Below are 72089 nucleotides of genomic sequence, written 5' to 3' on the forward strand. Positions count from 1 at the left end.
CATATAGCACTATGCTTATTTAAATGTAACCAGAATGCAGTAAATACAACTAAGAATTTTATTGAAATGCTGTGAATACTTTAGGCTGTGAGTCCACTATGGGTTGTAGCCTAGGAGAGCACGGATGGGCTTAAATCTGCTACTTGGCGTAGTCAAGGCCATCAGCTGTTGGAGCCAGGATGTCAGCAGGATAATTAGCAGCCTCGCAGTGAGGGTGTAAATCTTTCTGTAGTTTCTTTATCCAGCAAACCCACTCATTTCATAGAGTGTCAAGTGAAAAGTTCACCTTGGGCTGTCAGACCTTGCCACACTGTGGTTGTAGCTAAGAGAAATAAGTGAACTGAGTTGGATTTCAAAGGAAACTCCATCAAAGTGGAGATATTTGCTGTCATTTTAATGAAGGTATAATGAGTCACTGCAACTTTCTTGTTCATTAGGGTGAAATATATTTTTAAAGATTTGTATCACTCCTTTTCCTAATTGAATGTTTCATTTTTTCCTTTGCTGTATAGATAGAGTGCAGATTAAAGTCAGAGGACCAGCTCTAACTCCCACAGCCTAACGCTTCACTCACATTGGAAGAAATGGAGTTAACTGTACTGCGATCATCAGTGGGAACAGGCAGGCAGTGTTTGGCCATAATCAAACATCTTATTTGTGGAGGAATCCATCTCATTTAATTTTAGGTGTCTAAGAATTGCTTAAGAAAGTGTAAGATAGGTGTTGTTGGCTCCTTTCTTAGACCTGCATTGTAATGCCTCTGGGCCATGTTCCAGCTGACTTGAAGAGGATATGTTGCCACTATTCGCAGGGGGACCTGGGATCAGATTTCACGAATTAAGTATCAGAGAGGCACCATGAGGTAAGACAAACTCTGTCATGATTGCATATTGTGGCAACTGCCTGGATAATGGAAGATTTTCATTAAACTGAGCTGCTTGGTCTAAAAAACAACACCTTGGCTTTACATACCCTCCTTTTCTAAAGTGGGAGATTTCCCACTTTACCCTTCTGAATAATCTGTGCTTTCTCTTTCTGTAGCAGAAACCAATAACTCCCCATGCACAATAAAGCACCAGAACACTGCTGAACCAGTGCAGGCTAGGGTCTAGGGCCTAGAAAAAGCTAGAGAAAAAACCCTACCACCCTGGACAGCCCCCAGGAGCTGTGATACCAGCAATGATGCTTTCTCTGGTAATTTTACCAACCAAGCATGTTGCTTTATTTTCCTTTTCCTTTAATTTGTGTGAACAGCTTGACCAGTCGTTAAACCACTCCCACCATGACTGGTTGGTTTTTGGTGGGATTTTGCTGAACAAGATGTGATTGAGCCACACTTGTCCACGTTGTCTGTCAGCAGGCTGAAATGTAAACTCCAGCGTAGGTGATAGTGTCCTAGAACTAGTATTTACAGAGAGAGAAATAAATAAGTTGCTAAACCTCCAACCATGTATCTCGTCCAGTTCAAGAGTCCATTTTAGGCAAGGATGCCAAGTGTTTTTGTGCCTCTGGCCTTCTTTTGAAATGACAGTCTGTTTGAGAAAGACTCCCTCTATTTGTCCTCACCATTTGTTTTTAAAGGCTGACTCAAAGGTCTCCACTGTCTCTTGACTGCTGCAAGAATGTACATGAAGGAGGGGCAGGAGTGGATAACATGCCTACATTTTCCCAGTAAAGTCAGGTCTTATATCTGGTATTTACCCTACAGGTGCACTGCCATATGCACAGCACATGCACATCCACACGTGCTATAATATCCATGCCTGGTTCAGGTAAGGAGCGTGGCCAGCTGACAGTATCCTACACATGAAACTCCAGGAAAGGACATCTTTGGTGGGTAATGGCCCTTCATGCAAAGTTGGAATCCCATTACATTAGAGGGTGACATTTTCACCAGAAGGCTTCATGTACAGTGTGAAAGGTTAATCACGAGCTCACAGGGCTAGTGATGTTATCATCAGAATCACAACATATTAGAGGAGCACTATGAAGGCATGTACCCTGTGGCATAAACAGAGATTTTGCAAGCTCATCTCTGTTGCATTATTATTATTATAGCTTCTGGAAAGTAGTGATGGATACAGTCAGAATCCCCTCTACAGAAAGCTGTTGGCGAAAGGAGGTGAGGGACATTAGCTAATCTCCACACAGTCCAATCATATTTCCATCAATATTCATGCCGTTTGCACACTATCACAAGAAGTCCAGCAAAACTGCACATTTATATCTCTGGAAGTCATGCCCAGCACAAATCCCATGGTAAGGGTGAGAACTGCAGATATCTGTGAGAAGGCTGCATTGTGTGGGACTTTTTATAAAGATAAAAATGAGCAAACAAGCAAACGCCTTCAGCTTTCAAAGGGCTTTAGAGAAGTACCTTCTGAAAAAATATGAGAGCTGAGTGATTCTGCATTTAGCTAATTTCTCAAATGCAGAAATCAAAAAAATTTAAACACATCTCATTATGGTTTTTTAAGAAGAGTATTGACCTCCATGCAGGTAATCCTATGTTTTAATGAAAATTATGAATTAACAAAGGATCAGTTACAAAAATTATAAGATGAAAAAATTAATCCATAATTTCCTTCCTGTTTCCAAACAGATGAGTTAAAATACCTCCTCAAATGTAGAAGAGCCTAAAAAAAGGAAAAGGTCAGACACCATAAGATGAACTGCTCATCTAGTCAAGTTTTGCTTGAAAGTAACTGCTTCAAAGTTAAGAAGAAAAAGTTTCACAATGAGAAAAATGTGGAATCTGTGTTTTGTGAATGTCTGTTCTGGGTAGGTTTGTTCGATTAAACCCAGAAGTGCACGTTTTACAAGGTATTTATTTGTTTATCTATTTTAGCAACAGCCACATGACGGCAGTAAGATCTATTTTCTACTGAACATGTTGCACAAAGTGCTTGTAAAATAACTTATGCAGTTGATATTTGCACACTAGGGACTGACACAGTTCAGTACCTTGCCAAGTTTTCAAAGTGAGGATCACTTTGAAATCCTGAACCAAATTCAGGATTCATGAATATAAGTACATTTAGCAACCTAGTATTACGGCCTTCTTAAAATTGCTTCATTCAAGAGTATGCCATTTTCTCCCACACATTATTTCTTCAAAGTAATTTTCACATAGTTGTTTCTAAAACCAAATTTGCCAGTATCAAAATCATTATTCAAATCATATTGGCTTCCTAGAAGCCATGTAAAATTAGTCACTGGTAAAGTCATTCTCATTTTGCTAACAATATTAGGCCTGCATAAGATACGCTGAGAAGTATGGTACCACTATTTTTATGAACTTTGCTAGAAAGCACTCTTTCCTTGCATTCTGTAATTGATTTTCTCCACTAATCTTCATTTTATATCATTCAGAAAAGTATAGTCTTTAAAGGAGAGGTGCAATTGTAGTCCCTTCTCTGACCAATTTAACTTCTTCTCTATTGTCATATGACAAACTTCTCAGCCCTATTTTCTTTTAATAATTCCACATACTCATGGCTTTTTTATCTTAGCCATTTCCCCCATGATCCTAAACTGCAGGTGATATTCTAGTCATCCAGCAGGTCACATGCGCGATTTTTAAATTCATTAGTTTCCCAGGCACAAATGCAAACTAGACTTGTTCTCACAGATAATGAATGTGAAGGCCCAGCAGGGAGAACATGGGGGTTTTCAGTAGTCATTCCCTAGCTGACAGTATTTTGACCAGTAGTCTGGCAGATAGAGCTTACCTAGGAAGCTGACCTGCCTACATGTTAGTAAATTGCCCACAGTCGTGTATACTATAAATTTTTTGGTCAGAGACATCTTGTTTGTGAAACATGCTGATCATCTGCGCTTCCAGTCACTTTTCCTTATCTCTTCTCAGTTCTTTATGTGGTTATAATACCTGCTTTAGATACATATGGGAAGCATTTGTGCTTTGTGTACGACCACAAAACTGAGCAGAATTACACTGACTAAAACTACTCAGTCACAAATATGAACAAAGTCCACTGGATGCTTACGTCACTTCAAAGACACCGGTCAAACAGCAGTAAAGGACTTGTGCACTTGGTTTGCTTTCTGCTGCCCATCTTGATATGAGCTGAACTTAAAGTTGGTAAATGGGTTAGTCAAACATTTTGCTTTCTGTAACAATTTTTATTACTCACGGGGATGGTTTGATAAACACAAGGTCATTAAACAGAACTAAATACTTCCTTTTCTCAAATATTACGGTGCTTTTCTTAACTGTTGACCATCAGAGCCAATCTTTCACCTGTTTATATTTAGGTGAAGAGTACCACAAAATTCACTGCCTTCTGCATCAAGTGTAAACCACTTTTTCCAGGTTTGCTTTGCTTTTATGCATGTAGATACATCAATATGATCAGGAAATATTAAATTATATAAACATAAAGACAATACATTTTGCCAATTAAGTGGGGAAGAAAGACAAACATGACAAATCGTTTGCTCTGGAAGAAGTTTGCTCATGCAGGAAGAATAAATACAAACGGCAGATCAGAAGACTATAGAACAAAACAACCTCCAAAGTAACTTTTGAACCTGGCATTTCTTTAAACAATGTTCCTTTTTAATAAGACCTTAGTGGTAAAGGTATCCATTGACTTTGTTAATGTTGGTGTCAGTTTCTGATGGAGGGGGGGAAAAGGCAAAAGAACCACATCTTGCTTGATGTTGGAGATTCCATGGCAGATGTATGGAAGATTTAGCCTTCTAATTTAAGCATTTATGAGCATTAACTAAGATACTGTTACGGCAGCTACCTATGTTTCTTCTCTTCCCAATAAGGATGCATGAAGATTCAAAGTGTCATGGGGGACATCAAAGGCATCAGGGCATGAAAGAAGCCAAAGGGGAGAAAAGCGAATGCCAAAATCCTGCAACAGCATTCATATAGGCAGAGCAAGGAACTAAAATATCTTCATGCATTAGCACCATGAATCCAGAAAAGATCTGTGGTGTTTGCTGCCACAACAAGCACACAGGCACACCAGAGTGTCTGATGGGGAAGAAAACCAGGTACTGAGGGTGTGGAGGGTGATGAGACCCAACAGCCATGGCAAAAACAACACACAGAGCATCATGCCATGCTGGACTCCTGCCCCCAGCAGCAACCTGCACACCACTGCTCCAGGTGAGGGGTTGCATCAGTAACCTGGTTGTGAAGTATAAACACGGAGGGAGATTTTAAACTGCTTTCCTTCCAGTATAAACACTGTCCATGCCAAAGCTGCCCTACACTTGCTTTCTCATGTCCTGATCCAATTTCTGAAGGACTTTTCCCCCTTTTTACACGCTCAGCACTCTGCTTTGCTTGAGTTGGTGGTACTATAGAAGTTAAAGGAAAAACATCACAAATAAATTATGTTTTATTGTGGCTGCATATAAAAAGATTAGGAAGTCCAATAGAAAAGGTACAAAGGTAGATTTTAATCATATGTGTACACTCAGCTTTGACTGAAGATGGGACTTGCATGCACTGCAAATCTACGGGGCTTTAAAATCTGTTGTTTAAGCATTACACATCTGAAACAAAGTCTAAGGAATTGAGCTCATATTGCAGCCTGTTCATGGAAATCTGGTGTGATTTGAGAGAAGCTACAGCACAGAGAGTTTTACTTTAGTATAAATATTATAATGAAAATGAGCCCTCTTTCAGGACTTTGAAGATTAGAATATCGTTATCTTTCCTGAAACAGTGGTTGGGGAACAGTCTTTATAAAGAATAGCACTGTAGATCTTAGTTTGATTGCTGTGACTGTAGTGTTCAATATTGAATACTTTATCTGGCTTAGTCTGGAAATAGCTCTGGCACTGATATTAGATACTAAGAGAAGCTTGATGGGGGCAGGGTTGGTCTGATCCAAATTTCCTGTATTTTCTGGGAGGTATTCTGAAATGTAGGGCAAAAAAATCACAATGAGCTGGGCAGAATGGAAGGATATGTCCTCACACAGCTGTACTCCTTACTAAAGAAGGCATATCTGAGTAAGCATGACAAGTAACAAGGAAAATGCCATAATGATGCTTGGATGTGCTTCAGTCACCTGGGGATGAACTGCTGACGTTTGAAGGAAAAAGGTTACACTGACACAGCAATGCCATGTCACCAACAGTAGTCCTAGTGAGTGTTGCAAGGCTTTGAGGTTTTAGTTTATTTGTTCAAAACCTATGAAGGAAGTGGAAGGTTTTTTTAATCCACTTCAAATCTTTTAATCCACTCAGCTGGAAGCATGCGGTCTTATCCTGTGCATTCTTCATTCTGTCTAAAATGGTAAAATCAGGTGAAAAAAAGGGGAAGTTTTTCCTCCATATTCCTCACTTGCACAGATCAAGTTTTGCATGGCCTTCCCATGTGCTCTGCTTATCTTGAACTAGGAATACTAGTGATGAACTCAGTTGATGTGCTTTGAGTGGAAATCAGAGTAGCAAGAAATTGACCTCACTTCCTTCATTTTAGACTTGATCTCTAAACAGTCATTCAATCTCCTTCAACATCTTGAACCAGTCTGAGAATTACTGTAAGGCACATAATTGGTATAACAGAAATCAAACAAATAGACACAAATACTAAATACCAGAGTCCTTGCAGACTTTGGTGGGTAGCAAATAGTTCTGCTTCTGTCCAGTAGAGACTGTAGTAGGAAGTAGCACTTACAGTACCTGTGGCCCAAAATTCTGCAGTACAAACCTCTTCAGTTATGGCTGACATTTGAAACTGTTAAGGAAAACTATGCTATCAGTTTGAGATCAGCTGTTATTCTGACTAACAGATTTTCTGTTGACAGTGGATTATTTTGAATATTTTACAAGTGCACATAACAGTATCTTTCCAAAAGTGTCTGCCAGATCCTCCAATCTGAACAAACAAACATCCAAGTAACTTTACAAATAATCTTTAAATAGACCTCTAGTCTTTGCTAGAAATGATGATGTGTATTTTCAGGCCAGAGTGCTTTCTTTCTCGAAGTTTTGCAGAGTTAAGGGAGTGTCACAAACACAACCACTATTAGGTTGCAACATTCTCTGTGGCTTTTTCTAATATACCGTAACCTTCAGTATTGTATTTTTCACTTGTTCCCTTACCTCAGAAAACTTTCGACTATGTACTTTCCTTTCAAACTTTGGCCAGGCTTCACGTTGCTACTGTTAACATAACCTTAGGCACATGTTGTGAGGCTTGTCTGTAATGTCCTTTATACCTGGGATGTCACCCATCCTCTCACCTTCAGGATGGTATCAGGAGATCCATATTCCTCACTCAATGTGACTGTGAAGGACAAAGTCAGGAGTCATAAACATGCAAAGTAAGAGATAAGAAGTGAAAAATCTGAAGGAGAGAAATGAAAACCATGAGATCTAAAAATCGGCATGTGGTGCACATCTGTCACTTGCTTGTCACTACAAACCTGCCCAGAAGGGCTATCTCTTCTGCATGTCACAGCAATACTTTCCTTTTGGTCTTGCTGGTCAATATGTATTAAGACAGTGAATCACCGGGAACGCAGAGCATGCAGTTGTCACTTAATTTCTTTTCACTCTTCTGCTAAAGATGCTCAGGCATTTTAGGAAATCTCAATGGGGTGTAGTCATGGTTACTTAATTAAAAATTTAAACTTCCCTAAAAAACTGAGGTACCTGCTCAGTTGATGGATGGTCTGTAGCATATTATTGTCTGTAGCATATTAGACCTATACTTATCAACTTCAAAAAGTTGTTGATTAGGGCTTGTGTTCTCTTGGTCCCCTGGTCATCTCTTTGGAGGCAATGTTACAGTAGATAAGACTATCTTAGTTGTTCAAAATAGTGACAGCAGACACTGGGAACATAACCATGGCCATGGAGAATTATTAGAGCTGATTTCATTTCTAAAGCAATAATGTATTACTTATTGGTTATATGGCACCTGCAAGTGTTCACTTTCCAGGTAGACTGCAAAGCCTGGTTAGTTTGACTGAGCACTGGAAAGGTACACTTGTTTTATTTGGATTTATAAACTCCAATCAAAACTTGTGACATGTTCTGAGCAATCATTTTGCCATTCCTTAAGAACAAAACGCTTGTCTCACTCAAGAGAAATGAATAAACTCAAGTGTTCTAAAAAGGATATTGTTTAGGAGAAGAAGGGCATATTTATTTTCCGAAAACATCTTTCTGCTGTTGCAATCACAGACACACACCATACGTTCTGTGCTACATCTGACTGGCACAGGGTAGGCTGATAACCCTGTTGACAACTCAGTCAGGTTAGTAGCATATATTTTATCTGTTTACAAAAAGCAATGCAAGGAATAGCAAGACACTGTTCTGCTTACATATCTGTTGAACTGATACTGTAACTTCATGAGATAGCATTTAAGAAAGCTAAAGCATTCTTAATAAAGTCAGCTCAAAGTATGAGATATTACTATGTTGGCAGAGCTTGGTGTTACTCAGAATAAAATAGTGGTTGACATGGCTGACTCATACCAGTAAGGACGTGGGAGACAGGAGTGGTCTGGAATATGTAAGAAAAGGAGGATGTGGCAAGGCACAGGCAATACTTATGGTACATGAAATCACTCCATGATTTTCATTGGTCAGTTATGTGCACTACACAGTTTTGCAACACTGCTGACTCATATTCAACTTGCCATTGACCAGGACCCCCAGGCCACTTTCTGCAGGCTGCCCTCCAGCCTTTCTTTCCCTAGCCTATAAACACAGCCAAGGGTTGGGCTGTCCCAGGTGCAGAATCCTGCACTTGCCCATGTTAAACTTCATATACTTTGTGATTACTCAGTTCTCTGATTTGTCAAGGTCTCTCTGCAGGGCCTCTCTGCTCCTGAGGGAGTTGACCACTGTCCCCAGTTTGCACAATTTTTTGGAGAACAAATAAAATAATGCTTTTCCTGCATCATCTCTCTAAGGGTAAATGTGGCCATTTTATGAGTCTGCACAAATGTAAGTGTGTACACTGTCAGGGCCCTGAGGATATTCTCCCTCCACCCTTCCTGGGCTTTTGGCTGCCAGACCCTCTGGGCCCCCTTAGACACAGGGTGCAGTGTCTGGTCTTGAAATGAGCTGTTGTGAGAAGCTGCTCTGCAAGGTCCCAGTGGGACTCCCTGCTTAGCTTGGGAGTAGCTTTTAAGTGAAGGATCTCATTCTTGGTGCACTCCTGCAGTTGACCTGCGTGTGGCTGTTTTCCACCTTGACAACCTTGGACTTGCCTCATCGCTGAAGACTTTGTCTAATGATCTGGTTGACACCATTTTCTATCTAAACAGAGTTACGCTTTTGAGCTGTTCTTCATTTCACTTTCTACCAATTTGTTTTGCCACGCAGGCTATCAGTGGCTGTGGGACATTGACTTACCTGTGCTTACATCCTAACTATGGAAACCTTAATTTTTAGATACCATGGGAGACAACACGCAGGAGAAAACAAACAAACAAACAAACAAACAAACAAACAAAAAACCCAGATGGTTTTGGTCCTGTATAAAATAAAACTGCAGTGATGCTTTCACTAGCAAGCAAACTGGGAAAATATCTGATCAAGCAAGTAAGACTGCACCCAATAAATTTGTGCTCTGATGGTCTTGAATAATTACATTCAAGACAGTAGAATAATTATGTTTCAAGATACTGAAGAGAATCGCTTATCTATGTTAAAACTGCTTGACATAAGCCACTTGAGAAATTGAAGTAATTAAAATAAAAAAAAATACACCAAAACAGAGAAACACAAAATTGCACCAGGTTTCCAGACCAGATCCAGGTTTGGGGTATAGAACTTTGCCATGTCTTAAAAAATAGACAAAAGTAAAAACATTGAAAGATATGTACACTGAGTAAGAAAAGCTGCTACAAAGAAGCCATGTTGCATGTACAGAAACCAAGAAGTCTTGAAAGGCTAGGGTAAGATAACCAAATCTATTTATTTCAAAAACTTTATATTCAGTGTGGTAAACTGATATTATTTCAGTCTGACAAGACACAGATAAATGTGACCTGTCGCTGATTATTTTGATTTCTTTGGATTTCAAGGATCAGAATTAATTACTAGAAGTCTTACAGCACCAAGCACATGTGTTCTGTGCTGATGATACTCGTAATTTTTTTAGAAATTATAAATAGGTCAATTTTAGGGGAAAAATTGAGTTAACTTTGCTGAGCAGTGCAAGGTTGCTACAGAAGCACAGGCCACACTGCAGGCATGTAGATAACTGCATTTACAGCCATGAGAGACAGAATCACCTTAGAAACATAGTTAGCAAAGGAGATGGAGCATTTCAGCAGTGGATGCTCTCACAATAAAAGGTGTGTTCTGATTTGGTTGTTCTTACAGATGTACCAAACTTGCTTCTTGTGGGTTAATGGGTGAATAGAGCCTGACCTAGATGTCAGTGTCAGGATCACTGGGAACTACTCAATGGGATTATCTGTGAGGTTCACACTTGCCAGCTAAACAGAGCCAAGTCAGGTTTAGCTAGGCTGCAATCATCACAGCCTTATGTAATGCAACACCTTTCATGTCTTTACTAAGGTTATCTGCAGAGTAGTTAATCATGTTAAAGTAAGCACTCCATCTTGATGCTTCATAATGCATGACAGCTTGCACAATTAGATGGAGAACAAAATAATTAACACCAACATATGCTCTCAGCTGACTGGTGCTGTCCTGACTTAAAATGCAGTTGAAAATGTTGACTGGAGAATAAGATATGTACAAAACTACTGGTAGAATGAGCGAAAGCAAATTTGTTGTTATTTATATATCCATACTTCAGCACGCTTGCAGCAAGCATGGGTAGAGCCCCTCTCAAATCTTTGTTCGCGAAGCCTAGCCATGATATATCCATACATTTCAATAGTAAAAGGCACGTGCAAGATTAAATAAATATATAAATGCCTAACAAGACATTTTAGATTGCCTTTGTGCATAATAAAAACATCATCATCATCATGGCTAGGCTTCGCGAACGAAGATTTGAGAAGGGCTCTACCCACGCTTGCTGCAAGCGCGCTGATGGCTGAAAAGGTCAATGCGAGATAGACAAGTCCGGTTGCAGAAGGCACAGCGGAAAGACTCCCCAGGTGATATTGACAAGACGCGATTCTTTCTGCGTTGTCGTTTCTCCCCGAGAGTGATCCTGTGTGTGTTCTCAAAAGAGGCAGCAGTGTTATACATAGTGAAAAACATACGGATGAGAAACCACAAAGACCGTGGGACCTCGTCTCCGCTGCAACCCCAAGACCGCCTCCCCCGCCCGGACTTTCCCCCAGGTCTAGGGACGCTTCCCTGTACCCCTGCCCCGGGCTTCCCGCCGACCGCTCAGCCCATCCCATCCCTCTCCTCCCGCTGCACCTCCCCGCCCGCCCTCGCTCCGCCTCCGCGGGGCGTGCAGGGGAGCGGCCGCCGTCCCATCGCAGCCTGCCGAGCGGCCGCTCGCCGCTCCCGGCCCGCCCGTCCCCGCCGGGCTCTGCAGGTGAGCGGGACGGGCCCGGCCGGCGCGCCGGGGCTGCGGGCACCGGGCTCGGGCGGTGTCAGGGAGCGGGGAGGGGGCGCGGCGGGCCCCGTCCCTCCCGTGCCCGGCTGATTCACCGCGGGCGGCCGCTCCCCTCCCCCTTCTGCCGGGGCGCGCCTTCCTTGGGGCTGAGGAAGGGCCACAGTGGGGCCAGGCGGACGGGCTCGGTTGGTCCGGTTTCAGCCTAATTATCGTTTCCATTAGGTCGAGCACAAAGTTGTGTGGTGCGTGCGCCAGGGTGCCGGGTGCTGCTGTTGAGCGGGGCTTGTCCTTGCTGGAGAAAAAGGTGGAAACGCAGGGAGCGAGGGTGGTGGGCGCGGTGCCGGGCGGGCGCTGGAGAGCCCTGGAAAGGCGCGGTGTCCTTGGCATCCTGCTCGGGATTTGCCCGTGGTTTGAGGGTTAGCGCCCTAGTGCCGCAGATGAGGGAGGGGACTGGGGCAGGGGAGCGGCGTAACACAGGTACAGGAGGAGAGTCGCTAAATCTGCGCCGCCGCGCCAACAAAGGTGACACGGGTGACTCGCAGCTTCGTGGTTGTGGCCCGTAACCGGGAGGAGTTTCACGTCTGTAGAAGTGTGCACGCGGCGCAGCATCACTGGTGGGTTTTCGTGTGCGGAAGCGAAATAATTGTGTGTATGTGTGAGTGAGAGACTAGTCCGTATTGCCCGTGTGATTCCAGCCTGTGAAACCTGTAAAAACCGCGGTCATTGCAAAATGCTTTTGAGATGCAAACGGAAAATGTAATATTTTGTTCAAGGCATGACAGGTTTACTGTTGTAGAACGCTAATTAGACTTCTTGTAAAAGGTAGATCAAGATTTTTGCATCATTTCGGAATTCCCTTTTCTTGCTTCATCTTTGCACAACTTCGGTCTTCTGCGCTATGTTCTCTGGTTTAAAACAGAAAACCTAAAACATTACTTCAGCTATAATCCGGTTATAACAGAGCTGTAGTAGCGTTAATAAAAGTGTAACAGGAAGCACCTTTTCTGGAAAGAGAAAAGTGCAAAGTAGGATCAAGACAAACGTCTCATTCTTCCTCTTAACCTGGCAGATTGTCAGCACTTAGAGGGCAGTCTGCAGTCTAGGGGATGTTACACTACAGAACCCTACTCATTTCCTTTTCACGTGTGTAGAAGTGTAGCACTGAAAATGGAGATCTAATGCCTTCGTTCTTCTTTCATTATGTTTTCCTGAGTGTTGGACGTGTTCAGTTTTCCGAATCTGCAAGCTCCTTTATGCGTTTTCTGACCATTGTGAACGGATGTTAAATGAAACAACTCTTGTGGGCTTCAGTGGTAATTAGCAGGTTCTTTCTCTGTTGTAAGCATATCGATATAAACTAATAATTGCCATTTTAAAATAGCACAGGTAGCGTTGTAGGTAAGTATCGTGTGGATCTCTGTTAGTCTAGGAAATGTAGATTTGCATGACTACACAGGTATTGGGATCTGTCATAGCTGTGACTTAGCTTGAAAGTTAATCTGAGGGCTCTTTAAAATTCTGAGGTGTTACAGCCCTGAATGAAGAGCTTCTCCCAGGGAGAAATCATTATTCCTGGCTAAACAAAACTGCAACATCGAACAACCGAGGCTTTACAGTGCTGAGAACCAGAATGGAAACTGTTCCGTTGCACAAGCTGAGCAACACCCTTTTTTTTTTTTTTGTTTCCCCTCCTAGCTGTGAGATGTACTGCGCTTCTTTCATCGCTTGCGGTGCTTTTTCCCTGGGAACTTTTGTTCGGCGCTGGCAGCGCCTTCCCGGCGCGCGTGGAAAGGCCTGGAGCGGCCGGGGGCGCGCGGGGCGGGGCTGCGGCGGCGCGACCTTTCACCCACTTCTGGGGCGCGGTCACGTGAGCGCGCGGGGCGGGGCGGGGCGGCGGGGGCGCGCCCTGCGGGGCGGGGGAGGGACCCACGATCCCCGCGGTGGGCACACGATCCCGAGCAGCCAAACCCCGCACACCGGCTCTGGAGCGATCATCGGTGCGCACGGGGCAGGGAGGGTGTTTCTGCGACAGGCAGGATGTTGAATCCCAAGCCTCCTGATGAAAACCTTGGGTAAAAAATCGACTTGGGTAAATGGTTGTATTAAAAAGCCAAGCAAACAACCCTTCCCCTCTTCCCCCCCCCCCAGAAAAAAAAAATCACAAAAAAACCTCCAGCCAAACAACGAAGTCCAAAACCGTCTATGGATAATATTCCAAACCCATTGTCTTTGTTGTGCAGCATGCACGGGTATCGTAGTCCCAAACTCCACGTTTGGAAAAACAAGACCCAGATGACTGAAAAACATCCCTCTTTCTTCAAGTCTGGGTTAACTTTAATATGAATGGTCAATTTAAATATTTTTGTGAAAGGTTTGGAACTGATTCTGCAGTCTTTCAACCATATACAGTGTGAAAGACCTTATTCAGGTACAGTAAAATGTCACTCAGCTACGTGAGAGCAATAAATTCAGTTTGCTTTTGGTCACCACACATTGTTGTCCATCTTCCAGGATCTCCTAGGTCCTAAAATGTGACATCTTGTATGTCTCGTAAAAGTCTTGCCATTCCAGAAATATTTGTTGTCATAGAGAATAATTCTTGCTTACTGCAGAGAAGCTCATTAAGGTCAAAGGGAAAGAGAAGGGATAAAATTTGTATAATCTAAATACCTAGGTATGTCTTTTAGAGCAGTTAAAAAGAAATACCCAGATCTAGAGCCTAGTTTTTGTGGGGCAAGGGAGGTTTCTCCATGGTATGATAACTATGCAGTGTTATAGCAGAGTTTGCTTCTCTCAGTAAGATTATTCTGGATTTCTAGAAGGTCAGATGATTTAGCTTGCTGGGGTGTGTACAATATAACATGTATTGCATTAGATACTTGAATGATGTGAGAGGCCGAGGAACAGTATGATATGTCCTACCCAGTACAGGGGAAAATGCCTAGAAATAATACAACAGTTATAAAAGTTTCTGTTTTGATGTGAAGAGTGTTGGTGTTTTGTGTTTGTTGGTGGCTTGTTTGTTTATTTGTTGAAGTGTACATTTTGGAACCATCTTTCACAGGAGCATGCTATTGGGAAGAGAAAAGAGCTCATAAGATCCAGAGACTCTAGGAATTATTATTCCTTTGGGATAGCCTAGTAGTTAATTAACACATTGTTTGCTCTAGCTAATCTCTTCTACTTGGCCTGTCTTCAATTTGATCAGGTGAGAAGACAATTTGCTAACTTTCTCCTGGAAGTGCCAGTGAAAAGTCTGTTCTGTGAACATCTCTCCAAGAAACCTTGATGTCATCTGTTTTGAGTCTCGTGGGAGTTTAAAGTCAGCAGGTAAACACTTGGTTGGATGTCTTAAAATGAAAACTAAAACTAACATTGAAGACTGACCCCTGAGCTCCACTCGCTTGTCACGGTAGCTAGTGGTCACAAGCTTGAGCCCTCAGGAATGACTGAATGGGTAGCAGACAGACGTTCTCTCACTGCACAGTTCCTCACCATCTCAGACATGTTCAGTGTAAATGGTTTCATACAGTGTAATGTAAAAAACGTGTTTGAGAACTGCTCTCTGTGACTGTTTTCTCCAGTGGCATCAGTTTTTCTGAAATTATTCCAATGTGATCTAGTCCCTCTGAGCAGTTGAAAGCTGTATGTGAATTAAAGCTCAAACTGCTTTTCTGGACTTTCTACTTGAGCCCTACAGCTGACTCTTTGACATTGCTATGTAATATCTGTTAGGAGCTAGGAGCATTGGCATGAATATACCTCTCAGTGTGTCCTAACTTACTCAAGATCCCAGCTGCAGTGAGCTTCTGGGACAGAAGATTTGTATGTGACAAATTGATCTCAAACTGGCTTTTAAGGAAGAATTCTTTGTGTTTCATTCTTTGGTCTGTTTGTGAATCCCCTGCATCCACATATACCTGTTGCACCAGTTTACCACTTGGGAGAGGGATAAAGAAATGGGCCCAAGATTCCAAGGGAGATACCTGCAGAGGGTAATGAATATTCACCTGCAGGTGATCTTGGAGAACTGCTGAGGCCAGGACACAAGCTGTCAGTGGGACAGCAAGTTGCTGCAGACTTCTTAGCTGTTCTGATTTCAAACTGTCTGCTGTGGGTGTCTTTTGCTGTACCTGGGAAAATACATGTATTTAGTTCTCCACCTTGTCTTGAACCACAGCATTTGTTCATTTTTTAGATGTGGGAAATCCTTAGAGACGTTTGCAATTCCAAGAGACCGCAGCTGTCAGGTGTAGGTGAGGGTGGGAAGGGTTGGAGCCACTGATGAGCAATAAGCAAATAAGAGAACTTGCCACAATTAAAGTGGCATGAGAACACTTGTCAGTTTAACTTTGTTTTCATCAGATCAAGTGATCTGATTGATTGAATGCTATGCTAATCGAGCTTTTAAAGGAGAGTGATTCTTTGGTTTCTGTTTTTTTTCTATGCCATAGTCATTAGGTTCACCTGAGAAGCCCTATTGAGTAAATTTAATCCACATGACTAAGTTTACATGGAAATTGTTTGGCTTCACTCCTCAGATTTCTCAATGATTTTGTGTCTATGAAATATGATTAGTCATTGTAAGATAGCTGAGTTATTGGGAAGAATTGAGAGCAGCAAGTATCCATGTTGTCTTATATGTTGAAGCCTGATTAGATATTATTGAAGGTCAGTAGGTAAGGAAGCTATTTAGAAATTGAAGTTCTCAAGTGAATGACTGTGTCTCGTTAATCTTTATAGTAAGTTCAAAAGTCAGCACCTTGTGGAATGTCACATGAGCTACGAATAAACTCTGTTCTTTCTGAGGCTTTGGTATCTCGATACCTTTTTGCAGAAGGGCAGTATGCGTGAAGATGGCATTAACTAATAGAATATCCAAGAAACAGATATGAGAGACACTAGGCAGTCTTTTTGGTCATATGTTTAAATGTTTGAGCTGCGTATTTTATACTGTTTACTGAAGGTTTTGTAGATCCAAACCTAAGTTTCCTTTGAAAGTCATAAAACTCCAGACAAATTTGATGTTTGTTTACATTTCCATTAAACTGAATGCTTTTTCTTAAGGCTTAGTTTTAATTTTGTTTGACTATGCATCAAAAAAGCACCAGGAGTACCAAAAGCATTTTTGTTATCCTTTTGGCATTCTCTGGTTAGCTTTCTTATTTAATCAAGCCTCTTGCATTAGAGCAGAATTTTGGCATTTATGTGAGTGACTGCCTCTCCTCCACTGCCTGACATATGAGTGGATGGCACCTTGAGTTACTGAGTCAGTGCTGGATGCTGCTGTATTGCACATGCTTTACTGCCTGAAACTGTTGCATTTGTAGCATACTCCATGAAAACAGTTTACTGAAGTCATGTCAGTTTTGTTATTGATAATACAGGCATTTTTCATTTGATTGGAACAGTCAATGTTTTGTCTAGATAGGGATATACACATAACATTAAATTTCAGCCTTATTTTTTATTAGGAGTTTGTAGCCTTTCCCACCATACCACAGTGAGATATGTGGCACTTAGGTCAGCTCCAGAAATCTACCTGCTGCCTTCAGACTAGCAGACTTTTGTTGGACAACATAGTGGTGTTTAAAATGCCAACATGCATTTTAAAGTCATGTGTAATGATGCACTGGTGCTTTATAGTGAGGGAAAAGTTGCTGGAATAATGCTGAAAGACTGAGATGAATCATCTTCTGAAAAGTGCATTCTGCAAAGTCCAGCTTCTTTTATCCTCCAGAGTATTAGCACATGTTTGTCAGCTGCAGAAAACTTTCTGAATATTTGACTGGTACTACCAATTTGAATTTCAAAGTATGATGTTCATTTAAAACAACTGAAGCACGGGATTTCTTGTTCAGGCCTTAGTGCTCTATGAGTTAAGTTTTTGAAGCAAGTCTCTTACAAAAACTCCTATGTTAAATTTCATAAAGTATCTCTGCTGTGTTAGAACTGTATAAAAAAGCAGGATTGATGGTTCAAGTCCTTAATCCTCTTAGCGGCTCTTCACTGAACTCTCTCCAAGAGTTTCATTTCTCTCATTGGGAAGCGCAGAACTGGACCCAGTTCTCAAGATGGGGCATCACCAGCACTGACTAGAAGGGAAGAGTCACATCCCTCAACTTGGTGGCAACAGTCCTCCTAATGCCCCCTAGAATTCTGTTACCTGCTTTAGCTTCAAGGGCACCCTTCTGGCTCATGTGCAGCTTGCTGCAGCTTTGCTTTCCAACCAGTCAGCCTCTGGTGTGTAGCAATGTGTGGGTTACTCTGCCCCAGATGCAGGACTTTGCACTTCTCCTTGTTGAGTTTAACAAGGTTTCAGCCTACCTGTTTCTCCAGCCTGTCAAGGTCCATCTGCGTGGCAGTGAAAACCTTTGGTTTATCAGCTACTGCTCTCAGTTTCAACCCCTGTACTTGTAAATCCATTTGCAGTTTCTTGTTTTTTTCTTTTTTGCCACCTTCAAACTTTTCAATATATTTGACAGCTTCTGCTTTTGCATCAAACAGCTGAAAGGCTGTCAGATTGAGAGACTTCAGAACCTCTTCAGAATTCAGACAAGTGAAGCCACACTTGATGAAGGTTACAAAGACAACTACAATTACAGAATATTTTGGAAGACTCTAACCCTTTACATTTGTGTAATAAGAGACCCTGCTGTGTGATGTAAGTATTTGATACACTTTTTGGTTTTGAGAACCTTGTTTATATGAATGTTTTTCAACAAAAGCAAAAATAATTCAAGCAACCTTGATTATCCATAGATTTGCATCCACTTCTGGGATGGCTGTATAGGTCAGCATTGCCATTAAACTGTAGCTGGTGGAAAAGTATGGAAGTAAACTAACATGCTAGCAAGTTAACTTGAGGATGTTGGCACTGTCTTTGTTGTGCTTCACTTCATATCATTTCATTGCAAACACATTACACAGGCAAAGTCAGCTACCATAGAGTAGTCTGAATTATTTTGTATTGGAGGGACTGAAGGCTTGGACTGGTATGGCCATCCATAATTGAAATCTGAAAAGAAATTCAGAGTAATGCATGAGGAGATGGGATAGATATCTCAGTGCTTGGAATTCTGTTTTTAATTTGGTATCTGGTATGAAATCTATAGCTTTGAGCATAAGCAGTTATTTACTGATTTGTATAAAACAAAATGCATTCATATTTTTGGTTTTTTTAGGAGAGTAGAAAATGCAGATTTCCATAGTGATAGCTTACACAGCTGAGATAACATATTTGGTCACTGCCTCTGCACAAACACATATGTTCTAGTTTTTTAGTACTGGCTCTGATTTCATTAAGTCTGTCCTCAGACTCTTGGAATTCAGTGATCTACCCTAAAGCGTCAAATTATTTTGTCAAATAAACATACAAAATAAACCTTTTCAGTGTTTGTTTTCTTCCAAAAGCTGTAGCAAGCTCACCTTCTGAAGGGAGATCTTACCTGTGTGCACTAAAATACTGGATAAAACTTCTTAAACATTTTCAATTTTTAAACAGGTTTTAGAGTTGAAGTTTTATGAGAACTTGTGAGAACTCCAGAATTATTTTCCAGTTCTCTATGGCTGCTTTTAACATTCAAACAGTAACTCTTACTGCTTTGCATGTTAATAGAAGTAGATTCCCTCCCTGCCCTGCTTTTCGCTTTGAAATAAACTGTTTTGGGGTCAGACCAAGAGTTTGGGGTACTTGCTTGATTTTCCAAGACCTTCCTAAAGTTTAAGGTGTCTAGCTTTAAATGGAAATTTTAATACAGTTTCTAAGTATGTTTGCTAATTAAAATTGGGTTTAATGTACTTTCATCAGATACTTCACTTCCCATCTTGAAAGCTTCCTTAAGCAATATAACTTAAAATGGTTTAGTATCATACTTTTCTTCTCAGCAGTCCCTATTTCTTTTTGAAACCTGAGTGCTAAGCTAAAATTTGAAGTTGTAAGTTTATTTTTATGAATGAATGAAAAGTTCCTTGGGGGAGGGTTCTGTTGTGGTTTGTTGTTTTGTTTTTTTATTTTACTTCTAAGCTTGCCTCATAGGAACTTGACAGGAGTCAGAAAACAGAGCCTATGTGATAAGATGCTTCTCATTGCTTTATTGATGGTACCTTGCATCTGCATGAGGTTATGAGAACTTCCAGGTAATTCTGAATTCAGAACTGCCATCATATAGGTAATTCTGAATTCAGAATTCATACAGAATTCAACATCATACAAGTACTGCTGCAAGTCTACCCACCATCTATGAACACTGCGGTTTGGGTGCCAAAGACGTCTGTTTGAGAGCTCTGACAGTATGAAACCTGTGTGTGGTGGTTTGTAGCAGAGTACTCAGAGAAACTGTATGCAGCAGCCATTGCTCTTTGAAGAAAACTGTCAGTCCTTGATTGTCAGAGTAGAATAATTGGAGACAATTGATTTGTGAACTTGGTTTGGTCACTGGCAGTTGCCCTGCATGTGAAAGCTAATCCGTAAATAGATGCTAAAAATCTGTGAGGGGAGGGTCAAACTAAATTGTTGAGGTAACTTGCAAGTGACAGTCATAGAATTAAGTCTGTCATCAAGGTTTTAGCTGTTCTGGATCACGTGAGCAAGACTTCTCTCCAGTTTTCCTCCCTATTAACTTACTTCTTTTTCAAGAAAACGACCTATAGATGTGAAAACTACATTTAAATAATATGTGTATTTTCATTGGAAGTTTGAAGTTCTGACATGGAGAAATGACAGGGTTTTCTCTGTTACAGAGGAAGAGGAAATGGGAGGGAAAAGTGGATTGCATGAGGCAAGCAATGTATGGGAAGCAAGTGTTTAAGATGAGTTCTGAGATAAGAGATGACATCGTCTTAAAGCAGAGGAGTTGCTTTTTATGAACTATAGGTGGTGACTTAACTCTTCTTAGCACTATCATTTTATCCATGTAAAGCTTATGAAATCTACAGAAACACAAAAAGATTCCTACTCAGTAGCGTTTCCAAAAGTGACCGCTTCAGGAATTAATACCTTGTTTTGTGCAGCGTTCCATAATACATTTAACTTCTGTATTGTGGCTTGGTGCATTTTAAAACCCACATGGTAATTCTTTCACTGTCTTTTAGACATTGTGTTCTGTATTGTGTGATTCAGAGAGACATTACAAACCAGGAGTTACTTCTTGCATGCCTGACTTAAATGGAAGCGTCCTGCACATGGGGCCTCTCTTAGCTTCAGATTTCCCAGAGCTGAGGCTCTTATCTCCTGCTGTGGCTGTAGGAACATGTAAGCCCTAACACAGACAATTCAGTGTCATAAGGTCCTGAAGTCATAAGGTCTGTGAGTTAAACGTCAGGCTTTGTAGTGTAAATGTCCTGAAACTGCAAAAATAGCAGTCTGAGGATGCTTTATGCACAGTAGGTGTAGCAGCATAGTTCTTCAGACCATCACCATGACTTAGGCTTTCTAGTGAGCTCTGTGTTTTCATTACTTAAAAGTGACATCCAACATAGCAGTACTTGCTTACAACAATGGAAAAAAAATTGTGCTAAGTTTTGTTTGGCTCAAGCAGAGGTATGAAAAAGGAAGAGGAGAAACATATGCAGCTGTTACAGCACGTTTGAATTGAAGTAAAACCAGATAAGAGCAAGGAAACAGGCAGCTTTCTTCCATAAATAAACAGAAAAAAAACCCCAAACGATCAATAAACCAAATTTTAAGGGGCAGTCATGTGTTTTTTGCAGATATGTTATTATTACTGGAGGACACTGAAAGGAATGAAAATAGCCATTTCAGATTACTTTTAGAAATTATTGTGCTGGATTTTTTTTCCTCTTTGACTAAGACTTGGTCAAACTGCAGAGAAAGTTGAAGGCTGTTGTTTATGGCTCTCTGCTGGGAACGAAGTTAATTAGTGTATGCCGTACAGAAATGTGTTGCAGATTAAAATGCCTGAAGTTAGAAGCAGCTATTGTTTCAGTGTGTGTTAGCTGATTGATGTGGGTGCTGCCTTAGGAACAGTGGCAAGTCAAGTTTAAAAGTCTAAGGCATGCGCCTCCGGCCTGTGCCCTTTTACCTACTTTGCTTGCAAGCACGTGGTAGCGGAGGAATGCAGCAGAGGGGAAGTGTACAGCGGCTTATGATTAAATTGGCCTTGAAGGAGGAAAACAAGTGTTCAGAGAAAGAGACTTCAGGAAGCCTTTGGTATTCAGCCATCATAATTCAGGGCGCTCTTAAAGGCTTATGGTTTTCTTAAGTAAAGAAAACGAATATGAAAAGAAACAGGCCGTTTTATTGTTTCACATGTTAAGCAGTACAGTCCTAAAACTAGAGTGTATTTGTTTACTTGATTCAGGATTAATTCTTGCTGGATTCATATTTTTCTATTGGGGAATGAGGAATATTTTCCTTACTGAAGCATATTTAATTTTATGAGCATGCTAAATTTTAATTAATTAAAATGTCAGGTTGACTGTTCACAATTAATGCTATTTATAGTATTTTTATGCCTTGGACAGTAGAAAAGCATGTGCCTAAAAATAAAAGGGTTCCTGAAATTCTTTCCTTTCAGAAACAGAGAGGAGATAAATTACAAATTTCCAAACTGAAAAGTCACAGGGGAGGTGAAGGGTAACAGAAACTGGTGGATCTGGTACTTAAGTAAGACACTGGCATTCCAAAATAAAAAATTTTGTGAGTGAACAGCAGAACCTGTTGGCCCTTCTTGAAACAAATCCAGGTGCCTGATTCTCTGTATGCGGATATGGTTGTATGTGTTTGTTGGGGTTTTGTTTGATCTTAGTCTTAATAGTACCATTAAACATATGATAAATTCTTAACTTTGAATACTTTCCCCTTTTGCAACCCCCATTGAGCCCAGGTTATACTGTGTATTACAGCTGCCTGTCTTTGTTTTATTGCTCTGTTGCAGTTTTGGTCTCAACGTCAGCTGGTGATGAACAATTTAAATGAATGAATGGACAGCTGACTTTGACTTCCTCATACTTGCCTGCAGCAGGGCCCTTATAAGTTGTTAGTGGCTGAGTCATTAAGTACTACGAATTGCAGTTGTTACTAGGGCATACAGGGCTTGTTTTAAAGCTTTTAAAACTGGTCTTCAAAGCTGATTTGGGTTCTTTGTTGTCCTAATCTGATGCTGTACTCAGATCAAATTGCATACTATCTCTAGGATACTATGAGCTTTAGCTACCCCTCTGAAAACACAGAAGCCTGATTTGCTCAGAACACAGCTTCTAAAACTTGAGCAGTGGCTGATGGATTTGGGAGATCTGTGAACTGCCATCAGCCACTGTAGCAGTGTTTGAATATCAGAGGTGGATCGTTGTAGGCTGCTCTAGGGATAGGCACTTTAAATATTGCAGTCCCTGCCTGTTGGTCAGCAACCTTACTAGATGATGTGTAGCAGCACTTACCTTGTTCATATCTGCCTAGTACTCCTTCTCTTTTATTTATTATGCATTTGTTTCCTAAGCCTACTGTTACTGCTGCATTCCCAGGACTTATGTTCCCTAGTTGTCTGCTCATGCACCTTTGCACCTGTTCTTTGTACTTCAGATGACTTTGACATAGTTGAAAATTTACAGACTAGAGGAGCAGCACTACAGTCATAATAAACTGCTTTTGAAGTGCCCAGCTAAACTACGTTGGTTAGTACTCACATGCCATTCAATAGGGGATGACAGTCTATCAGAATTTCCTCTACTCTGCATAATTTTGATTGTTGCAGTTATATGCCAGTCAGAACTCGGAGAGACAGGGACTATATAGTGTCTTATCTCTGTGAGTAATCACCTTGAAATTAAGATATGAAAAAAATTTCGGTGAAAGGTATGGCCAGAAGCAGCTTTGATTTGCTAGGTGAGCTGAAAACTTTAGATATCTTTTGTTTCAAAATGATGACAAAACCCCCATTTGCTAAATCACCTTTATCATTAAGAGGGGGATACTCTGTAGCCGTGATATGCTACTTCCAAATATTATGACTTTCTCTACTCTGCTCTTTTTTTTTTTTTTTTCTTTTTTTTTCTGGTATTGTGTGTATGCTCAATATTCAGCTTGCTGTGGTGCTGCCAAAATGCCTGAGTTACAGGAGTGTTTTGCTTCCATTTTCAGCTGTGGTGGATAGAAGAGATACCTTAATTAACATACCGGACAGTCAGACCGAAGTGCAAGCATAGTCTGTAAGGAAGAGGCAAGTACTGTATGTAAATTTTTCCTACTTGGAAATCTTACCCAAAATTACAGTGTAGAATATATCTTTCTAGAAATGGACTAGCTCCTAGTTCTATTGAACAAGAAGGAATGATTTATTTTTTAACTTTGTTTTTGGCAGAACTCTCTGTGAAAATGGCGGAAGCTCATCAGGCAGTAGCTTTTCAATTTACAGTAACTCCAGATGGGATTGACCTGCGAATGAGCCATGAGGCACTCAAACAAATATACCTATCTGGTGTCTATTCATGGAAGAAAAAGTTCATCAGATTCAAGGTATGCTAAATTAGTCAAGTCCACCAAACTTGAGGGTTATTTAGTGCTTTCTAGATTTATTGAAGTTTTGTTGGGCAAAACTTTCTTTTTTTCCTTTATGGCAAATGAAGTTCCTCATTGTGAAAGACTTGTGTAGGTTTTAGTTAATCCGAGGGATACCAAGGATAATAGTATTGGGTGATGCTGTAAAGACTGAAAGAGTACATGTTTTTGATGTATTCTGGGGAAGCAAGATGAAACATGTAGGAATTAATAATAGCTTTAGTTTACTTCATTCTCTACATATGCATCATGTAATTATATATTCTTTTAGCATAAGTCAAAAATAAAACTAGTGGTGATTTTTAATGTCATATCTCTTAGAGGTACAAGACTACACTCTGTATTTTGGCAAAGAATATCTAAAATCAAATTTGCAAATTAAGGACAAGGTTTGCAGTTTTCGAAAAGTTACCTGAGCATCTATCTTTTACAACTTATGCTAAGTAGTATTGTTTCTGATGAGGTATTTGATATAGATCCTTGTGAACTTATTGTTTTGTTCATGAGATTATAAATGATAAGTATCTGTTTTGTAAGTAGCAATCTACAACAGCCTTAGTACAATTTTCTTATAAAGCTAACTATGAGAAGGACCATTTAAATTGTAAAAGAAAAAGTCTTGATTCTGATTCTCAGTGTCTTGTTCAGTAAGGGAACTTAAAAGTTCCTTTAATTCTTGATATTATTGTGACAATTTTCTGTGGTAGTCAAACTTAACTAAATCCATTCCCTACTCCTGAGATAAGCATATGTAAGAACTCCTTGGATAAGCTTAACTACTTGTTAAAACTAAATTACTTAAATGTCTTTCCATGGTAATATGAAGTCAACCACTTTGGTATGAAAAAATTATGTGAAGGCTTTTCTTTCCAGAATGGAATTATCACCGGCGTTTATCCTGCTAGCCCATCTAGCTGGCTTATTGTAGTTGTGGGTGTGATGTCAACAATGTATGCCAAAATTGATCCTTCCTTAGGAATTATAGCTAAAATCAACAGAACACTTGACACAACGTAAGTAGACAGAAAAGTTACTGTTCCTTTAAAGGGAAATCAGTTTTATTTGCAGCTACTGTTAAAGCTATTCCTGATAAAATGTATCAGTTTTGGGATAGTATGGTTGTGACAGGGTAAGCCAAAGAGACAGATGTATAAGGGTATGAAATAGGTAGGTTGTTATACCAGTATTACTTCATTGTTTTCTGAGTACTTGGGAAGCACATTTGGCATCTTTTGTGGCCTTTGATCTTGATGCATGAAAAGGTGTTTGGAAATAAGCTTATGAAAAAGCAGGCATAAAGCTTGTGCAATGCCTGCCTGTAGTACCATTAAACTTAGGTCTGCAATATCAGCTTCTCTTTGGAACTTAAACAGACTCAAACTGGCATATGCTGGCTTTTGTTTTAAATAGTGGCTACATGTCAAACCAAACACAGAACATCGTGAGTGGAGTACTTTTTGGCACAGGGCTGTGGGTTGCCCTTATTGTCACAATGCGCTACTCTCTGAAAATGCTGCTTTCCTATCATGGTTGGATATTCTCTGAACATGGCAAGCTTACTACAGGCACCAAGTTTTGGATGGTAAGGATATGTTGTCTTCCTGTTTTATCTTAACTTCTGTCTGATTTGTATTCTAAAAGAAGATCTTGTATTTTTTTTTCCCTACTTGTGTTTTCTCTGTCATGGGACAGGAGGCTGTTAGGTAGCTATTTCTACTAAGTCACCCTTCTAATAATAATAATGGCCAGTCACCCTTCTAATGCTGTAATTAAACTATTTATTGTGGCCTTATAGAAAGAAGAGTAAACACTTCAAGAATAACTTCTAAATTTGCCAATGCCTTGGGACCGTGTGACTGAAATACCTACTTTTTCTCTGTGTGCAAAAATTTGGCCTGCAGCACCAAAGAATCTTGTCTTCACAGAAAGTGCTACCCCAATTCTTTGTTGAAATGTTAGGATTTCTGGTCATCCATTATATAAAATTATTCTTATGCTTGAAGAAAATAATACTGAATGTGCTTTCAATTGATTTACTGGTATGCCTCCAAAACAAGTTAGAGAAGAAGTGTAATGTGGAGGTGGCTTGTTATGCAGTTTTCCTATAGGGGCAAGATGAGAGTGCTATGTCTCCTGTGGCTTATTGTGGTGCTTTGGAAAAGGATTCTTAAATGACGTGATAGGAAATGTAGATATAGGTGCTGCAAGAGATGAAGTGGGGTTTTGCTACTTGGTCTAAGTTGTTTCAACTCAGTTTTGCCAGTATGGTTGTAGAAATAACTGAAGTACCATACTGTGACAAAATTAGTCTCTGCAGCCACAAAAATTAACTGATGTGTGTTAAACAAAGCACATGTCATGATTTACTATGAAATATGTTCAAGGACAGGTATCCAGAATGGTACACTGAAATAGAATTTAATGTTTTTCTGTTACAAATGAAATTTCTAACTGATGGTTTCTCCTGGAAGCGCTATCAGCCTCGTGACTTGAATTTGTACAGTCCAGAGGCTCTAAATGGTAAGGTTTTCTGTCAATTGCTTGAAGCTTTAGCTGCCTTGGTTTTCAGCATGTCCTACCAGATAGATATTTTAAAGCTCTTAATATTGCCTTATCGACCTTAAAAGAGTATGAACTGTAATGCTACTTACCATGCTTTGTTGCATATTGAATTTATAAATTTCTCCTATCATATCTGTTGCATATATATTTTGTTGTGTATATATATGTTTTTAGAATACAGAACGCTAAAGGTGTATGCCCAGCAGTCTCATTTATACTTACTATGAAGATTTATTTTAAGATCTTATTCTCTTTAACTAGGCCAAATAAAAGAGAAGACTGATCTTACTAGTAAAACAGCTCCATCTACCTTAGCTTTCCAGATTTTTATAATAATTTATATGATGCTGTTTTCTGTTCAAATAGTCATGCCAATCAGAAACCTGAGCTCTGATTTCAGTCACAGTACAGCGTGATTTTTCAGGCTGGTTGGAAGTCTGGTGACAATTCTAATGAACATATTTCATCTTCTAAAGTCAAATTTCCTGTACCAGTGGTAAGGGGAAAATCCAATTATTAGTTGTAGTTTTAAAAAATTAATTAAATTATTTTAATTAATTAAAAAATAGTAATCATATGTGGACAGATGCAACATATGCTAGAATGACATTATTTGCTGTATCTGTGTATGAAATCAGATGTAATGAAGTGTGTGTGTCTGTCAGATCAATTTAACAGTCTCAAACTTTATAAATTTTCTACTACAAGTTTACTTAAGAGGTAAATACTGTGAAATTTGTTTGCTGATTTTTGTCAGTTGAGCAGGTATTCTCTGTCTGAAGATAACTTTAGCCTTTTCTGGCTTAAGAGTTCTGGAATAAAATTGTCTCCATGTATGCAATTAGATTTTCATATGGAAAGCTGAGCTTTTTCTTTCCCACCTGGTTTCAAATTTATCTTGTCACGAAGTACAAATAGATTTTATTGGGCTGATCACTGTGGTGCATCCATGTACATCTGATGGCTCTGACACAGACCCATTTGCAGGGAGGTCTTTCTTGCTGGTGATACTCTGCAATTCTTAAGAGTTTTGTGCTGCATAAAATAACCTCATCTAGCAGTGCTGATCAAGGAAATTGAGAGGGAAGAAACACTCTACATTTTAACTAATAGTTTTGTCAGTTTAACAGGGTCAGTTGACAGAAGGGGGAAGTTTTTAGAATTTGATAGTGAAATTACATCCTCTGTTTTCTTCTGTCTTTAGTCTGTTGGCTCATATACAATATATGACATAATATATTGGACTGAGATTATACTTTCACAATAAAGGTTCCACTGGATTGCTGGAATAACACTTAACCTCACTTTCATGCTGAAGTAGGGTGACACTGTCAAAATCCTTGTAATTTAGGATTACAAAATCCATGTGTAATTTAGGATTTGCATGGTTTAGACTTTCAGCCTACTGTGTGCTGCAACTGAAAAGTAGATGTAGGCAGAAATGCTGCTTCTGTTTTTTGTCTCCTGTGGAACACAGAAGGTGTTGTAATATCTGAAGCTAAGTCATGTCTGGCTTTTTTGTTTTGGGTTGTAACACAAGCGCTGAATATAACACTGGCATGCTTGCACAGTTTGATATGTTCAAATCATGTGGTAGACTAGTTGAGATACACTTAATGCTTGAATTAATTCCCTGTAATATCAATCCTCTTATTGATGTTGAGCTGTAATTTTGGAAAATGCTAAACCATGATACCAAAGCATAATCAGTATTTTTGAAGGTGGCTATAGTTACCTAGAAACCTTGGCTGAGTGACAGTCTTGATTCCTGTTTTGAAGTGCAATACAGGTATATTTGTAGTATCTACTATGTAGTATAGTAAAAGATCATCTGGTAGACTTGTTTTTTTAATCTTTACAGAGGAAAATATATGAAGAAAAGAAGTGCTAAATAACTGTCTTTATTTCCTACTGACATCAAGATATGCCATACATAAGCAGCAGTATTGTCTAATGACAAGAAAATTCACTGGAAAGTCAGGAATTACTATAACTATCTTTGTCTTTCACTGACATGTTGTTTAACCTTTGGGAAGTTAGTTTCTGTCAATGCCCTTTTTATTTGTGATACAGTGATAAATATGTTAGTTTCCTAAATTTAGTACAATATAATTTACCACTGAAACTGAGTTACATTACACTTTTACTCTGTCATTTTTCTTTTGCTGCACCTAATAATTTGTGGTGTTTATTTTTTTCTTTTCTTCAGACCCTTGTAAAACTGTTCTCAGGACGTAAGCCCATGTTATACAGTTTCCAGACATCTTTACCACGATTGCCAGTTCCAGCTGTTAAAGACACAGTCAATAGGGTGTGTACATTCACTGATTTATTTTATTCAGTAACATTGGATCCATATTTAGATGGGGGGGGTTGCCATGTCTCATAGAAGTATTGCATGGTTGTATTAATATTGTGTAATGGATTCAAACTTCTGCATAGATATTAAAATAAAGGCTGTGACAAACCTCTGCAACTGGTGACAGTTTGAAGCCAGTGTAATTCATATTGGATGGCATGAAGTCAGTTGTTGTAAGACTGTGCCACAAAGTGTGATTTCCAGGGTTTTGGAGCATACCACTCTTATCTTCCACAGGCTGAACAGGTAAAGGTGTGTGTTATGACACACAGCCTTACAGCAAAGTGTGTGAGTATGACAGTATGTCACAGAAACTGAAGGTTTCATTTTCAGAGATGAAAAAAATATCTGTCTGCTATGTACTACTGAAGAAGCAGTATATCTTCCCCTCTTCAGTGGAAAATGTATCTTTAGAAAAGTAACCTCTTCCACTTGTGGTTTGCTGACAAATGTCTGGAAAAGTATCTTATGTTTTGAAATTTGCAGCAGACGTTTAGAAGAGCATATGCTATTATTTTAGAAACTTAGTATTTGCAGCTTTGTGGGTTGAGACTGGATAATATTTGTTTACTGGTAAAATGCTTTAATAGGAATGATGAGAAGCTACTTATTTGTTCCTGTACTGATGCTCATTCTTCTCCTATATTCTAGTACCTGGAATCAGTTCGACCACTAATGGATGATGAAAAGTTCAAAAGAATGGAGGGTCTGGCCAAAGATTTTGCATTTAATTTGGGACCAAGGCTTCAGTGGTATTTGAAGCTAAAATCCTGGTGGGCCACCAATTATGTGAGTGTGTAAATAGAAAGTTCAGTTGTTCAAATGACATTATTTGTTCCCTGTTGCCCTTTTTGGATGAAGTTTCACTCTTTCTTAAATGTAAAAGAAGAAAATTGAAACTGCCTAATAATTTTGTAAAGTATGTGTGAGATCACCTGATTTTGCACATGAATAATTTGTGTGATTTGGTAAACAGTGTGGTGAGTGGAACTTGAAAAAATGAATCCTTATTTTGTGTTTGTTATTCTGGAGCAGGTGATTTAGCTTTTGCTGCTAGGATTGCTTTTGCAGTCCGTTTATTTACTTGTTGAGCTTGATAACTCAACAATGGGTCTGGCTACACAGGTAGTTTAGAAGAGTAATTAGGCCAATTTTGTAATATAGAGCAGCTGAGGCATATAGAAGAAAAAAAGAATTGTAACAATATTGTTGTTGCTCTGTTCTTTATTTTTTCTTATTGGGTTGTTTTTGGGTTTTTTTTACCAAAAAGAAGTCCCAAACCTCACCATCATAGCGAGAACTGTGACATACTTCCTTCGTAATATATTATCCAAGCATACATCTGTACCCAGTAGCCTAAGCTGTCCTGGCAAAGGCTGCAAAGCATTCAGGAGATCTGATACATTTTAAAATATTACCTTTAGATCATGACTTCTTTGGAAGCTTATCAGAGAACTATAGGTGAATTTAACTTAATTCTCTCACTGCTTTTTTTGCTGTTTTCCCTGAAGTTTGGCAGAAATTAGGGAGTTTTTTTGTTGTCTTTTTTTAAGTAGGGAAGCAAATTAGAAGTTTCCTTCCTGCTTCTGTACAGAATGTTGTCTTGTGGAGCCATTAACATGAAAACAAACTGTGGAAATGATGAGATTTTACTGCTTTTGTTTTCCTTCCTCCTTCAGGTTAGTGATTGGTGGGAAGAATATATCTACCTTAGGGGACGTGGACCAATTATGGTTAATAGTAACTATTTTGCAATGGTAGGTAAATACTTATAAACATCTTCTATGTCAGGCACTGTATCATTTCTGCCAGGTGTCTTTGTGATATCCTCCTGCTTAGAAATCTATTGCCACTTAGTATGTAACATTCATTTTTCTTTTTTCTATATATAGCCTGCAGCCAATGCCTTCAGGTACATTCAAGTACTTCAGGTACTTGAAGTACTTTAAGTACATCTGTCTTAATAACAAACCTAGCACATCTGCCACTTTGGCAGACTCATGCAGTAATTATTTACACAGTTTTGTGCTTATTGCAGCAAGCAATCTTTCAAAAGCTTCCCGTAAAACTGCATGGGTAACACAATTCAAAGGAGATGGGTGCTCATACATGCAAATGTCTGTACAGGAAGTGAAAAAATATGATGGTCTTGGATCAAGTTTTATGCAGCATTGTCTTTTCTGCTACAATGATTAACAGCTGTCATGTATGTTTTAATACTGATGCTGTTTAAGAAGATAGTGATTGCTGAACAAATTTAAGTTTCAAGTCATCAACTCTCTGCATTAGTGCATTTCATATCTTTTGAAGCCTTATGTATATTGTCCAGAATAAATTTGTAAGAATGTGGATGAAAAGTACTGTCAGTGACGTTTTTTAAATAAAGTCTGGTAATCATTAACTTATGATTCTTATCTACTTCACAGGACTTCCTTTCTTTATGTCCCACAACCCTGCAGGCAGCTAGAGCTGGTAATGTTATCCATGCCATCCTGCTCTATCGGAAAAAACTGGACAGACAAGAAATCAAGCCAGTATGTATATCAGTTTAAATGGCTTTTGATCTCTTTCCAGTCTTCCAGTGAGAAGTTGATCAGTGTTCAGAATGGGAGAGTAGAGGAATTCTTATTGTTAGAACTATATGTAAGATGTAACTAATTTTTGTGGTCCCATGTCATCTTGGTTATCTCTTGAATTACACACAGGTAGAAACTACCAACTAATTGCAGTGTTTGAAGTTAGCACTGTCATTACCCAAAAGACAAATAGAGACTTGTATTTGCCTGTGTTAAGTATTCTGTATAACTGATGTTATTGGTATGTGCTAAGCCTGTGATGGTACTTCTGAGCCACTGAAGGATGAAAAGTCTGTGATACCACATGGTGTGAGCACATGAGGTGTTGGGACAAAGAACTGGAGGCCTCTTGATGCCAAGAGTGGACCAGTGGGAGCTTAAGCATAGATGGTGATAAAATCCTGTGTTGCACTAATTTCTAGGTAGCAAAGATAGGCATGGTAAATCCCATCCTGAGTTTCTGTTGTGTCCATTGGCTGTGTATTGTGATGAACAAATGTTGTGGAAACAATTAAGCAGTTTTGCTGAAGGTTCATGGCAAGGATGTGATTAGCTGTATGTAACTGCAAATATGAGAAATGTGAACTTTAGTTCCTACAAAGCCATAAATAGTTTTAAAATAAGAAATTAAGGGGTAATGAATGTTGCATGTGTAAGTTTTGCATCCAGACCAGCCATTGAGAGGTTTTTTGGATTTCAGATGCTAGCTAGCTTCAGTCATACCTCCTGAAGGGTGAGCTTTCAGTAGGAAGGAAAAAACAATGCTGCTGGAATGTCCATGGAATCTTCCACATTTAGTTCAAGGAAAGAGGATGAACAGGGAGGAAAAAAACTCCAAACTGAGTTGATGTATTATAAATCTTATTCTTCTGTAGCCTGTCTTTAATCAGAAGATTATTTTCTTTGCTTTTTTAATTTTCTAATTATATGTGCAAACTTACATTTTAATGTACATTTGTGTCGCAGATTCTTCTGCTGGGATCTACTGTTCCACTTTGCTCAGCTCAGTGGGAAAGAATGTTTAATACTTCTCGTATCCCAGGAGAGGAATCAGGTAAGCAAAGCCAACCAAGGAAAATAAACACTGTAATGGAATTTAAGGTTTGGGGTCTTTTCTGCCAAAATCCCATTTTTCCAGCTAAAGATCTGACTGACACAAGTATACATCAAATACTGTATTCCAAGAATCAGGAAGTAATGAGTTGCTATGGAGTGCATAGAACTACAGAATTCAAAACAGAGTTTCTAAACAAACACAGGGGTGTGCAAGGATCTTCATCTAACATTTGCTGTACTTATATGTATGTAGTTGGATAAAGGGGAATTTGGATAAAGGGGAAAAGTGGCACTGGGTAGTGGATAAAGCAGTAGGTGTATGTGTCAGATAAGTACTTTGCTCTCAGTTCTGCTGCTGCTCTTTGCTAGTTTATTGAGGAATTTTCTTCCAGCTGTGCCTCAGCTTTCTTTATCTGCAAAGTGAAGAAAAACACATCCCTGATGTGATTACTCCCTGTCACAAATTAGTAGCTTTAATAGACGAGCAAGGTTTTAAATCTCTATTGGACATCTGTAGTCTATGAGCTGTTGGTGTTTAGAGTACTTCAAGTACTTCAAGTATTTTATTGTCAATAAAATAAAAGGTATGAATGGTTTGCATTTAGCTTTAGATTTGGTGTCCTTTTGGTCTAAAATAAGTTTTGCATAGAAGTGTAGAAGTGGCTTATTCTAACTAACACCTGATTAAAATACATGCTGTATTTCTTAATGATTCTCCTCAGTTTCTCCTGATTAAAGTCTTTCAAATTAAACTACAGTCAGTATCATAAAAATTACCTTATTTTTCTCCTAAGCACTTCACATTTTCTATTTTACTTTTTCCATTTTCTTTGGTTCTATTTTTCTAAAGAAGAAACAACTTCGTCATTCTGTGTATGGATATGGGAGTTACAAGGACATTTTTCCCACATTCTCATGAGTACCTTGATTTCTTGCCCCTGATTTCAATTTTTCCATGTATAGTACAGTTCCTAAGGAAAAAAAGGAGAAAATCCATGGCATGTCTTCATATAAATTGATGGTAAAATCTTATCCTGTCACTTGAGCAGTTGTTTCATCTTCATGGTTTTTAACAAAACATACTTTGGGGTGAACTGCTTTGAAGACTGGAAGAACCTTTATGTCTTTTTGTCCCCATTTTTTCGTAGGAATTCCATGCAGCATGTTATGTACATCTTCAAATGTACCTAAATGGTTTCTTGGACTAGCAAAGTGAAAGGATTTTTTTGTTCTGCAACAAATGTGTATTCCAGGTGCATAAACCTGTATTTAGGCCTATATAAGTAAAGGTGTCTAAAAGTAATTGCCAGGGCTTAACAACTACTATGAAGTCAGTTGTTGATGTAGATAACTGTGATCTCAGTTTTGCTTTTTACACTGAAGAGGTTGTCCTTTTTAGCATGGACATGTCAGGTACAAGTACTTGCAGTGTCCTGACTCAGGTTGGGATTACAGAAAAACTTGCCTCATTAGCTGATTGCTTGGCTGCTTTCCCACCACCACCCACCTCAGGAGTATCTTCTCAATCCACAGCCCGTTGTATTAATGCACTTGACAGTTGGAGTAATGCTTCTGCCAGGCCTGTAGTTGGCAGAAATGCAACATGGATAGCCAGAGGCACGATTAGCATAGTGCTGTTTCTGATAAATAGATGGAGCATACCTACCAAAACCTTATGGTTAACTGTGAGAACAGCCAAAGTAAAGAACTCTTGTTTCTCAGATCTCTCAGAATTATGATTTTTAGGCTCAGCCTTCATTTTTGACATCATCTTTCTTTACCATCTCAATAATGGCTCTTTTCAGATTCATAGGGAATATAACAGTTCTTTGGGGTAGTGAAGGAATTCAGTTAACAGTTTTCATCAGTTACAGGCTTTTTCTGTCTGCTTTAGAAACCTTCACCTGTGATTTGGTACAATTCCTTTATAACTAAATTTTGGGTTATCCCAATTAAGCCATATAAATAATAAATTGAGGGAAAAATTGTGGTTCAGTTTTCTGCTTCACTGACATCCATATCTGTAGTGTTCACTCTGCCTCTACCAGGATAAACGTGAACAAAAGCTTATGGTGCTAAATTTTGGGTCTCTTAAGACTCTCCACAGATTGTACCATGAGTTGTCTAGCACTTCAGTGCAGATGATTTAAAAGTATCTTTCCTCAGACTCATCTAGCATGTTCTTTTGCTGACTGCTTCATCAGAGTACACTACTAGTGCTCAACTTTCAGATAGATAAATACAGATTTCATTGCTTAATACTGGCCTCCAGTGTGGAAAATGGTCATGCTATGTGTGCAAGTGATTGTCAGATCTGGGTATTTGACTGTTTCATGCAGGAATATTTGTAGTGAAATAATGTGGAATGCTGAAATAACTAGCAGTGCATGCAGCAGGCATTTGATGTTATTTAGTGCATTAGTGTTGTGAGATCTCAGCTTTGTTTTCACATAAGTGATTGCAATTCTAGATACTCTCCAGCATGTGAAAGACAGCAAACACATTGTTGTGTATCACAAGGGCCGTTACTTCAAAGTGTGGCTGTACCACGATGGCAGACTCTTGAAACCCCGAGAAATTGAACAGCAGATGCAGAGAATTCTTGAGGATGATTCAGAACCTCAGGCTGGTGAAGCGAAACTTGCAGCTCTTACTGCAGGAGATAGGTATGGTGGTTATTATCTTTTAGACAAATTTAGTATTTAGGAATAGTTACATAACATGCTAATTGAGTACTGGCTTTGGAATTTTAAAACAGTCTACAATCAGTTGCTTTATACATTGGTCACTGATTTTGTGTATAGCTGATGTGTAACAGTGCTTCAGTCATTTGTAACTATGTGGAGTTTAAGGAATTTTGCAGTGACAAAAAGTAGTATGGATTACTTATACTTATCTGGAGAAGTTGGTTTAATTGTGGTAGTCAAAAGAGTGGTAATTGAAAGCTTTACAGTGCTACACATGTTGGACTATTTGAGCTTTGTATCTACTCTGAGATTCATTGGCATTTTAAAAAATATCTTAAAAATTATGACTGAGATTTCAGTAACTGTTACTCCATGTTCATGACTTGCACCTACACAATAAAGCAGTATGTACTCAGTTGGTTCTAGGTACAAGATCACTGAGTGCAATTAAATTGTGGCAAACTCTGTCAAGTTGTTTCTGGATGAGAGACAAAGAGCTGTGGATTTTAATATACTTGTACTAGGAGTACTTCCATTTGTTCACTTTGTGCTTTAAAACAAACAGACTTTTTCTTTTCATTGGGAAAATCACATAAATTTAGAAATAAACATGGTTCAGCCATATAGAAATTACATTGATCAGGACTTCTTTTGCTTCAGATTTGTTGAACTTAATTTATTGACTTTTATAAGAGTCCAGACTTTTTAGGTGGTGTAACAATGTTAATTGCTTTCATTATGTGCAGAAATGTTGAATTTCTGAGGATTAAGCTTTGCACATGCGTGATAAGTTGAATTGGTTCCTAGGATTACATTGTATGAGTATTTTCAGAACTTTTCACTGCTTGTATAGTTTAAATGCATTGAAAGTAGTTGTGTCGAATTCCATAAAAATAGAGGAATGTCTCACAGTGATCTTCAGGGTGATGATACATTCACACTTTTATGTAATCTGGCTATAAACCAATTTTTTTGTTTTTACAGAGTACCATGGGCTAAAGCTCGTCAGGCTTATTTTAGCCGTGGAAAGAACAAACAGTCCTTAGATGCTGTTGAGAAAGCAGCATTCTTTGTGACATTGGATGACCTCGAGCATGGGTACAAGAAAGAAGATCCAGTGAGGTCACTGGATGCATATGCAAAATCATTAATACATGGCAGATGTTATGACAGGTGCAGTATTGACTCTGTGGAAAATACCTTCTCTTTTTTAGACTTTGGCTAACACATACGAATCAGTGACGTACAAGTTGATAAATTTCATAAAATTCACCAATTGTTTGGGTTGGAGTGGATTTTCAAAAATAACTAATTCCAACCCCTCTTGGAACGGGAAGGGACATCTTTCACTACTTCAGATTGCTCAAAGTCCAGTCCAACCTGATGCTGAACACTTCTAAGGACAAGAAATCAACAACTTCTCTGGACAACCTGTTCCAGTGTCTCACCACCCCACTGTAAAAAATATTTCTCTGTTATGATGCATGGAAATTTATCCTCTTTCAGTTTATATCTGTTGCCATCTGTCCTGTCACTATGAGCCATGGTAAAAAGTCTTCGTAGATTTTCTTATAAACCCTAAATAAAATATGTTGAAAGGCTGCAAGAAGGTGTTCCCAGGGCCTTCTCTCCAGATTGAACAACCTCCCTTGTTGGAAAATCACCTCCCTTGGCCTGCTGGCCATGCTGCTTCTTAAGCAGACCAGGACATGATTGTCTTTCTGGGCTGCAAGTGCACATTGCCAGCTCATGTAGAATTTTTCATCCACTGATATCCCCAAGACCTTCTTGGCAGGGCTGCTCAATCCATTCATCCCTCGGCCTGTTGATACTGGGCATTGGCCTGACCCAGGCACAGGGCCTCATATTTGGCCTTGTTGAATTTCATGAGGTTCAAATTTAGGCCTATTTATTTAAGTAAAATGTTATTTAAAAAAAAAAAAAAAAAGTTGAGAACTAATGCATTTGCATGTGAATTTTGGAGAGAGATGAGGTTACGATATAAAAATGCTTTTGAAATTTACAAAACCATAAGGAAATACTGATTTCTTTCGTAGGTGGTTTGACAAAACATTCACTCTCATAATATTCAAAAATGGCAAAATGGGTCTGAATGCAGAGCACTCCTGGGCAGATGCTCCTATTGTTGGACACCTGTGGGAGGTAGGTGTTTAATACCAAAAGCTAATGCAGAAGATAATGTGATGTTGCTGATGAGTGATCAGGAGTCTGTGTCTGTAGCAATTGTAGAATTTTAAAAATATCTCAAACCCTTGCTTAAAAGACCGCTATCCTTTGAAGGACAGCATTTTAGTGAACATAGGTGTCTTCACAGCAAAGTGAGACAGCTTCTGATCTAACAAGAGTGACTTGACAATACAGCTTAGATTGTCTCAATGGAAGAGACTTTTATTTTTTGACTTCTAGTGGGATTTTAATTGAAAGATTTTGATTAACTCAGTAGCAATTAACAAAATGCATCAATGTAATTGAATAAGTGTTTGGGTATTCTTCCCACTGATATATTCCCGTATATCAGGTATTCTTCCCACTCAGAACACAAATAAAAATGCCTTAAAATAAGAGGTAAAGTGGAGGACTTCATTTGCAGTTGTTTTCTGTATTTGGAAATGGCTTGTATATTGAATTTCACTGTGTACTGAAAATAGGATATATTGATTTCACAATGAAATCCTAATTCCACAGCAATATGTGTTGTGTTGCAATTCTGAAGAAGTATCATTCTTTGCAGAATGTGATGGCAACTGAATATCTTGAACTGGGCTATTCAGAAGATGGGCATTGCAAAGGAGATACCAATCCAAATATTCCTCTTCCCACCAAACTACAGTGGGAAATTCCAGAAGAAGTAAGTACAGAAGAAGTGGTTTGAAGAAGAAGTTTCTCTTTTCCTAAGCAGTCATATAATTTATGTAATTACTGGTAACCCTGTAAATCAACCATAAATTCCTATGAGTCCTGTAGGATGTGTAGGCATTACTCAGTTTACTTATAAAGTCAGGGTTTTTTTAACATCAAGCTTTCTTGGTTGGCAATATATCAAAAAAAAGTGGCTACCTATTTTAAATAATAACTGTATTAAAATTAAGTGTAAGTCACTGAGATTTCATTATTGTTGTCACAACAAATACTTATCTAATAGTTCCCTGAAACTACCTGTCTTTTTTTGTGTTCAAAATTCTGTATACATGTCTAATAAGGTTTGTTTTTTATTTTTTCCTGGAGTTCAGGAAAAACTGTCACTGCCTATTTTGATTTTAATTTTGAATTAAAAGTAATGTTTGATGATGTATTTAACTAGGCATGTATGGCAGCTTGGAAACCATACATCTATTGCATTCTATATCTGTGGGTCATGCTTTTATGTTCTGGTGATCTGAACAGTTTTAATGCTGGTATTTTTTAAAGTATCATTTTTTGATGTGTATTGGCTTAAAACGTTTTTATTAGCTTTTCGAATTTTAACTTCCTGGCAAAAATAGCTTCTCTTCTTTCTCCACAGGGAAATTATTTGGGTAATGATGTTCCTGACATGCATAAAGGCAGCATTTCTTATTTATCAATTAAAAATACTTGCCATTGAATGCATGTGTATGCATATGGGTGGGTGTAATTGTTTGTTTCTTTATTTAAGTGTCAAGAAGTGATTGAGAGGTCTCTGAGCACTGCTGTGGCTCTGGCAGATGATGTGGACTTCTGTTCATTTTATTTTGATACTTTTGGAAAAGGACTAATAAAGAAAGCAAAAACCAGCCCTGATGCCTTTGTGCAACTGTGCCCTGCAGCTTGCTCACTATCGGGTAAGAACAGACTTTCTGCCTTACAGAATCTCGTTAAATTGGGTATAAAATGTTTGTGGTTAAAACATGTGACTGGGTAGAGTAATCTGCACTACTTGTGCAAGGTTATTAAAGACATTCAATGGAAATTGATAAAAACCCTAAATGGATTACTAGCTGGAAATGAATGCTCCAAGGGTTGGCATATTGACACATGGAGATTTTTCTCTTCTTCTTAGCTGGTCTGTCATTAGGCATTTGGGACTTGAAAGAAGATACAAAACTTCTAGTAGCTGTGTTTATAATCTAAACAATGTTATAGTTTCTTTTAGATTAGAGTCACACATAATCCAGTAATCATGGACAATCCCTAACAGGATTAACAAAAGTGCCTACCTGTGTTTTCTTCTGCTAGTTCACCTTTTCTATAATGTGCTTTCAGGAAAGACCAGTGTAGCAACATTCCGTTATAAACTGAAAAAGATTGAATATAAAATGCAAAGAGTAGTCCTTGCTGGTGTGATTGTTCTATTAGTGCTACTAATTACATGCTGCTAATCTTATTTTTGCTTTCATTATATTTGGGTCGGAGGGCTAATGGTAGGCTATTAAAAACTTGAGTTGAATTTGTGGAATGATTCATATCCTGTGTGGTTAGCTTGGACTATTGATTAAGAAAGGGTGGGTAAATCTTTTAATTTTTAACATTTAAGTTCTTATTTTTTCCTTTTTCAAGGACATGGGAAAATTTTCTTTAACATATGAAGCCTCTATGACACGCTTATTCAGAGAAGGCAGGACTGAAACTGTTCGTTCATGTACTGTTGAATCATGTAAATTTGTTCAAACCATGGAAGACCCAACTGAAAGTGTAAGTTCATGGTATTGTTGCCTTATACAATTGGGACAGTAGGTTTAGATTGGATATTAGGAATAAATTATTTACTGTGAGGGTGGTGAGACATTGGAACAGGTTGCCCAGAGAGATTGTGGATGCCCCATCCCTGGAAGTGTTCAAGCCCAGACTGGATGGCGCTCTGAGCAACCTGGTCTAGTGAAGGGTGTCCCTGCCGACAGCAGCGGGGTTGGAGTGAGATGATCTTTAAGGTCCCTTCCAACCCAGTCATTCCATTATTCTATGGTAATTCATAATCATGTGAGTTACCACTAGACAACCGTATAAGTCCTCAAATAGTTTTTAAACACTTGTAGTGATGCTTTTGTGTTTTTAGGTAGGAAGTGCAGCATAAGGTAGTTGTACATGTTTTCTGTCAATATAGCAGACATTCTAGGCCATACCAAAAGAGAATGGCAGAACTTAACCATTAGTTACAGTTCCTGAACTCCAGGGAATTGTGATTACTTGTGAAATTTTTGTGACTTGTAAAACTTAAACATAGATTTGTAGAACAAGTAATTTCATACCAGTTAATCTTTCCTTTCTGAAAGGGAAGCAGGAATCATTCACAGGAAGTAGCTGCTCAATCCAGTTCACTTAACTGACTTTTTTTAACCTTTTTTTCATTGTTAGAATGAAAATAAGCTGAAACTCTTTCGGCTTGCTGCTGGCAAACATCAGCACTTATATCGTCTTGCCATGACTGGTGCTGGCATTGACCGCCATCTGTTTTGTCTTTATGTCGTGTCCAAGTACCTTGCTGTAGATTCTCCTTTCCTTAAGGAAGTAAGTGACTTTTATTGATAAAAATTCATTACAGTAAAAAATCCTCTGTTAAATTAGTGCTTTGCTGTGTCTGCTTTACATACTTGTAGAACTCTGTTTTTTCTAAGAAAAAAGGTAAAATTGTAGGTAGCATTTTTTCACATCTGCTGAGAGATTGTAAGTTTCATTTTGTTTTATGTATACACTTATTAATAGACCTATAATAATGCTCTCAGTTAGCTTTGTAGTATAATCACCGTGAATATTGTGTACAGTTTTGGGCACTACAATATAAAAAAGACATTAAGAGAGTGTCCAAAGGAGGGCACCAAAGATGGTGAAGGGCCTTGAGGGGAAGCTGGATGAGTGGGTTGATTTGTTCATCCTGGAGAAGGGGAGACTCAGGGGACACCTCATCGCAGTTACAACTTCCTCGTGAGAGGAAGAGGAGGGGCAGGCACTGATCTCTTCTCTGTGGTGACCAGGGACAGGACCCAAGGAAACGGCCTGGAGTTGTGTCAGGGGAGGTTCAGGTTGGATATTAGGAAAAGGTTCTTCACCAGAGGGTGGTTGGGCACTGGAACAGGCTCCCCGGGGAAGTGGTCACAGCACCAACCCTGACAGAGCTCAAGAAGCATTTGGGCAACGCTCTCAGGCATATGGTGTGACTCTTAGGGATGTGCTGTGCAGGGCCAGGAGTTGGACTCAATGATCCTTGTGGTTCCTTCCAACTCAGCATATTCTGTGATTCTCTGATAGTACATGTTATTAAGAATTGCAAGAAAGATACAGTCAATATTAAAAAAAATACTATTTGCTTGTGGTTTTTGCATATTTTCAAGGCAACACAACAGAAGCTGTGTGTTTTGTCTCAAGAATGTTCTTTGGGAACTGTGACAAATTCACTTTTAAGTTATTATGAGTTAAAGGAGCTGTATATGGTGTTAATGTCACAATTTAGTACCATGACAAATTTATTACTTAAACTAGATTTTAAGATTGGATTTTATAAAAATAATTACATCGCACTCGTTAATTTTTTCTGATTAATAAAAAATGAGTTCCAGCTTTCCTCAAAATTAATCTACTCACATTTGTCAGTTTGCTCTCATAAATGTGACTGGTGGCTAACTCAGTAAAACAACTTTCTACATCTTCCACAGACTTTCAAGATACATATGTATTGTTAGAGATTTTACAAGCTTCTAACTTGATGTAGTATCTTACTGGGAATTGAATATGGCTAGTAATGATCTTGTTAAAACAAGACCTGTTATGCATTATTTACCAGGCTGTCAACCAGATAATCTTGTTTGAAGTAGCATTAGTATTGAAATTTTGTTTTATTCTCTTAAAGAATTGACATCACTACCTCATATGTTAGTAGTTTGCATATCAGGACAAGTTTACCTGTTTCTTTTAAACTTCTTAATTGTTAATTCAATTGAAATGGGAACTGGAGTTATCCTTAATATTGCTTTATTGAGTGCTTTATCTTAACTAGTTTTTGAGAGGTTTTTTGAGGTTTTTTGCATGTTCTTAAACAATGTGTTATACTTGTTTGCATCTCTTTCATATCTAATGAAGGTTTTGTCAGAACCTTGGAGGCTGTCGACGAGTCAGACACCACAGCAACACATTGATCTAAAGAAGAACCCTGAGATGTTAGCCTCTGGTGGAGGGTTTGGACCGGTATGTTTGCTAAATACAAGTACCCATTAAAAAAGAGTTTTTAGTTTCAATATGCCAGTTTAAAAATTTCAGATCTGTAATGCCTTAATGCTGCATATCAAGGTGCAACTTATGCTTTTAAATGCATATGTTTAATGTTTTACTGTGATCTGGGTATACTCAGAAAAATCTGTATCACCTTTTTCTGGTATCCCACTACAAAAATGGATTATTCTTAAAGAAATACGTAGTTACAGAATGTGATATGGGGCTCCATGGCAGAGAAATCTGATAAAAATGGGGCTTTTATCACATTAGCTGTGCCCTGAGCTTCTGTACATGAGGAATTTCTAGCTCTTTTTTTGTTTTGTTTTTGCTAATTGTACATTAACTGATCCCCTATTATTTCTTCATTCCTTTAATTTCCTTCCTTCCGTTGTCTACATTTCCAAATAACCCTGCTTATATTTCCCTGAACCACTTCTTGTGTTCTTACAAGAACTGTGCTTTGGTTTGCTGAAGTAGCACGGAGATTCAGTGCCATCAGCTTGTTGAGTTTAAGGGTCTTTTTAAGCCTTCTGTAGCAGTAATGGTAAGAAGACAATCAGGCTGCTTGGCAGCAGTGGCAACAAAGAGCTGGAAGGTTGTGATCCTTTGAGTTAGGAAAGAGACAAAGAAGGATGACAGCAGGATAATTTGTGTTTACTAGGCATACTTTGAATATAACATCAAACTGAAACTTGGGACAGTTAATGCTACTAATGCTGAAATTGGACAAGACCTCTGCTCATGATACAGGTGTTCAGAATCATATATTTGCTGTAGAGTCAGATGACTTTGCCTTTGGGCAAGTTTTCATAATACAAGGCTCTGACACTCCATATTTATGTATCATATTTCTTCACATTGGCAGAATGATCCCATGTTTAGATATACAACTGAACTATTTTATTCCTTTCTGCTTATGCACTCAAGATGTGTAGCTGCTTAGGACAGACCTTGATAAGAGAAGCTCCTTGAACAAGTATTTTATTTCAAAATACCAAAACTGGGAAATATTAAAGACAAATATTCAGAAAATGTTAATTTCATGCACTTCAGATAAGACTGGAACTGTTCCTCAAGTGGAAATCAATCTTCAAAAATTATCCATTAAATATGGAATCTTGACTTTTGCTTGAGGAGAAATAGCAACTGATTTAAAAAACTACACAGTAAGAACTCTTTAATTATGTATAAGTTGATTTGGGAATGGAAGGAAAAAAAAAGTTTAGAACCTGTTTTTCTGTTTCTTCCCATAGGTGGCTGATGATGGTTATGGTGTTTCTTATATTATCTTGGGTGAAAATTCCATCCATTTCCATGTCTCCAGCAAAATATCTTGTTCTGAGACGGTAAGAGTCAGTCCTTTCCTATGGTTTAATAAATCTGTTCTGATGTCTGCTTAGAAAACTGTTCTATTCATTGTCTAAAAAATTGTGGTAGAAGTTGCAACATACTGTTATAATGTGTTTTTTCTTTCTCAACATATGCTGTTTTTCGGGGGGGGTGGGTTTGTCTCCACTTCTATAAATCTGATAGCTTCCTGAACCAAGACTACCATATTCTCTTTCGCTTATACTTTCAAGCATAAAGAAAACATGTGGCCCAGGGTCACCTTTACTCATGTGTAGTTCCCTGGAACTCATGTGAAATGACTTACTGTTTATGTGTCCCATAAACAGTAAGATGGGCATGTCTTGGGTTTTTTTTATTACAGTTTTGCTTTGATTTGTCTCTGGCTGCAGTTGTAAAGACAGAGTAAAATGTATGCTCCCTATTTAAGCCTTCTTTGTTTAAATAATACTGAAAGAAGCTGGCCCATAAGTTGTAATCTGTGCTTGAGAAACATAATTCATCAAAAATTTATTAGAATAACAACACCCTTTATTAGAATATAGTAGATGTCATCTATTCAGTATCCTGCTGTTGTGGAGGCCTGCCCTGAGTCAGCTTCAATTCATCCTTCCCCTTTATATTTTTATGACTTTAGTTAACGTGTTGAGTTTGTTCAGGGTTACATAGCTGAACTAGTTTTCCTCTTTTGACCTTAACTTGTCCAAGAGACCATGGTGCCTCTGGTTAATTATTAAAGATTAGGAAATACAACTTTGTTTTTTTCATAGTTGAAATTGTTCTTCAGGTACCTGTTGGCTTGTGCTTTAAATTTCTCTCTGTTCTTTTTACTTACTAGTCAAGTCAAAGGTCCCTACAGAAAAGGAAGCATTTCATGTGTGTGGCCTTGATATTAGTAGGATCTCTGTAGTAGGTCTTGTAATGTAGCTGAGAATTTATATTTGTAATCCTGATTTCTTGTATCATTCATCTAGCACTTAGAATAAAGAGAACAAGTTCCTAGTTTATTTACACTTAAAAAATTGTTCTTATTTTCTTTATGTAATGCTTCAGTGGCAGAGGAATCATGATTTTGATAGAAACTCAGAAACGTTCTTCTGATTTTTTTTGTGTGTTTCTTGGTCATTAGTAATACACTTTCTGAACATTTCTTTGTTTTCTGAAAATTAGCTTTTGCAAAATCCTGTATAAAAAGCAATATCAAAACCCAGTGATTTTGAAGTAACAGAAACCTACACATGCATCTGATTTCAAAAGGATATTATCTCAGTTCTGTCTGTAGGAAAGTAATGCATAATGAAGAACTCATTAGTCAATAATAGCATAAACCTGGATTAACTTGTTTAGTGTTGTATGGTAAAATACATGCCCAAATTCCATGAGCTCCAAAATTACAAAATGTTAAAAGGTTTCTTCTTTTGCCTGAAAAATAACTGTTGATTGACAGTAGAAGTATTTGATTTTGGGTTTTCTTTGTTTGTTTGTTTTTAAGGATTCTCATCGTTTTGGAAAAAACATCCAAAAAGCAATGGTTGACATCATGGGTTTATTTAACCCCAGTAAAAACTGTACAAAGTGAAACACTTTCTTGGTGCCAAGCACTCTCCTCTTGTTGGGATGAGAACTCTTCTGCACAGTGAACTAGAACAAGGTTTGTCAAACAGTAGCTGGTGAAGAAACTGGTCAACACCTTCTTGATCACCTATTAAGACTTTAGCAGTGTATTAAATTTTTCCTTTTTTTTTTTTTTTTTCCAAGTAGTTTGGAAGAGTTTATTTCCATAAAGGATGACTTTTGAAATCTTGTATGTTTATAGGGCTGAAGCGTAGTATCAGTGCATGAAGTCATGTATATTCTAACTTCTACAGTTTTCTCTTAATTTGTATACACTTACTTTTTTTTCTAAAAGTAGTTTACTTGTTTCCAGAATCAAAGGGATAAAACACACTGACTTAAATACTAGAAAAAATTAGATTTACTGTGTATTAATAGCAGAATGTTCTTCAGTGTATCTGCTGCTTTATGTAAATGAGTGACAAAACTTGTGGCTGTTTGCCTTGTTTCGGTTTTTTTTAGAGGTAAATTTTGGAAAACATACCAAAAAAATCCCTGCTACCACCCACTTTAACATACTAAGTTGTATAAATTTTATGGTTTTTGAAAAAAACCAACCAAACAAACAAAACAACCCAACAATTGGGTAGTAAAATGTGTCACCTCATTAGCAGGTATCACATTTTTCTGATTGCTTACAGGCATGTTTGCGACACTGCCCTTACTGCTGTGTAAATAAATGGACCTGTGTGCTTGTTCATGCAAGTGCCTTAGAACAACAAAGATCCTTAAATCTAGGAAAAAGGCATGTGCTGGGAGTTGATTTTACACTGTTTTAGTGGTGAAGGAAGTGAAGTAGTAAGTAATGTATATCTGGTTTTCAAATCACAAGTTAGGATGATGTGGCCTAGGGAGACTTGAATATGTTGCCATATGGTGCAGTTCGATTTAAAGGTCTAGTGAAATGCTCCCATCCTAAATAGAAAGATCAGTCCCTATGAAATGCAGGGCTAACTTTGTTTCAGATTTACAGATATTCACGTGTTTGTGTTGGTGAATGGTATTGGTGGTCACTTGAAATAAGAGTTTCTGTGTCCCAGGAATTGTCAGTTTAATTAAATGTAATGTGTTGGATAGTCTACAAAGCAAGGTTGTCTGTGTAGGCAATTGCAGTTTGCCTCCTTTCAGCCTGGAAGGAGCACTACTACGTTGCCAACCATCTGCATGAGAAGGGCAAATTATTAAAGCCATGGAAAAAACTCCAGAATGGGAAAATCATGGCTTTCTTAAACCCTTCCTGGAGACACCCTTGATCACATAGTTTCTAAAGGATAAAAGGGGAGATGGGAAAGCTATTTCACTCAAAAAGAAGTATGATGTTTCCAAGTGCAGAAATAAAATGGCTGCTACCAAATGAAGTAACTTTGTGCATGATGCTTCTCTTCCCCAGGCTTTGTAGGTGTGGTAACTTTTTACATCCTTGCAGAGTAGTAAAGTGTACTTGTTAACACCACAGTTTTTTTATTTTTGTTATTTTATGTAAGGTACATGGTGGTTAGTAATACAGTGAGTGGTGCTCCAGAGCTATGCTGAGTTTAAAAGGTCCTTGGGGTGGATATAAAACTTCTCATTAGTCTTTGAATGTTTTCTGGCCAGTATTTCTAATTTTCTGTGCCTCCTCATGTTTATTTTCACTCTGATCTAGCTATTAAAACACCTGTATATGTATGTTTGAGGTGGGAACCCTCAAAGATCCAAGATGCATACCTAAGCAACTGCATGCTTACAAAAATGTAGGAATCCACACCGGGATTGATCAAAGACACTCATTATTTGGTTAGGGTACAGTACAAGCCTTACTGGGGATGGCAGGCCTGGCATTTGTCAAACTACTGCAACAATTTTATAGTGATGTATTTTTGGAGCTGCAGAAATAAAGCACTGGGGGTTTGGGTTTTTTTTTTGTTGGGTTTTGGTTTTGTTTTTTTTAATTGACCACTGACCAATCTGTGCTTAAATTACCATTAGGGCATAATAGCTTTTAGGATTTTCTTTTAAAAAGAAAGGTTTAGATTTGACTCTCAGGTTTTAAGTGTTTCTAGTCTAATTGTAGTTAGTGCAGTTATCAATGCAATTTTACATTTTTGGAGAGTAACTCTAATTGGCACAGAAAGCTGTTTATTGTAAATGTTTAAAACGTTTTGTGTTGTTAAATGTATCTCTTTAAATTTTGGAATAGATCATAATTTCCACAGATAATATTTTATTTCTTTTTCTTTGAAATGTCAGCAGTGTGTAAATAAAATATGCTTTTTGGATGTAAATCTTAGAAATCCACAGTGAATGTAGGTTATTAATAAATAATTTAAATCTTGATGTTCAATATTGTGTACATACAGTAAAACTGCTTGGGTTTTTTTTTTGCTCAAAGCCATAGGAATGTAACTGAAATTACTTAGATTTCGATGAATCTTCTAGTACAGTGTACTTTAATGTAAAGGAAAATGTTCATATTCCAGTAAAACTACTAATTTGTTACTAAAACCTTGAATTGTTGATTCTCAATTAGTGATTTAAAAGCTCAAAGTTGGGGTTGAGTTGGTGGTAAAAGTCAGGTTGGATGATAATAAATTTTCCTGTTTATTAAATTGCATTAGGAATTTGTGAAATACCTCAGATGTGTATTTTTCAAATTTATCTTGGCTATTTCATAGCAGAAATTAGGAAAGCATTAAGTCCATGTAGAGGGTACTGTTCTTCAGGATTAATTCTGTTCCCAGTTGAATATTCTTTAAAGGCTTGAGTCTTTAGAAGAACTAGGAAACTGCGTGCATGACCTTGAAAATCATCGTTCTAATTCAGCCTTTGTACCAATTGTTTTCTCATGTAAAATATATTAATTTAAGCTAGAGGGTTTTTTAATCTTGTTTAGTTACTCTGCATCTATTGTTGGTTATTTACATCTGTCGTGGTTTTGTCTCTATTTTCTACTTTCTTCTGTGACTTCAAAAATGAAATAAAATTTCGCGATTACCACTACTTTGTGTTTACTACAATGTTTAACATCTTTTCTATCTTTTTTCCCATCTCCCTTGCTGCAGTTTGTGGACTGGCAAAATCATTGCTGTTAAATCCAGTTAGGAATTGTAGCGGACTATTGAGTTGATTTGAGCAGTGATTTAAACACGTCTTGCTAGTTAATAGGGAGTGTGTTAATGTAAGTAAATTCCCTTTTTCGGGTTCACCTCTGGAGGTTATGTGGTCCAAGCAGCTGGTTGCCTGGGGCCGCATTCAGATGACTTTCTGAGTAACTCCAGGGATGGAGACTCCACATGCCAGTGAAGCCAGTGTTTGTTCATTCTGACAGTGAGAAAGTGTTGCCAGATGCTCAGAGGGAAACTCCTGAGTTTCAGTGTTTTGTCCTGTCACTGAGCACTGTGGAAAAGACCCTGGCTCTGTATTCTTTGCACCCACCCTTCCATTTTGTATCTCAAGGCTGCACAGTCCCACCTCTGTCACCCTCTCCTTAATAGGAGAAATGCTCCTGTTCCTTATTCATTTTCGTGGCCCTGTATTGGACCCTCAGCAGCCTGTCCATGCCTCTCCTGAGAAGTGCAGAGCTGGACACAGCACTCCAAGTGTGGCCTCACCAGTGTTGCATATCACTTCTACATGGATTAGGACAGTTAACCTCTACCTCGGTACCAGGGTCCTGGTTAATCTTTGACTCCTTGCAATGTGGGATAATTTCCAAGGGAATTTAAATAAATACAGAAGGAACAACAACAAAAAAGAAAATCCCCTCAAATGCACCCTGGTTCTTAGGGTGCCTGCGCTCTGCCACTGCCCCTGCCTGGACACGGCATTGCAGCACAGACCCCACTCCGTTAGCATTCTGATGCACAGCTGTCACTGCCCATCTGGGGAAAGGTGAATTGCCTGGGTAGAGCCAAGGATGTGCCCTCTGTTGAAGTGCCTGGGATGCCCCAGGTATGGCCTTTCACCTCCCCTTCTGCCCTGGACACAGAAGTGGGCACTGGGAGGGCATCCAAAGCCTTCCTATCCCCCACTGCACGGGTCCTAGGCCAGTAGTGGTTGATGCGTATGGGCAGAGGGACCTGAATCTTCAGAGTAATCTCATCGTGGTCTAGTTCAGGGCCCACGGGGACCTTGACCCTCCCAGTGTTGCCTTAGCCTAAATCCAGAAATAGTAATGGTGACAGTGCAGGTGGATATTGGCCTGTCTTTTAATGGTGAGCTTGTGTTACTCTGGGTAGAGGTGCTTTGGCTTGTGTTCTTGGCAACTGGCAATAGTGACATCGAGAGTACAGATGAGGTTTGGTCTTAATGCCCCGCATACCCAGGGAAGTGGTCACAGCACCAAGCCTGACAGAGTTCATGAAGCTTGGACAACATTTTCAGGTACGTAGTGTGTTTCTTGGGACTGTCCTGTACAGGGCCGGGAATTGGACTCAGTGATCCCTGTGGATCCCTTCCAAACTCAGGATATTCTGTGATAATGACACAAATTTAAAACAGTGTTATTACAGCTAAGTGTACTACATGATAGAGGTTTTTTTGACTACTAAAACCAAATAGCAAAATTCTAGTTTAAGTCTGAATGCTGTTAATATGTTCTTATGGTAAAAACAGGGTTTTTTGTATTGGCAGGGTGGGGCCTGTATGTTCTGAAAGTTAGGTTCAGAACCCAAGAGCATTCTCCCAGCATTCTGTTTTAAAGTTTCTCAGTTATATGTTCATTAGGTTAATCTTCAGTATTATATATGTATATCTATGTGTGTTGTCTAGTTAAGAATGTTTAATTCGCTTTCAGATAGAAAAACTATTCAAAATACTGAAATAGGAGATTTGTCTTCAATGAAAAGAACAAATACACTTGATAGTCTGCCAAAGACTTTGGAGAATCAGATACTGCTTGATATAAGATCAGTTATAAACAGTGGACTTGTAACAGAAATATTTATTCAAAATAATCCTGTTCTGAAAATCTTTATCTGGAAATTGCAGTAATGAATAATTCTGTTGGAGAAGGATTGGTATCTAGTCAAGACAATAATTCATGCACTGCAAATGTAGGAGAGACTTTGTTAGATGGCTTTAAGTATCCACTTAGCATTGAAAATCAAATTACAGTGGTAAAAGTTGGAAGTACCTCCATGTGGAAACAACAGCTGTGATGAAGATCTTGAAAATTACAAGGAAGTAAATCTTTCAGAAGAAGCTTAACATATGGATTCAGCTTGTCTACCTTCAAATTGTGTCCACTTTCTCCTGTAGCAATGCTGCATTGAAATTTCAGTTTTCCAACTTCAAACATTTTCTCTCCTGAAGGACAGTCAATGAAAATGTTGAAATTATGCCAGTAATATTAAGTGAAATAGGAATTTTATATATTCATCTTTATTTGTGACTTAAACATTGGAAATTGCCACATTAAAACTTGTATATGGGGTCCAGATAATGTTTAAAGTCATGTCCTAAATTTTATACTAGAATGAACTTAGTAGTAAATACAGAAATTTCTGGTTTATATTGTCAGAAATAGCACTGCGAACATAAGATTTCAGCTGCTGGGGGTTTTGTCCATGTTATGAGCCATATTGTAAAATGGTTAGGTAGTTATTTTGCTCATTAAAAACCTTACCATGTCACAAATACACCCACTTTGGTTTTACATAATACTGTCTGTAGTAGCAACTGTTAGACAATTGTACAGATGTGCAAATAGGATAGTAACTTCTGTTCTTTAGTTCCACAGCCGACACACTTTTTAGCTTCAAATTTATGGTCCAAAAGAGTTAAAAAGTAATTTATTTGCAACAGTAAACTGTAGCTTCTATTGTTAAATCTCCATGGGGAAAGTACTTTTGTAAAAGGGAGGCATCTCCCATTGGTTACCACGTCTAGCAGTTTTTCTGTGCAGGTTGAAGTTATGTTAGAATTCTAAGTTGGATCACTTACTATCTTGAAAAGTCCACAGCATAAAACTTCTTGTGAGGCTCAGAGGACCAAATCCACTTGCTTAATGCAGGCTATTGATATGTGGAATACCTGTGTGGCCTTGCTTCTTTGATTATGGACATAGAATATCTGAAGAAACCTCCAAATTCTAAGTTTGCACTGTGGCTGCTTCTAGAGGGGCACTGAGGTTTCCCTCGAGAAGCTGTCTTGAAATAATTGAGCATACCAGTTGACTTCCATGTAAATGTTATGACAAACAGGGCTGGTCTCAAATTTAAAAATCAAGGGCATTGAAAAAAAAAAAACCAACAAAACTCACAAAAATCACTTGGTTGAAAAAATGATCTGATTTTCCCATGCAGTATCCCCCTGAGGTGCCAGGCTGAAGCCAGGTGGACGCTTCAGGGCTGCCTGTGCAGGAAACCTTCTATCACAGAAATCATTTCTGCACTACTCAGCCCAGTGGGTCTTCCCAGTGTCATTTCATCCTGAGATGCCTGAAGTGTTCTGTTAACAGTTACCTTATATGTTTTGGTTTTCTTCCAGATTTCTGCTTATGGTTATAGTTTAAAAGTATCTCTGGCTTGGAAGGTTATTTACACACATTCTCAATGTTATCAGTAGTTCTTTAATAATTGAGACCTTCAATCTTTTGAACTGTTAGTAGGATTTAAAAGACTAGTGGAAGCCTCTAGATAATAACTATGTGATTAAGGTGTAACAGTTGCTTTCTTAAAAGTCAACTTGAAGATAATGAAAGTTTTTAGTCTTTGTACAAGGAGCTAAAAATAAGATTTAGAAAAAAAACTCCTTGTAGTATCCTTACAGTTTATCACACTACATATGCATGTTCCCTTAATCTGCCCTGTTTCTTGAAGGTATTAGAACAAAATTCTGATCTGCTTATAATTTTATTGAAATAAAGAAAGCTGATTGCTGGGTTCTACATTGTTTGCTTGCCTTCCTGAACTACTGCCTGTATTATATAAAGAGGAAGCACAGCACACACAGGTGGAGAGCAAATTGTCAAGTTCAAACAATCTAAATTCTAAATTGAAACTAGAAAATAGTTGGTTTCTGTCTTTGTTCCATTTTCTGTTTGGGTTGGTTTTGAAAATACAAATGTAGGTATTAAGTATGATGCTATTATGCATTAGGTATTGTGATTTAGATCTGTACCAAGACTGAAAAGAAAAAACAAATAATATTCAAGGTATATAATGCTATACTGCTGAACAGGCTGCAGGATTTATGTGCTTAATTATGTCATGAAAATGTAAATAACTTCCCATTTTCAAGGTCACTTTAAATCAGGGGAGTTTTTTATTCATTTGACTTTTTAAAAATGAGTCATTTAATACATAAAAAAGTTATAAGTGAAAAATTATTTTCTTCAAGTGTGCATACCATTCATAATTCCAATTGCAGATAAGAATAAATGGTTTTGTTTGAAGACATCAAAGACCCAAACTGAAGTCTGTTTTTCCCAACAAGACTGTTACAAATAACTATCAGGTATTTCTTTCACAAGAATGTAATGCTGTAGTGACATCTAAATCTTTTATTGATGCTGCAATGGAGTTCTAGATATAAAACACTGATCTCTTTCTAAATGAGACATGCTTTATTTTGTGTACTAGAACATTTTGGTGATATCTGTGGTTTACCTCAGACTAGTGCTTCTGTGTATGATGAAACAGTAAGTATGCATGTAAGATATTGTTGTTATTGGAAGAATCCATCCGGCCATTGAATGTCTAATATGGGATTTATTCTAAGTGCCAGAGGGTAAAAGGTACTTTAAAACACTGGCCTATCTGGCCTCTTCACAAAAGAAAGAAAAAGAAAAATGTTGCTGTGTAGATTTCCTTCGCTGCCACTTTATGGAGGAAGGCAAAATAGCGTCTGTAATTTTTGCCTGCTGCTGTTCCTCAAGACTCAAGTCTGGTTGGCTCCTGTCTGCCACTTGCTAATACTAAATCCAGTTCAGGACAGTCAGGAAGAACCTGAACACAAACTGCACCAAATAACCTTGAGCAGCTGATTGGTGTTTGAGCCTCTTTCCCATGTGCAGTGTATATAAAGGAACAGAGCTGACAGTGCAAATCTGGCTATAACATTAGCATTCCGTGCCTCAGGAGAGATGTTCTTTGCCTCTTAATTATTCTGTTAAAATGCTTGGATTTTCAAATACAAATTCCAAAATATGTGCAAGACAAAATATAGAAATTCAGGTATTTAATGAAAGACATTTCTGAAAGGTACTGGAAATTTATAAACAGGTTTTTTAAGGTTGTCCATTTGCTGTTTAAAGTGTATAACTGAGAGGGGCAAGGCTTCATCTGGAAGTGTGACTTTTGTGGAGAGGACACTGTAATTAGTTAATAGATTGGCACGATGGGTGAAAAATTGGTTTTCAACAAATGCAAGTGGCACCACATCTGTGATGTGGCCATACCACAGTGGTTCATTTTGGAACAATCTGATTTATAGATATAGATGAATTTGCAGTCCAGTCTCAGATGACTGCTTCTTACTTACACTAAATCCCAATTATCCTCCCTCAAGTTATATAATTCAAGATGAATTCTTTTTTTACATAATTTGCTGTGCCTATTGCCTGACTTGTTCAGAGCCAGTTAGATGATGCTTTGTGTTGGAGGCACTGAACTCCATTGTTACTGTGAAGTATGTTACTGTTCATTGCCATTCTTCAGGAATATTTTTACTTGAAATATAAACAAAAGTAATTCTGCTATTGATAAGTAAATTAACTATTCCTAGTATTAGGTTTGAATACAATCCTCACTTTAAAATACATGATTTATGCAGATAAATTTTTAAATTTATTGTGTTTACTTGGAATTTAAAGCACATTTTAAAGCGTGCCTGTTAAGATTTAAAACCTTCTATTTCAGGATGAGGTAAGAGGCAGTTAGTAACGTTATTAAGAGTCACCAAGACACAGCAGTTTTTCAGAGTTCAAATGTTGGTAAGTCTGACTGCATTTCACAGTGTGGCGAAGGAATCCAGATGTTCATGCAGAAATTATTCCAACTCTATGGTAATTATGTGCTGTAATTGATAGCAAAATTACATGCTAGAGAAAATTAACTAATTTGTACCACACCAGCATGGAAAGTCCCACTGAGTAAGTGCCATATTAAGAATAATAAGGCAGTCCTTTCCTTGGACTCACAATCTAAATTTTATCTAGCTACAGTGCTACTTTTTATATACATATATGTATATATATGTGTATGCATATTTATATAACATGTTGCTTTCTAGTTAAGATCTAGAAACAAAAAAAAAACCCTATGTGAAGATTACTTAATCCAAAGGAAAAGTCTCGATTTAAAATCACAACTAAATAAATCAAATGAAACATGAATAGTTACAATGGTGTGTTGAGGAGCTACAATGTTAGATCTCAATAGGTGCTTCAAAAAATAGATTAAAATTAAGGGTCAAAATGCAAACATCTTAATGCTCAATTCTTTGAGAGATTCCAGTCTGTTACTATAAGGCTTTATAGGATAGATGGTACTCTTATGAAAGCTTTTATATGTATATGCTTAGAATTAAAGTTTCTTAGATTAAAACTAATCATTAGTTATTCATTCCAGATTATCTACCAGCTGGAAATAGGTACTCAAATACTGTGTATAAACAGTTGTGGCACACAAATCCTAAAACCACTTAATATTTTACTTCATTTTATAAATGAAAAATTACTAGGCCCTTCAGTGCAATAAGAATTATGTAATGGATATGTTCAAATTATTGGAAGCTTTTAATATAGAAGTTACTTTCCATATAGAACACATTTTGCACAAGCCCCTGCATACGTTTGCATTTACCCTCTTTTGCCACCAAGTGACACTGTTTCACTATAAAGAGAACCACTGAGTGCTATGGGTACACTTTGGACTTGGGATTCAGAATGTCTCGATAATATTTAGATAACTGTGTGAACCTTGAAATGCCATCGGTTGTTAAAAGAATTGATTTCTGAGGTCCTAAAGTTAATGCTATTTGGATGGAGTAGCACATTTTCATTTAATCAACAACAAAGAATTTGAGTGTAGTTTAGTTTTAATTTACGTAAATATTTCTTTACCTAAATATAGTTTCCACAAAAATATTATTTACATGCTTTATTTCATTATTTACTACTATAATTTTATGTGGTCTTTCATTCTGATAGCAGTGCAAAACCAAAGTCCTTTAATATTAAGCACCACACAAGCACAGATTTTGCTCTCAATAGCAACAGGTGCTGTGTGTGATCATCTCTCAGCAAATGCTCCCGATGTGGACCCTGTTTGATATATTTGTCAGAAACCATCAGAAGAGTAAACCAGGCAAATTCAAGTTAAAGGTCATGTTCCTAAATAAAATTCAAACTCTCTTTCATTTGCTGTAATGCTAGGGAAGAAGAAGCTGAGGAGTGTGCTGGCATGCTTTTTAGTTTTTATTTGCGTGAGCTTTTGTCTTTTTTACTCATCTTCACAGCAAGTAAAAGAATTAGGATAAGAAGTTAAAAGTTTCTAGGGACTATTCAGCTTTAGAGTTAAGATGGCCTTTAGTTTGTTTTTTTTTTTCCTTTCCTTAGATGGGAAGGAATTAAATACAAGTTAAAATTCATCTTGTAATCTTACAATGAACCAATATTTGGGTTTTTTTGCATAAGCTTTGGTGCTCATTTATTTTCTGCAGTTCCACACCAGGAGTTACAGGAAGACTTACTCTGCTATGGTTTTCACCATGAGTTTTTAGTAGATTTTTTTCATAAGCTAAAGACCTCTGTTTCAATTTGTCTCACAGAATTGTGGAAATTTGTAAAATAAAAACTCAAATATGTTTCTGATATCTCTCTTTATCATAATCTTTGAAGTCTATGGCATTTGAATCTAAATGTACTTAATGTCATAGAGTAAAAGCATCCTATGCTTAAATTCCCAGCTGACAAAATCGTGGTCGATTCTTCCGTTAAGGCTATTTTCATATTGTGAGGTTTTTATTCTTGGCTATTTTTGTGATGAGCAAAGCACTCCTCATAATCGAGCCATTTTTGTTTAAGGCCTGTCTTGATAGAAACCCAGAAGCTTTCTTACCAAAGATTGGGGAAAGGAAACTAGGAGAAATTAAACCTCACCATAACAAAGGATGTAACTGCAAGTGCTCAGAATGCCTCAAGAATTATTATGAGTGAGTCAGGTGGACTTTCATCTTGTTAGTTACTACCTTAACATTGACTAGATTCTGTAACTAGCAGAAGCTAAAAATAATCACTTGCCTTCTTTCTTTACATTCATCATAAAACTTTTTCAACATGGGAGGCAAAGTCTTTTTCTTGTCACTTCTTTTAAAGAACTGAATCTGGCTGAAGTTGATCAGCTAAAATTTTCAGAATCTGGTGCTCTCAGCCAATCCCGTGCTCCAGAAGAAATGATTTTGTGCTAATCCTTTCTTCCGTAGTATTTTGTTATATTGCAAAGTTATCCACAAATTGACAGGAGGACTGATTTTTCCATGTACAGAACATCAACCTTCACAGAGATTCCTTGGAAAAAATCTGTCTGCTTCCTTAGTTTATTGATGCTGATAGTCTTACTGAGTGTCCAAGACAAGCACATCTAGAATAAGTCCCTGGTGGTATGGCTCAAACGGTTGTTCAAATGCATGTTTCATTTAAGATTTATATAATTTTTATTCTAAGTATTCTACATTTACCAGGATAAAATTATGTGTTCTCCTATTTGCAAATGAGTTGGTTGCAAAAATCATGAAGTAAGAGCAGATGAATAAAAACAATTGAATGTGTGAAACTACATGGACCTTGGAATTAATGAAGGAAACAGCCCAGTTTTGACATCAACATTCAAAATGTTACCAAACCTGAAGAAAGATGGGTGAATATTTGGAAATAACAATGCATAATTCATCAGTCTGACTTCATTAAGTGTTTGTATAACCCTTATCATAAGTATCTAATAAATAGGGACTAAAAGGACAGAGGGCTTATAAACAAGGAGTCACTTCAGATAGCATTTGCTGTTTCTTTCTATAAATTAAAAAATACCTAAGGCTGAGATTATAACTATCCCTTAAGAATATAATATACTGAGTTCAGGGATATATATAGTAGTTTTGCTTACAAAACAGCAGTTACTTATATACTGATCATATATTTCATTCAACCTTTTCCCCCCCATAGCTTTGTTTTTCCTTCAGTTTCTCTGTTCACAAATTTTTCCATGTTCAGGAATTCTCTTCTAATAAAACCTTGACCAAAGAACTATTAAGAAAAGTGTGATTAATGTTTTGATGTTCAATTAATAAACAAGTGATTCTTTCCCATTTCTTCTGCCTTTGGTCCAGCCCCTGTCAATTTTATTTGTCTTGGCAATTTGGATTGTAAAATATTCCAAGAAGACCAGACTATCCTGATGTTGTTATGTTTTCTAACATAGTTGTAGCCTGATGTCTGGTTTTGATTGGTTTATAGTCATTTACCTAATAAATAGAAGCACCTGTTAATAAAGATTTAAAATTGATTAAAACATCTCTTAATTGATTTTAGGGAACTTTGCTCCAGGCTCTAAAATCTTCAGTTTCCGTACAAGATTTTCTTTCCTTCTCTGCATCAACCATTACCTTGAAATTCCTATCTTAATTCCATTTTTAAAATACTTCATTGAATATTTTTAATATATTTTAATAATTTCTGCTATTGATCGTGTATTGATGGGGTAGATGGTGCCAAGTTACACCTCTGCTTGAATCACACAGTAGGATGTGTTATATTAATAATGTAGTGGAATGAGTTGTGGTGGTAACGACTGATAGTTTCAAGAGTTTCTTCATAGCAAAGCTGCTGAGGTGCCGTTCAGGGAATCCTTGAGGTGCTTGGTGTTGTGTCCTGTAACTGAGTTTACATTTAGTACCTCCTAGACCCTGGCTTGAGCCTTTTGAACACGTCTCCTTGTACATGAGGCAGGATCTGAATGTTGCGTGCAGATGGGGTAACAGGCTTGTTTAACCTTTCTCTGTCTGCACCCACTGAGCAGAATTGGCATGGTTTAATTATGTGGTGAGAACACAGTCTGCCATGTGATAAATTAGAAAAAACTCAGAAGCAATCTGTTAGAAGCAGAAGCTATTCACTGTAGGACAGTGACATTCCTACAAGGATGTATCTTACTATAGTAGTGTGGCTACTCTGATTCAGCTCTGTGCATTCCAACTCTCAGTGGAGTTTTGCAGTTTGTCTTTTAAATTATTTTGTAAATTTAGAATGGAGATATTTCATAGTAATTTCTTTTTCTCTGCCAGGCAACCAGCTGTATGCATGTCTTGGGAAGAACTGAAAACAATGCATGTGCTTGTCTCCAGCTCTAAGCTGAAGAGGCAGGAAAAAAAAAGGTTTCTCCAACTGTGTGCTTGAGCAGATGATCATGGATGAATCTGGGAGACAATTACCCCAGTTCCTCTGTGCGTAATTAAAATCTAAAGGATTGAAAGTTGAATAATGTTTAATGTATTATAGAGCCAATAAGTATTAATATTGATATGTTGCCCTGGTCCCCACAATTTTGCTGTTTAATGATCTTACCTTGACCTTTCATAGGAATGATTTCATTGACTTCAGCTGAATTCTTTCTGGATTATCCTGGTGTAAGTGAAACCAGCACCACACCCAGCATTTTTGTGAGTAACTTAATACTGTAGAAAGTTTATTATACTTTTTACTAAAACAGAGTTTCTCTGTAGTTAAGGTTTTCTGGACTAGTTCTTCAGTCTTTACCTAGACTCTAAAGTAAGTTTAATTTGAAATTACTTTATTGGATGTTTATGTGGGGCGATAGGTAGTAAAAGCTGAGTAAGAATTTGCTATCTTAGTTTGATCATTTTATGAATTGTGATACAATTTCATTGTAGACAAATCTACTAAGTAATAAACAAACATACTAAGTTTAGCTTTTGGGTCTTCTCTGTTTTGGCAACTTATTTCTGTTGTCTTCAAATGTAGTATTTTTTTGAAAACAGAGTAATGTTGTCAGTATGCTTGGTATTTCGTGTTGGAAAAAATCCCATGCCAGGGTTTGTTCAATATTATATTTGTCAGACATATGAGCCTCATAAAGAATAGGAAGAAGGTGACCCCCTCTTTGTTCCTATTGTAAAGTACAAGAGTTTGAGATTGGAAAATCTTTTGTGAACATAGCACTTAGGATTTAAATTTGCTGAATCCTACATTTACAACCCAGTTTCCCCTAAAGGCTGGAATTATTCATTTTTCTTATGTGGACATTTTCTCCATGACATTTCTTCCTCTTCTCACTATTTCGACAGTAGCAGATTTTCTTTTCTCAGACAAAGTAAACTGTTTCCCGATGTGTTTCTGGAAAAGAAAAAAAAATAAAATGGTCATCCAAATTAATTGACAGATAATATAAAAATTAATGCCTACTGGGTTAAGAAGTTATGCAAAAGTTATGCCCAGACCTTCCTGGGCCCTTCAATTCCTAAGATGATTTCTCTTGGTTTTGGAATAAAAGCATCATCTTAAAAAGCATTTGTCCCCAAATAGGGTTACTGTGAGCTCATGAATCAGAAGAGCACGCAGAGGCTGTAGGGTCAGTAGACACTCTATAAGGAAGCAAAGCCTTAAGAAAAGCCTGTATTGCTAAATCACACCTTGAAATCAAATCTTAGAAATCAAGTCACTAAAATTCCCAGTAGGGGTGAATTTCAGTAAGGTTAATACTAGTAAACAAGAAACTAGGATTAGGACTAATGACATAGACATGGATTTAAAATAGAAATTTAGAATAAAAATTAAAAATTAAATTTTAAAATTCTTGGAAGGAATGGAAAAAGATAAATACATTGTGAGAGGAACTGATAGAACGCTTAAAAAAACCAAATTTCATGTAATGCAATCTCATCTCCAGATGCATTTTAATTTGAATACACACATCAGGAGACAATGCCATAATATCAAATGTCAAGTTACTAAGCCCAAAAGAGAGATGAGCTCAAATGATGAGGAAAAAAGAAAATTAAGAAGAAAAATAATAAAATTTTGACTAATCAAGCGGTGGGAAAATAATATAGATGGAAAAAATCACAAGGGATATCTATAAGAAGTAATACAGAGAATTAAAATGTAATCAGAGTGGAAATGATAAGAAATTTCTTCTGTTAAAAGTAAAGGGTAGGAGAGCTACAAATAGCACAGTAAAGGAAATGAGTGAAGAAGATATGAGCTACAGCTTTGAGCAACATCCCTAGGCCCTCATCTCTGTTAAAAATGCTATATATAGTGCTGAGATTTTCCCCCAGGGTGCCAGCTAAGATGCCTCGAGGGAAGATTTCTGCATTTCTTATGTAAATTTTGAAGTCAGTGTATAAATGAGATGGGCATAAATGAAATTATTATCAATTTGATAAAAAATACAAGGCACTGAAATACATAAGAGTTCACACTGAAGTAACGAAACCCCAACTACTAGATGTAAAAAGCTGAAATTAATTACCTTTTTCATTATAGAGAGGTAAAACTGGTTTGATTTAACATATTCTATATTTCAGATAGTATAAATTCAGTCTGTAAAAACACTCCCAGGCTCTGTGAAGACTAGGATTGTAATAACATTCTGAAAACAAAGAAATAAATACAAAGCAGTATTTGGAAATATATAATGTAATAGACAAGCCTAGCAGAAGCAATGTCTAAAATTGTTTACTGAAAAACTCTGTCAAAGAGGGTTATATTCAATAAACAAAGTTAAATTAACTCTTCCAAATTATGATTTTTGCTGTCAGTAGTGAAAGTATTTGAGAATAAAATTAGCAAAGTCATGTATTTCTTCCTGAAACAGTCAGGTAGGATATATGTATCTGTTTTTCTAACTAAGTATAACACTTCTGTACTAAAGAAAAGTTGGTTTCATAACAAAAGTGAAAACTGTTGTGGGGGAAAGAGCACCAGAAATCCAGTCCTGAGGACATCAAGAGATTGACAGATGTACAGAAAAGATGGAGAGGAAAAATTTTAACTGAATAGAATCAGAACATGTAGGTACTATATTAAGGGGAAAATAGCTTTTCAAATAAGTTGATGATTTGCCTTTCTGTTTCATACAAGGATTTTTGAAATTAGATACTAATGACTGGAACTTCTTCAAATGACTTAATGTGAACAAGATCTGAGCAGAATTGCCTTCAGTCACTGCTGCTTCATTTAGCAAAAGAAACCATGTGCCCGACAAATAAATAAAAAGGAAAAGGATCAGTAAGAGGCGAAGCATGGATAGCTCTCTATAGCAGCTACTGGGCTGTTCTTGGTTCTTCTTTTCACAGGATTTTATAACTTGTTCAATTTCTGAATATATATATCAGAAATATATGATATTCACGTTTCTGAGGAAACTAGCAGGAATTTAAAATGGGCATAAAGTCATGCATTCATAGCACCATGAATTCCTTACATTTTAAGCTTGCAAATACAACACAAAGGCCATTTTGAAATTGGCAATGTGTCAGTCTCATCTGAAAATAACACGTATGTTCATCTTTTAAAAATAGGTGAGGATAGAGATTATTTTGATGGGTACAATTGCAAAGTTATTCAAAGCAAATATTCTCATCAAATGAGAATTTTTATATTTCAGGTTTTACCTACAGGCATATCAAGCAGCACTCTAAAGGCTTGGCAAATTGTAGTCAAGATCTTTGGTGCAAAAACCAGCGGTCAGCACATTATGATTATTTCAGAGAGGTATCTGAAAGAAGTTCAGACACTTCTAAGAGGTCTCTCTTGGCTCATAATTATGGAGTTCAGCTGAAGGATGTTGTAATGTGATATATAAGAACTTATTGAAGGGTATGGATTGGTACAGAATAAAAGTTACATGAAGAATGGAATTTCTCTTCTGTATAAATATATGAGATATATTATATATTGGATGAGATAAGTGAAACACAATATAATCCACTCTATGAGATATTTACGTAAAAGCTGAAAGCTGTTATTTTCCTATTAGTTAGGTTTGGAGTTTGTCCCTACTGGATTAGACCAGGTGCCATCAAATTTAATCAACAATTCCTAAAGTTCTTAGGGATTAAATGTTTCCCACATTCTGGCAGAAGACCTCCTTCTCTTTTTACACTATATGGTCCACTTGAGAAGATGTTATATATGGACAGAAGAAGAAAAGGGCAAACATCAAAAGAGCACAAATTTTAATAAAAAGCAACATTCAGAGGAACATGAAAGCAAATGGAGACATGAGAGACACACTTTAGGAAGAGCTGAAGTAAAGTAACAAGGCATAAGAAATAGCTTCTAACTCTGTATTAGTTTTGCATTGGTGTGAAGAAAGGGGAGGGCAAAAAGAAAGATGTGAATTATATCATAGAATCAGCCAGGTTGGAAAGGACCTCTGAGATCATCAAGTCAAACCTGTGATCCAACACCGGTTACTGGACTATGGCACTCAGTGCCATATCCAGTCTCATCTTAAAAACCTCTAGGGATGGAGAATCTACCACCTCCCTGGGCAGCCCATTCCAATGCTGATTACCCTCTCTGTAAAGAATTTCTTCCTAATATCCAACCTAAACCTTCCCTGGCAGAGCTTAAGACCATACCCTCATGTCTTACAGAGAGCTACCTGGGAGAAGAGACCAACCCCCATCTGGCTACAACCTCCTCAGAGAGTGATGAGGTCTCCCCTGAGCCTCCTCTTCTCCAGACTAAACAACTCCAGCTCCCTCAGCCTCTCCTCAAAAGACTTGTGCTCAAGTCCCTTCACCAACCTTGTTGCTCTTCTCTGGACCTGCTCCAGCACCTCAATATCCTTGGTGAATCAAAAGGTTCCCCTCAGTTACCAATATTTGTTCATTTCATACAGTTATAAAAAAGCTTTATACTCTTATAGGGAAAATTGGAAAGTGTATTTTTAGTAGAGAGAGGAAGCTGTTTGTATTATTTATAAAATGCTGATAAATCTTCATTTGGAATACTGTGTACAGTTCCAGTCATCTGTGCTCAAGAAAAAGAAACCTAATTTAGAACAGATGCAGTCCTCAAAGTCTCCTGGGACAAATGAGAGAATGGAATATCTGTCTTCTTTAGGTGGAGAGAACAAAGGAGTTTGATTTAGTCTGGACAAACTAAGTCTGAGAGGATATATGATTCCTCTTTAAAACGAAATTCAGGGGATAAATATTAAAGAGGGATAGAAGCTGTTAAAGGTAAAGGATACATATCACTTAAATTTGGAATGGAAGGTAAGTTTTCCTAACCATTCAAAGAGTGAGGTTCTGAGATGCTCTTCCAGATAGGGCAGTGTGAGCCAGGAACCGAAACTATTTAAAAATGGAACTTCAAAAATTGTGTAATTAAAACGGATTTCCTGTTTACCTGTGGAAGAAGGGTTTGGGGGGTGGAACCTGTGGAACAAGGCTTCCTGCATCTCTCTCTCACACAAGTCTGATCCGAGGCTACAGCTGTGCCCTTTCAGAGCTGGTCTTCATCCTACGGAGGGGAGAAAGAGGTTGCAGAGTCTCTTGGTGCATTGGAGTGGTCAGAACAACATGTTTATTGAGCTGCTCCGAGTTCTGTTGATGAGGCAGAAACCTGTAAAGCAGATATCCCTTTTTCTCCCTCTCAAATAAACAGCTTGTCCCCATATTACACTTTTAACACTTTCAGGTTTTTAGGGTTTGTGTTTGGGGTGTTTTTGTTCAGAGAATGGCAGGGTGGTGGTGAGGGGTGCGTTCTTTCTTGGGAGTTTTAGCCTCTTGTCAGTGACCCCAGTAAGTCAATATATGCCTTTTCACTATCTTTTCAGTCTCCACCCAAAGGGAGTTCAGGATACTCCCTTTTCCCTTTCAGTATTTTTAATCTAGAAATTTCTCCTTTTACTGTCCTATTAATATAGCCCCACGTTAAGTATGGCTATTCCATTGTCTGCAGTACCTGATTCTTTCTCACACCCTGTTGCATTAACACTGGCCAAGTCTGGTCTTCTGAATGTATACCTTAACAATTAAAATTGCTGAAAGGGATGAACTTTGTACTGATATAAAATTATTATATTCATTGCATTCTGTTGTACTGCATTGATAGTGGTAGCGGTCATTTCTTATAGGATGACAAAACTCTACGGTCATCATTTAATCCCTGCGTTTAGGTGATTTTGGTGTAAGTTTTTCAGTTGCAGAAATATGCCCCCCCCCCAGTTAAAAAAAAAAAAAAAGGAAAGAATAAAAAAAAGGAAAAAAAAGAATTGCCATCCATACCTGTTGTAGTGACACTTCTATGTATGTCATTCTGTAGAGCTACTTCTGATCAGTTGGTAGAGCTCATGGGCAACTTTGCATGTATGGTTTTCATTCCAACTGTGGCAGTGTGGCAACCTGCTGTGGCGTGTTTTATGTTGCTTATTCACTATAGTGCTTTTTAAAAATCATATAAATAAATAATTAAACTATGTCAGACAGGCCCTCTGAGAGGTGCTAATAGGTAATAAATTTGCTAATTATTTGCACGTTACAGACAGAAATTATGTGGTTTGTGGCTAAGAAGCTGAAGAGGGACTTTGGAGATCCAGGTTCACTTTGCGCTGTGCCACATGCTTGCAGGCTGGTCTTGAGATACTCACTGAATTTCCATGGCTTTTATTCAGGAAAATATTTGAGCAAATATTGAATAATAAAGTCCATCATGTTGTCAAGGACCTTTTTTAATTATGACTCTTGGAAGTCACTTGGAAGGACAGGCCCCTACCTCCGCCTTGTTTTCCTGTAGTCTGTCAGTTATGAGTCCGTAACTCACCCAAAGTCTCTCCATATTTACTTCAACAAGTCAGGCTTTTAGAAAGAATAAGAAATACCAAACCCTGGACAGGTACCTCACAAAATGGCACCCTGAGCCCAGCTGGGGCCTCAACTATAACATAAACTATATGTATGGAAAAAGAAGAGGTGTACAGTTAATTTCTGAAACCTAGTAGCTATCCTGTAACTATATGCCAAAATAACGCCTTCATAAATCTTCATTACAGAGTGGATATTTGCCATTCAGTATTACCCACTTCAGAGACCAAATGTGACTCATTATTAAATTACTTCAATCTGTGCTGATGTAGAAGCACCCCTGACATATCTCTTTGTGAGCCATTTCTTCAGAGTAATTGCATTAGTAATAGCCGATTACACAGCAATCTTATGTTCCTACAAAATTAAGGTAATTACTGTAGCTAAAAACACATCCCTCTGTATTCTGTCCTAGCAAGGAAGCTGGTAAAAGGCAGTGTAATGCTACAATTCTTCGTAACAAGAGAAACATTAAGGTATAATTACATTATTGATGTGGCGTAAGAGAAGTTTTCATATCTGAAAGGAGCATGGAAACAAAATCGTAGTTTGAAGCTGTAAAATCCTAGTCTATAAAGGGGAAAAAAAGATCATTTGCATTTGGGTTCCTTAACAAGTATGGAGGAAATGTATTTGAAATACATGAATGAGTTTGTGTTCTGTACTTTGAAAGTGTTAGATATCTGTCTTTGAAGTTGATTTTATTATGCAAAAGTGCATTTCTCTCTGAACCAGATTGTCCGGAGAAACTGATATGGACATACTTTTGTATGAAGTAAATAGGTATTAATTTGTTAATTTAGTGGCAAACATCCTGAATACTAGGGTCAGATTCTAATTAGACTGTCCACTACAGAATTTCATTTGTATTTTGATTTTCATCTTTCTTTTTGTCTTTGAGGGAAACTTGACATTTCGCATTTTCTTTAATGTGATATTAGAAGTTTAATGTAACAGCTGAGGAAGAACAGACAGGCCATTGCCTGTAAATGTAGCTAAGGAATTAAAACCTAAATATTCTAGAAAGGATACTGGAAAACTAATCTCTTCACAGGTATTATGCAGTGTCAAAATTCATGACCAGAGGGTACCACTAGGTCATTTGAGAGCGGCAGTTTGTGTTTGGTTGTGGGCTGATGAGAGTCTGTTGCATGACATAAGTACTCCTTGCAGATTTTACTTTCTGTTGCATTAATGTTCCATATTTGAATTACTGAATGCAAGCTGATGGCCCTGGAGTATATATGATATACAAAACTGATAAGAATAATTTGGTGCTCCACATTGTTTTTATTGCAGGGATAAATCCTGGCAACTGAGTATGGTTTGTTCAATTGACATAGCAGAATATGAGAAAGTGTCAGGTTAAGCTAAATTCCTTTTATGCAAGTATCTTAGCAACTATTTTAAATAGTTGCCATCTGTTAGTAATATTTATGGGGAATGAAGTGACTCTTTTAAAGTGTATAAAAATGAGAAACCTTATGGGATCAGATTAACAAGTTTAAAAACATATTTTTTGCAGGAAGAGAAATTACAGAAGATAATAGTGTATTTTTCTGTTACATTTCAAAAGGACTGGGGACAATGGATGTCAACTTCAGTAGGAAGATGTCCAAATTTACATTTTTTTCACATGTTCATATAATTAATCCAACCTCATTTCATTTTATATCTTTTCTTTTGTGTCTTGTTAAGAAGCCTATTAAGATGTAGATACTCTCAGAAACAGTAACAGGGAGTCCTCAAGAAGGTTCTGACTGCAGTGAGTATAACAATAATAATAATAATAATTATCAACAGAGATTATGACAAATAATTGTTATGAGACCTAATTTTTCAGACTGGGAAGTTTTGAAGTTTTAAGCAGCTTTTCAGTTCAGTGCCTAAAGTATCAGACTGTGTGCTGCTTCACAGGGTGATCCTGAGAAAGCCATTTTTTCAGTTTTCTGATTATGCACTTACTAAGTACTGAGAAAATTTAATTTAGGGAGATAAATACAGAATAGCCTTCTTCACTGGAAATGAATATGTGAGTATACACACATCATTTTTTTCTCTTCAGTAGAAATGAGTAGACTTTTTTTTTTGTCATTTATGGTTATAACATTAGTGCTTCATTTAAGAAAGGATTTATTTGCAGCTTCATACTGTCTAACTGAGAATCTGTCTTGGAGTGTTGAATAATATTCCTCCTTGGGAGCTGTGCTTGCAATTGGAGCTACTAGTGGGATTTTCATAGCCAAATGGGCCATCTTGAATATGTTGTTTTCTGCATTATAGTACTGGGAAAGGCAACAAGGAAAGATTTTACTTTCCGATAGAGGGACAGAATTGGTCAGTGAGTGAAATCAGTGGAAGTCTTTCCCTTGACTTCAGTCAGTTATGGAAGGCAGTGATCTTATACATGGATCTTGAATTTTTGCAGTATTGCTCTTTTAGCAGAGGAAATAGGGAAATAGGGGAAAAATCGCCCAGTAGTTTTTCTCACTTTGCTGAAGCACAGAAGATAGAACAGGTGGTAAACAAGAAGCCACGGCCTGAGCATTCTCCCACCATTCAAGGAGTTGCCTACACACCACCACAGGCTTTAACTGCTGGGGCCAGAGTGCCTTTGCAGTGAACAGCTCCAGTGAGCCAGTGGGTGCCCCTTTTGTAAAAATAAATAAATCATTTAATAGCATGGTGCAGCAGCAGGTCAGCTCAAGCTGGATGCCTGCAGAGGGTGACCCTGAACAGAGGCCCCTGGATTTTTATACCCTCACAGTCTATACACTTGTTTTTCACACGCCTTTCGTGCACCTTGTGAGCACCTTTTGGTCTAATGATGATTTTTGATATGGGATCTTCTAACACCTTATTGGATTCATTCTCTATGTTCTCACAGGCAGGCTGTTAACACTTCTTATCTTGTCAAGTTGCAGCTTCTGCTGATGGTTGTAGTCTCCTTATCTTCTGGTGTGTACTTCTCATACAGCCAGCAGAACATCAGAAACTGAAAAGTCCTTGATATAGAGTAAGGACCACTTAGCAATAACCAAACATCAGTGTGTTATCAATGACATTTTCGTACTAAATTTGAAACACAGCTACTAGGAAATTTAGGAATGTTCATGAAACTGGCAGCAGCAATATCCATGAAACATGTCTTCAGATTTCTGAGCTCTGTTCTAACAAAGTTGGGGAAGAAAGCAAACCCTGTAAGTCTAACTGAACTAAAATATGTGAAATAGTAACAGATGATACATGTATTTGACTGTTGATGTTTTTTGCAATTGCCTCTTTGAAGGATAGAGTCACTACACAGTTTAACTTCTTTTTAAAAATAATGTGATCACTTGCACGTGTGGTGTTGTAAAAGATATGTGTCATCTTCTATGTCGTGAGATCACAAAGACTGTGTCCTCATGGAGACATCTCAATCCCTTTAGCAGCCTGAAATGTGAGAGTGATAGGCCCAGGCACAGAGAGAAGCTGAATATAATCGTGGAGTTGAATGACTATTTTAGCATCACATATGACAGGTTTTGGAAGGAAGCAAAGATACGTTTGTCTTGTATTTTGAATACTGCTTCTTCCCCCAGACAATTTTGAAAATTGTAAGGAGAACTGTAAGCTTTTCATTTACTGACATTTTCTCATGCATAATATAAGGAGAAAAAAAAGATGAGCCATATTAGCAAGCATTTAGCTTTCTTAACTTTGAGATGTAACTTTAATGAGACAAAATGAATATTCATCTTGGAACAAACTGATTTAACGCTTTGTGGTCTTTAAAGAAACTTATGATGTGATATTTACAGTAGTTACATTCAGTTGACTTTTTTTAGCAGGAGGAGAGGTTTTCAGCAAACAGCAGTAAAGCTTTGTTTTATTAGAAGCAGCTGGTATATGTATTTTGTGCTGTACATCTTCTTATAATGTTCAGGATGTTCATTGGTGTTGAACTCAGGTTTTTAGTCTATAGCCTAAATAAATAAAAACGCAAAAATGTATGTAGTCTCTGGGAATTCTGCTGAAAGCAGTGCTTGGTATTGATGATTAATTTTCCTAACCAATTCTAGCTGCACTGAGAAAAATAACTTTACCTGACATAAGCAGGTGTTGGATTTGGATTCTACATCTGTACAGCAGCTGCTGCAGATGTATATCTGTCTCTCTTACAAACCTGCAGGATTATTCTTGCTAAGCCTTGAAAGCATCTGGTCCCATATTAGGAGCTGAAAGCTTAACCTTGAATATTCTGCATAGGCCAAACTGAACGATGTCACTTTCTTTCCACAACAGCAACCCAGATGTAAGGAGGTTGCTCTTAGAAGAGAATTGCTTTTCAATTACTTTGGTCTATTTTCTTTTAACCTTGTGGCAGGATCCCTATGGGCTAAGTTCAATGAAACCAAAACTAGATCTTCATTTCCTAGAGCAAGTTCAACTGACTTTGTGAACATCCTTTATTTTCCCAGTTAAAGCTTAGTTTCTGGGATTAATCTTCTGATAATGATTATTTTTACAGGCACTATTCTAGGAATATTCTGGAGCATATATTTTAAGCCTATCTTTAGTATATTTGTGTTTAATCACCTTTCTTGTACAAAAATTCTTTTTCTAAACAGTTGACCCAGTCTGTGAACTGAAACTGATCTCATAATTCTGATAATTTCTGATGTTTCTCAGAAGCAACTGAAGAAAAAGGGATTATGCTGAAGACTCCCATGTCTCTTTCTGAGGACTATTACAAATTCATTTTTGCCCCCACTGAAATAGTGGGGATGTAACCTGTATAGCCCCACTCCAGAAAAAGTGGAATCTTCGGGTTGTGCATTGTGAGACAGTGACACTGTATCTTAAAAAATCACTTCCCAAAACTATAACTCTGGTTTATGCTCATGGGGAGGGACTGTAGTGTTATAAACACTGAAGAAATTCTTCTTGCCATAACACTGAAATAATTCTTTCTTTCTGCCACCTGGCATCATCTCATGCTGTATGTGTGTGGTACATGGAGGACAGGGAGGTGATTTAGGACAGCCAGCATGGCTTCACCAAGGGAAAGTCCTGTCTGACCAACCCAGTGGCCTTCTACAATGGAGTGACTACATCAGTGAACAAGGGAAGGGCTAGATGTCATTTGTCTGGAATTGCCTTTGCCACAGTCCCTCACAACATCCTTTGCTCTGAATCGGTGAGAGAAGGATTTGATGGGTGAACTGTTTGGTGGATAAGGAATTGGTTGGATGGTTGCATCCAGAGGGTAATGTTCAACAGCTCAGAGTCCCAGTAGACATCAATGGTGAGTGGTGAATCTCAGGGGCCGGTGCTATTCAATATCCTCGTCAATGACATAGATAAGGGGATCAAGTGCATTCTCACAAAGTTTACAAACAACTCCAAGATGAGTGGTTAGGTTGACACACCTGAGGAACATTTGATGAAACCTGGACAAGCTCTAGAAGTGAGCCCATGAGGACCTCATGAGATTTAACAAGACCAAGTGCAAGGTCCTGCACCTGGGTTGAAGCAACCCCTGGTATCAATACAGGTTGGAGTTGAACAGATCAAGAGCAGCCCTGCCAAGAAGGACTTGGGGGAGCTGGTGGATGAGAGGCTGGACATGGCCTGTCAATGTGCACTTGCAGCCCAGAAAGCCAATTGTACCCTGGGCTGCATCCAAAGCAGTGTGGCCAGCAGGTCAAGGGAGATGATTCTGCCCCTCTATTCTGCTCTGGTCAGACCCCACCTGAAGTGCTGTGTCCAGCTCTGGGGTCCCCAGCACAGGAAGGATATAGACCTTTTAGTCCAGAGGAGGGGCACAAGGATGATCAGAGAGCTGGAGCACATCTCCTGTGGGGAAAGGCTTAGACAGTTGGGGTTGTTCAGACTGGAGAAGGGAAGGCTCTGGAGAGACCTTATTGCTGCCATCCAGTGCCTTAAGGGAGCCTACAAGAAGCTGGAGAAAGACTTTTTGCAAGGGCTTGTAGTGACAGGACAAGGGGGAATAGCCTTAAACTGAAAGAGAGCAGATATACAGAAGAAATTCTTTGCTATGGAGGTGCTCACAGTCCCTGGAGGTTTTTAAGATGAGGCTGGATGTGGCACTGAGTGCCGTGATCTGGTAATCACAGTGGGGTTGGATCAAGGGTTGGACTTGATGATCTCGGAGGTCTCTTCCAACCCAGTTAATTCTATGATTTGATGATTCTATGTTTTGATCAGGTGTTTTGTTTGAGGGGATAAGTTAAAAATTCTGGTTTAGGACATAGCTAAGATAACTCATTGCAACAGAGGGGTCCCCCAGGTAAGCAGACTACTAAATATTGCACTTGTTATGGAGTATAGAGGGGTACTGTTGTCCTGAACCAAGTTCTTTCACCTCCTGTGCAAGAAGCTGATCCACACACAGCTGAGGCATTTGATTTATTTACAGTTCTGCACAGAAAGGGGAGATAGGTGGCAAATCCACAAAGCTGCATACAAGGCACAAAAGCAGGCATACTACAGGGTTACACCCTTAGGCTATTTGCATATCTCAGTTAAGTCAATGGGCTAAGTTGCCCTTGGTTTGTCCTTTCCCCTCTTCAATTTACAGACATTATGTCTCAAGAAGTCATGGCACGTGCTCGGTGAGTAGCGGTCTTCTTGTGTTCAGGGAGTGCCTGAGCAAGGACTGTGTTTTTTACTATTATAATGAGCAAAAGTTAATTGCTAAGGCAAGTTCTCATCACAGAAGCTGTCAAAACTGTGGGTTTGTTAGTTCATCATTAAACATCTTGTATAAGAAGGGCGTTTACCTGTTTTTGTTTTCCCCTGTCAGGAACCTAGGCCATCAATTTTGTCTTCTACATACCTGGGTTATTGTTTCCATTACTTAATG

At 38.0% G+C, this 72089-nt stretch overlaps 1 protein-coding gene across 1 annotated transcript; it reads left to right on the forward strand.

Moving 5' to 3' along the window:
- Positions 1–11970: 11970 nt before the first annotated feature.
- CPT1A (carnitine palmitoyltransferase 1A) lies at positions 11971–48379 on the forward strand. The gene is given in 23 exon segments (XM_050337018.1): positions 11971–12114; positions 14709–14830; positions 18008–18164; positions 23601–23679; positions 23821–23975; positions 24891–25030; positions 25428–25599; positions 28789–28890; positions 29590–29727; positions 30618–30695; positions 31365–31472; positions 32481–32568; positions 35041–35236; positions 36242–36430; positions 37315–37420; positions 38010–38126; positions 38913–39053; positions 39055–39078; positions 39794–39928; positions 40589–40741; positions 42308–42412; positions 43693–43785; positions 45279–48379. Coding segments are annotated over 19 exon segments (2313 nt in total). The 5' UTR covers positions 11971–12114; positions 14709–14830; positions 18008–18164; positions 23601–23679; positions 23821–23834; the 3' UTR covers positions 45366–48379.
- Positions 48380–72089: the final 23710 nt, after the last annotated feature.

This window comes from Myiozetetes cayanensis, unplaced genomic scaffold, assembly GCF_022539395.1.
Source record: "Myiozetetes cayanensis isolate MyiCay16 unplaced genomic scaffold, myiCay2020 scf6-25, whole genome shotgun sequence".
Lineage (NCBI taxonomy): Eukaryota > Metazoa > Chordata > Aves > Passeriformes > Tyrannidae > Myiozetetes > Myiozetetes cayanensis.